Raw genomic sequence first — 72,089 nt, 5'->3', positions numbered from 1 at the left:
ATTCTTTCTCATGATCTACAATATAAAAAAAATGTAATGCTGAGATTATAATCCATTAAAATTTAAAATATTTTTTAAAATTATCTAAGATACTGCATCTGTCATCTCCTCCTCTATATATTAATATATATTTAAAAAGAATTAGATAACTTTTGTTCTGATGACACGTATTTCCTAATTCCAAAACAGATATTGAAACCAAATTTTAAAAGATTTGCCCTAATTATCTAAGATTTAAACAAACACGCATAATCACATTCATGATTAATAGATATATCAAATACAATAGGCATATTTCCCGTGCAACGCACTGGAAATAAACACTAGATAATTACCAAAGATCCTATAATCAATATCGATATATATTAGAAAAGAAGAACTTCCATCAGGCCAGTTTGATGAGGTGTCGCTCCCAGATTAATTCTCAGGCCAATTTCATGAGGTGTCACTCCCAGATTAATTCTTATTTGAGCTTATCTTCTGTTGACACGTGTCACACCTTAATTACTAAATAAAATCTTAACATATTTTATTTCAAAATCAAATCAATCTTGACCTATTTTGATTTAAAACTAAATCATCCAAAAAAAAAATTACTGAAGCGATATTTTATCTTGGGTCTTTTATTTTATTTCTGATTTATCTTTAGAGTATTAATTAATTTTTATGGTATTTTTATTAAATTTTTGGATTTTTATTTAATTCAAAATTTTATAAGTTTTTATTGCGATTTGCTAGATTTTGGTAGTTTTTATCTATCTTTAATTAGCACATTTTTTAATGTTAGATTTGATTAGGATTTAGTTTCTTTATTTTTTGATTTTATATGTGGATCTTTTATTTTATTTTTGATTTATTTTTAGTGTATTAATTTATTTTTATCCTATTTTTATTTAATATTCGGATTTTTATTTAATTCAGGATTTTATGAGTTTTTTATTGTGATTTGCTAGATTTTGGTAGTTTTTATCTATCTTTAATTAGTACATTTTTTAATTTTAGATTTGATAAGGATTTATGTTCTTTATTTCTTGATTTTATCTTGAGTCTTTTATTTTATTTTGAGAGTATTAATTTTTTATGGTGTCTTTATTGAATTTTCGGATTTTTATTTAATTTATGATTTTATAAGTTTTTATTTTGATTTTCTAGATTTTGATAGTTTTTATCTAACTTTAATTAGTACTTTTTTAAATTCTAGATTTGATTAGGATTGAGGTTGTTTATTTCTTGATTTTTTCTTAATTTGTCTTATTTTTATTTAATGTTAATTTAAGGAAAAAGGAGCTGATCTGGTGCTGAGGATCCATAGAGCTACCATGGACACGCAGAGATTTGATGGTTGCTAGGTGAATTTGGCAGAGTTTCTCATTAGCTGCGGACTGCGGTTATTTCTACACTGTTTCCATTTATCACCTAAGAGAAGTAAGTGTGTTTAATTAAATTTTCAAACTCATGTAAGGATGTAACAGAAGGGGAAATTAATCAAGGACTGCTAGGTTAGTTAGATGTTATTATATTAGTTACTTAGTACTTGGACGAGATGAGCTACAAGTAGAGGGAAATCAAATTAAAGGGACGCATTTTGAAGCATTATATATCTCTCATTAAGTATGTCCTTTAGTATTTGAAAATATTGCTAAAGTATGGTATTAAACATGTCTTAAGCACAATAGAAAGTGTTCCTGAATTTTAAGGGGTCTTTATTTTCAAATGACTTTTAAGATAATTAATTTTTTTTCGAAAGCAAAAATATATTAATGAGGAAATAGTCAAATGATTTACAACCCTCCTCAAAATGGATCAAAAGGATTATGATATACCAAAAAAAAACCCAACCCAAAGAAGGCAACCCCAAGGCCAGAAAATGCCAAAGACACACCCCAAAGCACCACCCCACAAAAACCCCAAGAGCCGAAGAAACACCTAAAACACACCTGCTCCGACCCTAAGAAGACCTACGAGGCATGATCTGAGCTGCAATCTGGGAGAAGGCTTCAGAATCTGAGCAATCATACACCATTCCCAATCGCTTCCCCATCAGTAAGGCACTCCGAGCTCTGGTCAAGACGCCATAAGGCTCCGACAGCTCTGCAGGTAACACCATCAACTCTCTCCCGGTTGCCTCCGAACCAACTTCCACTAAGCCTGATCCCCTGAAACTAACAGCCTGACAATGCTTCTTCCCACCCCCTTTCTCAGATTTCTCAGGCCTTCCCCGAGGCCTGGGGACTTTCACTTGATCCTGAGGCAGCGGTTCCTCACAAGAAAGGGCAGCGGGCTCCTCCTCAACCCCAAGATCAAGAGAGGCAGCCAGGAAAGCAGAAACATGAGCACCATTCTTGGAGGAAAGTAAGGATCTGCAACCAACACAAGAGATCTCTGGGAAAAGGACCAAAGGAGATAAACACGGTTGCAAGGAGCACTCTCTTGAGAGTCCAGGTAACATCAAATCTTCATCTTCAGAAGGAGGAATCGTACGTCGCGCCTCCGCTTTCCTATTCCCAGCAAAAACTCCTTCAATCTCCATCAGTCCTTGCTCTCTATTCTTCTTTTCTCCCCACACTTCATAATCATGTCGCGGGAACCTCACCAACGACACCGAGAGGGACGATTCACCCAATCGAGCCCCATTTATTGAATTTTCATATTTGTATTTTATTTAGGATTTTATGAGTTTTTATTGTGATTTTCTAGATTTTGGTAGTTTTTATCTATCTTTAATTAATACCTTTTTAAATTGTAGATTTGATTAGGATTTAGGTTGTTTATTTGATTACTATTAATACCATAACTATGATCGAATTTTAAAAGATTTGTCATAATTATCTAAGATTTACCTAGATTACTCCTTACTAAATTTATTTCATCAATCTTGATTTAAATAGGTTATAAATATGTTTTATTATTTTGGGGAATTAAAGCAGTTATTATTTGATAGATATGAGGAAGATTACAATATTTGATTTGATTGGTTTCCAAATGTTTAAGAAAATGAAAGGTTTTATTATGTCTTGGTGTTACAATATTCACCATCAAACATCTAACTATTTATTTTGAGCTGACTAAAGCTGTTTTCAATGATTTTTAATTTTCATAAAAAAAAATAATTATGAAAATTCATGTAAAATTAACAGAAAAATTAAAAATTTTTAATAAGATGTCAGTATTTTACAATGTAACTTCATATTAAACATGTTCTACATAATAATATAGTCTATTTTTATTTTATTGTTCAAATTACAGGGCAAAAAGCTCCTACGGGTCAGAACATTTTAGCATGGAAATGCTTTAATGTCAAACATAATAAGAAAATAACATTTGATATATGATTTAAGTAAATTGTTCATAGTTTTTCTAATGATTTTAGTAGTAAATATACATAAAAATTATGTGAGATTTCACAAGTTTTGTGGTATTTTATTTGTGTTGTGGAGTTGTTTTGTTAAATGGGTATCTTTGTTAGTTTCTACGAGTTAAAAAAAATAAGAGTACATTTTTCTATAACGTAAGTGTATTTTTAATAATTTAAATAATAATTATATATTTATGTATTGTTACATATCTAAAACACAAAAGCATTACCCTTTATGCAACACGGGTATACATCTTCACAAACAAAATTTAGTTATACCTCACATATGCAAAACATAAAACTTTTGGCTTATTAACTTCTGTGTTTTTCAAAATCTTTATATTAGTTAATTCAGTGTATGCTTACAAAACACTAAAATTGAGTGTTTAAATTTGTACTCTTTAAATATCTACATCTTTATTATGATTGTTCTTATATTCTTAGCATCTTAAATATTTTATAATTTAAAATATTAATCGATGTATCAAATACAGTAGACAAATTCTCCGTGCAACGCACAGGTAAAAAACACTAGTTATGTTCATTTTACTAAATATGTACATGTAATTAGGGGCGGATGGACCGGGATGGCCTATCACTAAATCCTCTTCACATCTAACAACCGTTACTACTAGTAAATTTTGTGAGGTATAACTAAATTTTGTTTGTGAAGATGTATACCCGTGTTGCATAAAGGGTAATGCTTTTGTGTTTTAGATGTATACCACTAGGTTACTTGAGTTTATACGTTTAATATATACACACAAAACTATCATGATTACTATTATATTTTTAGGTTTTCTTATATGTACTACTACCTCCGGTTCTATTTATAAAAAATAATAATAATTCAGAGTTTAAGAAATGAGTTAAATTAATTAAAATGCATTAATTTGTCCTAAATTAAAATAAATTTTTAAAATTAACATTTATTCTAATGTAGTAATAGTGTTTTTTACCCGCGCGTTGCACAGGAAATATGTCTATTGTATTTGATACATTAATTAATACTTTGATTATTAAAAATATATTAAACAACGAATGAAATAGAAAAGTCAGAATTGATGAGTAAAGTGGACATAAAGACTTCTCTTCTATGCCCGATTGAGACCAAGAGGAACTCGTTTCACATTCTTCGTAAATATGAAGACGATAACACATATCATAGATATAAGGAATTATCAACATGTTAATCTTAAAAAAAAATTAATGTGATAGTAGCACAAATCAGGATTGTGTAAGATATATCATAAAGTATAACATTATTGTGTTTATTCCAACTAAGTAGGGATGACAATGGGTAGGTACTATAATACCATCTCCATACCCGCGTTTTTAAAAATTACATGTACCCGTCTCCGTACTCACGTGGGTAGCAACTCGAAGCTCTCCACCTTTAGACAATTCAATGTCATTACAGGAAGCTATCTATCTTTGCCAAAATCTAAATCTATGGATGACAATGGGTCTCAAAATCATAGGGTACCCGCAAAAAATACCCACTATGGGTAGGGTAAAAAACCGCTAAATGGGTATGAGGTTGAGTATAGATAATTACCCGCAAAAAATAGAGGGTATGGGTGCGGGTATGGGCACTATAGTACCCAACCGGCCCATATCCGCACACACATGTTATCATTATTATTATTATTATTATTATTATTATTATTATTATTATTATTATTATTTGGGAATATATTAACAAATTAACTTAAGCTATAACTTTCAAACTCACTCTTTTTCAAAAAAAGTTTGGAATATATTAATTACTACTCTAAAATTAAATAATAAATAAATTAAGATAAAATCAAGAAATAAACCACCTAAATCCTAATCAAATCTAAAATTTAAAAATGTATTTTTTTTACTCTAAAAATAAATCAAAAATAAATTAAGATAAAATAAAGAAATAAACAACATAAATCCTAATCAAATCTAAAATTTTAAAATGTATTTTTTTATGAGAATTAATCTGAGAATGACCCGTGTTATTTTTTTTTCCAATTAGTGAACATTCTGCACCTAGAAGATTTTTTTTCCTCAATCCTTTTGCTTTTGATTAAGAAGAGAAAAGCAGGAATCCTTGAAGCATATGACATCTTACAATTAGTTGAAGAACAAAATCAATTCATGAAGAAGATTGAAACAGAAACCCAAAATGAAGTCTTGAAGAACAAAATACCCTCCTTCACCAATTTGAAAGGACTGTGGTGAAAGAATTGTATTTAGTGTATTTGTGAATATTGGGGTGGAACCCTTGTGAAACAAAAAATCAAAGGAACATTTCAGTCAAGGGAAACAAAAAATGGTGTATTGCCCCAAATGTGCGCACCCCAGCAAATTATCTATATATGTGAGCAAAAAATAAAATAATTCTCCCACCCAAAATAATTGTGGTTACTTCAACAATAAATTTATACTAACAATCAATTTAAATTGAACTTAAGGAAATATATAGAGTAAAGTAAGATAAGTCACCCAATTGGCATACTAAAACATGAGTATATGCAAAACTAATGAGTTTGAGGAAAACATGAACCAACCTTAAGAATGAGCTAACCATACTCATGAAGATTAAATGTGAGCTCTTCATATGCTTTCATCAATTTGACTGACCTGTGCATCATTAAAAAAAAAAATAGTAAGTTGTGCATCATTCACATACAGTGTAAATAGTATGCTTATACACACAGCTCAAACATGATGAATAAAAACGTGCAAAATTTGAGAAATGAATATAAATTCATGCTATCCTAAGTTTCGTAAATTTCTATAAATTATACCAAAATCTGGTTTAGAATGACTTCACACGCATGGATTTCTACAAACTATACTAAAATCTGGTTTAAAAAAATACAAAAGCGGAAGAAGAACAATAGAAAAAATATTACATCAGAATCAAAACATTACGTCTTCAACAATGATTCATTAAAGGGTCTATGCAAAAATTTGTAAACTTTTGGATCAAAACACACAAAGTATGTGAAATTTAAAATCCAGGATTGAATTACGAACAAAGGATAAACTGAAATGACACAAACCATCAATCACAACATGATAAACTCGTCTTCACGTAACATCATCTTACGGCATACCTTTGTCCTGATCGCGACATGTGGCAGAGGTAGAAAAGCTTTGTGGACCCTCAGCACCAAATCAACTCCCTTTTCTTAGAATTAGCATGAAATAAATAATAAGATAAAATCAAGAAATAAAAAAGCTAAATCCTAATCAAATCTAAACTTTAAAAATGTACTAAATAAAGATAGATAAAAACTACCAAAATCTAGCAAATCACAATAAAAAAACTCATAAAATCCTGAATTAAATAAAAATATGAAAATTCAATAAAAATACCATAAAAATTCATTTATACTCTAAATGTAACTCAAAAATAAAATAAAATATTTCATGAAATTAAAATTAAATAAATAATAAATAAGGATAGATAAAAACTATCAAAATCTAGCAAATCACAATAAAAACTCATAAAATACTGCATTAATTAAAAATCCGAAAATTCAATAAAAATTAATTATTATACTCTATAAATAAATGTAAAATAAAATAAAATATTTCCTGGAAGTAAAATTAAATAATTAATAAGATAAAATTAAGAAATAAACAACCTAAATTCTAATCAAATCTAAAATTTAAAAAGGTACTAAATAAAGATAGATAAAAACTACAAAGTCTAGCAAATCACAATAAAAACTCATAAAATCCTGAATTAATTAAAAATCCGAAAATTTAAGAAAATTCAATTAATATACTCTAAAAGTAAATCTAAAATAAAATAAAGTATTTTCTGGATTTAAAATAAATAATAAGATAAATTAAAATAAAATTAAGAAATAAACAACCTAAATCCCAATCAAATCTAATATTAAAAATGGTATTAAGTAAAGATAGATAAAAACTAACAAAATCTAGCAAATCACAATAAAAACTCATAAAATCCCGAATTAATAAAAAATTCGAAAATTCAATAAAAATTAATCAATATATTCTAAAAATAAATTTAAAATAAATTAAAAGACCAAATCTTATCTTTTAAAATAATGTCAATCAATTATTTTAGAATATATAAAATTAAAACATATATCAATTGAAAATTATATCTTCTAAAATAATATAAAGTAATTAGGTTAGAATATATAAAATTAAAACATATATCAATTGAAAATTATATCCTCTAACAAATTGACACGTCACTAAGAATTAATCTGGTGCTGACACGCCACTATGGAAGTTCTTCTTTTCTAATATATATTGATTGATATTGATATTGATATTGATATTGATTAGTGTTTGAGAGTGGGAAGGAGAAAGAACAATTAATAAGACATATTTTACTAGTTAGAATTAATAAGTGCATTATTGGAAAAAAAATTAATATAGCATAAACTTCCATTTGGTTTTTTATAACCAAAAAGCTTTAATTTGATTTTTATAAAAAGAACCAAAAATTTTCTGCTCTTTAGTTCTTACTAGTTTTATACCCGTGCATTCACAGGTGACATTTGGTATATATTAGTATTCATTTTATATGTTTTATAAATTATAAATTAATTTTATCAATTGTAGACAATAATGAAAGTTTCACTGAAATAGTTTTAGTATAGATTAGACATTTGGTCTTTAAATTTAAAAGTTAATGTAAATGGATTATTCCTTGTTCATTAAAATATGAGTATCCTCTTTGACATACTTGTTTTGTAAACATACTATAAAATATAAAATGTGTCACATAAATTATCCAAAGATCTTGAAATTAGAAGACATCATAATAGGTCCAATTAAGGACATTGTCATGTTCCAAAACTTAATTCCAAATATGTCATCATATTGAAACCAATGCACATTTATAAGCAAGAAAAATACCATGTTGGCTTTCATACTCTGCTAATGAATTAAAAGAAAAAGGGTCATTCTGCTACATGTTTCAAAAGCATCATCATTGTGAATTTCACATTGTTTGACATGATCACTAGACAGTGGCTGGTTCATCTTTGCTACACAAAAGTAAATAAGAGAATGATTGTGTAAGCAGTGGTGGAACATCATGGGACGGGAGAGGCCCCCCCCCAAAAAAAATAAAAAACTTTTTTAAACTACCAATATTGGACCTAAGAAGTAAGGGGAAGCACATTAGCATATGACAATTAACTAACTTGGAGTCAGCTCAACTAAAACTTTGACACGTGGATTATAGGGGAGAATAGCTATTGAAATGTCACTTGGAATGGGACCTTGAACAATTCTTATTTCTATATATTATGAATGTTTTATAATTCTACCTGTCATAATTTTACCATTACATCTCATAAATTTACTGTTATAATTATTAAAAATTATAAAAATTATACTTAAATTTTCTGAAATTAAATATATTTTTAAATAAGCTTAAACCTTGAATTATTTTCATGTAACGTGTTATTCCCCATATAAGTTTTTTACCGTGTGATTTAACTATAAATAGTCTATTAATATTTATTTTTTGTTTTCTAATCCTCATATTTCTATCAAATTTTTAAAATTTAATATGTATATTTACTTCTAACATTATTTAAAATATTATGGAAATTTATTTAAATTATATGAGAATTTTTGTACCAAAAAAATTTATATGAGAATTTATTTTTCTATTATTTTAACATGAAAGTATTTTCATGTAAAATGTTTTTCTCGTGGAAAATGTTTACCCTGAAATTTGTAAAAAATAAAAGTAGGTTATATTGTCATATAGTACACTTTTAACATAAAATTATATTGTAAAGTTTTGAAATTTAATTAAATTTTTTTTGTATTATTTGTAACCCAAAAGTATTTCCATAGAACAAAGCTTGAATTGTATTTTGACTTAAATGTAAGTTCAAATTTCAAGTGAAATATTCCCCCGCACTATGAGAGCTTTTTACCATGTATTTTAAACATATAAATGCAAATATTTTTTTTTCTAAACCATGTACAATAAATTAGATTATCATAGATCAAAGCATCATAGGAAAACCAATGAGTTTCCGGCCTTAAGTCATGAAACTAAAAAGAGAGAAAAATATACTCAAACAACCAAGAAGAATTTCAAACCCAGATTTCACATTAACAGAGAAGGAAACAAAATCACCAATTATCACTTATTCACTGAGATACATCACAAATACATTAGAACTTAAAGTGTTATCACTAACTTCGCTCTCCCAACATTCATTTTTAAATTGAACAAATATCTTAGATTATCTACCCTCTAGCAGCATGATGATTTCAAATTATGGAACCAATCAGCACTGCTCCCTAGTTCAAATTATCTACCCTCTTTTCATGTTGTTTCTTCTTCTTGATAGCATAGATAGCCATGTTCCTGCATGAAGGGTCAATGAGAGTCCAATGTATCGATTTACAAAAGAGTATTATTCTTCTAGCCACATAATATAATGATACTTAAATCAAAACATTAATTTTATATATTGATAGATAGAATGATACTCTTGAAAGAGAATAATTACGACAATGATACTATGAGAGCATGTATATTACTCTAATGCTAAGGCCAGAGCAAGAATTACATAAACACAACATAATAAAGCTAATCAGTGAACATGGTTCTAACAACTTGACCAGACTTATTGGTTTATGCATGCACATTGAAGTTGCTTGTGAAGAACCTATCAGCCTCTAGCCTCCTGCATAGTGTATGAAAATTCAAATCTATTATCCAATTTTCATTTACAAAACCACATCACAAAAGCCCAAATATACTTTAAAACTTACGATATTTTTCTTTCAAATAACAACACGATGCAGGGACATTTACAATTATAATGAAGAATTTGATTCACCTAATGTTCAAGAAAAAATACATTCACAATTAACATTTCCATGATGTAAGCCAGTCCCAATAATTATATAAGAAAGATGGAGTTTGATTCAGTTATGACCACAGTCACCTCACCCACACGAACAATTCGTAGCTATATAATCAGTAAAATGAGATCTTCAATTGGAGTATCAATGAATGAGATAATCTCTTAAATTTTGAAAATTAGTGGATGTGAAGGAGGCTTCTTGGAGAAGCAAGATGGGAGGGATCAGAAGGAAAGCATGTCATGGTTATGAACTGGAGTGCATTTTCCTCCATTCAATCTAGTTTACAAATACATTCAAATATGCAGCAACAAATAGAATAGTAAAAACTAATACCTTCGTCATAATAGTAAATTGAAGAGGCTCATGGTTTCTCATAAGATCTTCATCCATATTTGGTGGTATAAGCTCATAATCCCAAGTAAATCTTATAAGAAAAGTTATCTTCATGTTTGAGTTGCCCACCTATAAAGAAAGCAGCACAAAAATACCAACAACAAAAACTGAATTATTATCTAAGATAATTAAAACAATAAACCACAAATTGAGAATCCGCCAATTTTGTTTCGTATTAATATTACAATAGCATGCTTTTCATGGGTATTGCATATTGAACTCTACTATTCTGGCATATTCTGGAAAACTATTGTAGATAACCGCAACCTCCATTCATAAGGCTTTGCAGGTATGCATCAACTAACAAAAAATCACTTGGCTTAAAAAAAGGTTAGATAAATGATCATGAAATGTGACTAAGTGATTTCCCAATAATAAAAAGTTCAATGAAAAGAAGTTAGATATCATCATATCAACTTTTCCCATAGGTCAAGCAAAAGCATATGGAACATAAGTCAGAGAGGAAACACATCTAGGAAAATAAAAGAATGAAACATATTTTTAAAACTAACGAATGAGATATCTTCCCACAGATAATATACCTGCATCAAAACAATGATTTTCATTTTTTTAACCATTACTGATCGGGGGACAGGGGGCATATATAGTAACCAATTACTCGAGTATGACATTAAAATAAAACTTAATCTGAGGTCCAAAACACATACCTCCTCAAAGTGGCATCAATCTCACACCTGCGCCACCCAAAAACCTAAATCCAGAAAAGAAAAAGTAACCTAATTATCCACCCAACAGAGAAACTGGAACCTTGGTTACCGAATACCAGGTGCCCCTTGGCAGCTAACCTAAATAAATAACCTATTTTGAAGCTTTAATAGTTATGGTTTTGATTTTATGAATGAGAAAATTTTGAATTCAAATTTGAATTTGAATTTCAGGTCATGGATATATCCTAATTCGTATAACAAATATTAATTCTTGATCATAATATACCTAATTTGAAGAGAAATTTACGGGTTTATGGAGAAATTTCAGTTACCTGATTGATTGTCGAGAAATTGACGGAATTCCATCTTTAAGCTTCTCAAAATTAGGTCTTCAGAGCAGCGGCAGTGCATGAGAATGAGAAACAATCCTGAGATGACACGCTTCGACAATAACAAAACGGAGGGAGGGGATGATGGGAATAATGGCTTAGATTCACGGTTTGACGCATGAACGCGTGAGTGATGATGATCTACAGAGAAGAAGTTGCGTTGAAGAGAAAAAGGGCCTCCAGCCGCGCCTGCGAAGAAACAACGGTGAATGGTGGATAAGCAGAGGAGAAGACAGGGCCATAAATTGAACTGAATTGGAAGATAACCCTAGAAATTGAGGGGAACAAACCTGGCCCTTGACCTTGAGATGGATGTGTGCGCCCTGATAGGTGTAAGATCAAGTTTTGATCTAGTAGTACAACTCTATGTTTTGATGATTACAAGTTAACCTTTTGATATGAACAATTGTGGTACTCTAACGTGTTTTTCTGAGTGTGCTATTTACAGGCTCTGACCTCAACTCAATCTCACACAAATCAGAAGTACTGTGTTAAAGAGCGACCCAAGCAACGCTTTCGCATTCACCATGTTCAGTATGAACAGTGGAAAAGCTTCAGAAGTTCTGAAGTTATACAAACTCTGATGTGGACTCAGTCACTAGAAGTTCTGAAGATCCAGAAAGTCTGATAACCAAGAAACACTGAAGGCTCAGATATTCTGATGGTGTAGAAGACTTTGAAGATCCAGAAGCTGAATAGTGAAATTCTGATGTCCAGAAGCAAGATACTCTGAAGACCATGTACTTCCCTCTGAGTTCAGAATCAGAAGAAACAATGGTCAGAGGATCTGGGCTTTCCCTCTGACTCTGATCAACCGGCTTCACAAGTTCCAATATGAAGCATTCCCCTGATCAGAAGTCTCCTAGGTTTAAAGGTCAAGTCGCTATCCAAGTACAAAAGCAACTGTACCTCCCTGACGACCTACCTAACAGTCTCAGACATAGCAGAAGCTGGATTTTCCAGAACTGCCCTCCAACGGTAGCATTTCCCATGCAACGCTCAACCCTAATCCTTGGAGTATATAAAGAGACTGAAGACTGAAAGAAACGGCTAGAAGCATTCACATACGCGCAAGACAAATTCAAATTCTTCTAAGCTTTCCTTCATCTGAAATTCATTGAGTTTACTATTAGCTTTTTAGAAGCAAATCTCTTGTAAACAATTCTTTGATAAACAGTTTGTTTAGTTCCTTTAGGAGATCAAGGTTGATCGGATCCTAGAGAAGACTAAGAGAGTGAATCTTAGTGTGAGCTAAGTCAGTGTAATTGTTAGTCACTTGTAGATTTCAAGTGCAGTTGTAACTCTTACCTGATTAGTGGATTGCCTTCATTCTAAGAAGGAAGAAATCACCTTAACGGGTGGACTGGAGTAGCTTGAGTGATTTATCAAGTGAACCAGGATAAAATCCTTGTGTGCTTTTCTATCTCTTATCTTTAGCACTTAAGTTCTCGAAAGATTTGTCAAAATCTTTAAGGTGGAAGCTTTATACTGAAAACGTTATTCAAACCCCCCCTTTCTACCGTTTTTCATACCTTCAATTGGTATCAGAGCGCAAGTTCTGATTACCACACCTAACAGTGTTCAGTGATCCGGGCCGGTGTGAAAAACAATGGCTGCTACCACCAGTGAAACTCAAAGAGATGGTTACAATGCAAAGCCTCCTATGTTCGACGGTCAAAGGTTCGAATATTGGAAAGATAGACTGGAAAGTTTCTTTCTGGGTTTCGATGCAGATCTCTGGGATATTATTGTGGATGGCTACGAGCGTCCAGTTGATGCAGATGGCAAGAAGATCCCAAGGTCAGAGATGACTGCAGATCAAAAGAAGCTGTACTCACAACATCACAAAGCAAGAGCAATTCTTCTAAGTGCTATTTCCTATGAAGAGTACCAGAAGATTACAGATCGTGAGCTTGCGAAAGGCATTTTCGAATCTCTGAAGATGTCTCATGAAGGAAACAAGAAAGTCAAAGAATCAAAGGCATTGTCTTTGATCCAAAAGTATGAATCCTTCATCATGGAGCCGAATGAGTCCATTGAAGAAATGTTCTCCAGATTTCAGTTGCTTGTAGCTGGCATACGACCTCTCAACAAGAGCTACACAACAAAAGATCATGTCATAAGGGTCATCAGGTGTCTTCCTGAAAGTTGGATGCCTTTAGTGACTTCAATAGAGCTCACGAGAGATGTTGAGAATATGAGTTTAGAAGAACTCATCAGCATTTTGAAATGCCATGAGCTGAAGCGCTCAGAGATGCAAGATCTGAGGAAAAAGTCCATAGCCTTGAAATCTAAATCTGAAAAGGCTAAGGCTGAGAAGTCAAAAGCTCTTCAAGCTGAAGAAGAGGAATCTGAAGAAGCATCAGAAGATTCTGATGAAGATGAGCTGACTCTGATCTCCAAGAGACTCAATCGCATCTGGAAGCACAGGCAGAGCAAATACAAAGGCTCTGGAAAGGCAAAAGGAAAGTCTGAATCCTCAGGTCAGAAGAAGTCCTCACTTAAGGAAGTCACATGCTTTGAGTGCAAAGAATCAGGGCACTACAAAAGTGACTGTCCAAAGTTGAAGAAGGACAAGAAGCCAAAGAAGCACTTCAAGACAAAGAAGAGTCTGATGGTGACATTTGATGAATCAGAGTCAGAGGATGTTGACTCTGATGGTGAAGTCCAAGGACTCATGGCTATTGTCAAAGACAAGGAAGCAGAGTCAAAGGGAGCTGTTGACTCTGACTCAGAATCAGAAGGAGATCCTAACTCAGACGATGAAAATGAGGTATTCGCTTCTTTCTCTACCTCTGAACTGAAACATGCATTGTCTGATATCATGGATAAATATAACTCCTTATTGTCTAAGCATAAGAAGCTGAAAAAGGACTTATCTGCTGTTTCCAAGACTCCTTCTGAACATGAGAAAATTATTTCTGATTTGAAAAATGATAATCATGCTTTGATCAATTCTAACTCTGTGCTTAAGAACCAGATTGCTAAGTTAGAAGAAATTGTTGCCTGTGATGCCTCTGATTGTAGAAATGAGTCTAAGTATGAAAAGTCTTTTCAAAGATTCCTAGCTAAAAGCGTGGATAGAAGCTTAATGGCTTCAATGATCTATGGCGTAAGCAGAAATGGAATGCATGACATTGGCTATTCTAAACCAATTAGAAATGAGCCCTCTGTGTCTAAAGCTAAATCCTTGTATGAATGCTTTGTTCCCTCTGGTACCATATTGTCTGATCCTTTACCTGCTAAAGTTGCTAAAAACCCTCTTAAAAAGCGATCCTTCTCTATGACTAAATATCATGCAAACATTCCTTTAAAATATCATGTTGAGACACCCAAGGTGATCAGAACCTCTGGGGTAACTAACAAGAGAGGACCTAGAAAGTGGGTACCTAAGGACAAGATTATCTATGTTGCAGATATCCTTGATAGCTCCACTGAAACACCAATCATGGTATATGGACAGTGGATGCTCGCGTCACATGACGGGAGAAAGGCGTATGTTCCGAGAGCTGAAACTTAAGCCTGGAGGCGAAGTTGGCTTTGGAGGAAATGAAAAGGGTAAAATTGTTGGTACTGGTACTATTTGTGTAGATAGTAGTCCATGCATTGATAATGTGTTATTGGTAGACGGCTTAACACATAACTTATTGTCTATAAGTCAATTAGCTGACAAGGGTTATAATGTTATATTCAATCAAAAGTCCTGCCGGGCTGTAAGTCAAATCGATGGCTCTGTTCTGTTTAACAGCAAGAGGAAGAACAACATTTATAAGATCAGATTATCTGAGTTGGAGGCTCAGAATGTGAAGTGCCTTCTGTCTGTTAATGAAGAGCAGTGGGTATGGCATAGACGGTTAGGGCATGCCAGTATGAGAAAGATTTCTCAGCTGAGCAAGCTAAACCTTGTCAGGGGCTTACCCAATCTGAAGTTCGCTTCAGACGCTCTCTGTGAAGCATGTCAGAAAGGCAAATTCACAAAAGTCCCTTTCAAGGCAAAGAATGTTGTCTCAACCTCAAGGCCGTTGGAACTTCTGCATATCGACCTTTTTGGACCAGTGAAAACTGAGTCTATAGGTGGCAAGAGATATGGGATGGTTATCGTTGATGACTATAGCCGCTGGACATGGGTAAAGTTTCTAACCCGCAAGGATGAGTCTCATGCTGTGTTCTCTACCTTCATTGCTCAAGTGCAAAACGAGAAGGCTTGTAGGATTGTGCGTGTCAGAAGTGACCATGGTGGAGAGTTTGAGAATGACAAGTTTGAGAGTCTGTTTGATTCCTATGGAATTGCACATGATTTCTCTTGTCCCAGAACTCCTCAACAAAATGGTGTTGTTGAGAGGAAGAATAGAACTCTTCAGGAGATGGCTAGAACCATGCTCCAAGAAACTGGCATGGCTAAGCACTTTTGGGCAGAGGCAGTAAATACAACATGTTACATTCAGAACAGAATCTCTGTGAGACCAATTCTGAATAAGACTCCTTATGAATTGTGGAAGAACATAAAACCTAACATTTCTTATTTTCATCCTTTTGGCTGTGTTTGTTATGTTCTCAATACTAAGGATAGATTGCATAAATTTGATGCTAAGTCCTCTAAGTGTCTATTACTTGGTTATTCTGAGAGATCTAAAGGTTTTAGATTTTATAATACTGATGCTAAGACTATTGAAGAATCTATTCATGTTAGATTTGACGATAAGCTTGACTCTGACCAGTCAAAGCTAGTTGAGAAGTTTGCAGATTTGAGCATTAATGTTTCTGACAAAGGCAAAGCTCCAGAGGAAGCTGAGCCAGAGGAAGATGAATCAGAGGAAGAAGCTGGTCCCTCTAACTCACAAACTCTGAAGAAGAGCAGAATCACTGCAGCTCACCCTAAGGAATTGATTCTGGGCAATAAAGACGAACCAGTCAGAACCAGATCAGCCTTCAGACCCTCTGAAGAGACCTTGCTCAGTCTGAAAGGATTGGTGTCCTTAATTGAACCCAAGTCCATAGATGAAGCTCTTCAGGACAAGGATTGGATTCTGGCTATGGAAGAAGAATTGAATCAATTCTCCAAGAACGATGTTTGGAGCTTAGTGAAGAAGCCTGAGAGTGTCCATGTAATTGGAACAAAATGGGTATTCAGAAACAAGCTGAATGAGAAAGGAGATGTAGTCAGAAACAAGGCAAGGCTAGTTGCTCAAGGCTACAGCCAGCAGGAAGGAATAGACTACACTGAAACATTTGCTCCAGTAGCAAGACTGGAGGCAATCAGACTGTTGATCTCTTTTTCAGTTAATCACAACATAGTTCTACATCAGATGGACGTGAAGAGTGCCTTCCTAAATGGTTATATTTCAGAGGAAGTCTATGTTCATCAACCCCCAGGTTTTGAAGATGAGAAGAAACCAGACCATGTGTTCAAATTGAAGAAGTCACTCTATGGTCTGAAGCAAGCTCCCAGAGCATGGTATGAGAGACTCAGCTCATTCCTTCTGGAGAATGAGTTTGTAAGGGGTAAAGTAGATACAACTCTTTTTTGCAAGACTTATAAAGATGATATCTTAATTGTGCAAATTTATGTTGATGATATTATATTTGGTTCTGCTAATCAATCTCTATGCAAAGAATTTTCTGAGATGATGCAGGCTGAATTTGAGATGAGTATGATGGGAGAATTAAAGTACTTTCTGGGAATACAAGTTGATCAAACACCAGAAGGAACATATATCCATCAGAGCAAGTACACTAAAGAACTTCTGAAGAAGTTCAATATGCTGGAATCTACAGTGGCCAAGACTCCAATGCATCCTACATGCATTCTGGAGAAAGAAGATAAAAATGGTAAAGTATGTCAGAAGCTCTATCGTGGCATGATAGGTTCACTTATATACTTAACTGCATCTAGGCCAGACATACTATTTAGTGTTCATTTATGTGCTCGTTTACAATCAGATCAAAGGGAAACCCACTTAACTGCTGTTAAGAGGATCCTAAGGTATCTGAAAGGCACCACTAACCTTGGCTTGATGTATAAGAAAACATCAGAGTATAAGCTTTCAGGTTATTGTGATGCTGATTATGCTGGAGATAGAACAGAGAGAAAAAGTACTTCTGGAAATTGTCAATTTCTGGGAAGCAATCTAGTCTCATGGGCAAGCAAGAGGCAATCAACCATTGCACTATCAACTGTAGAGGCAGAATATATCTCAGCAGCAATATGTAGCACTCAGATGCTCTGGATGAAACATCAGCTGGAGGATTATCAGATCCTTGAGAGCAATATCCCAATCTATTGTGATAACACTGCTGCAATCTCATTGAGTAAGAATCCTATCTTGCATTCAAGGGAAAAGCACATTGAGGTAAAGTATCACTTTATTAGAGATTATGTACAGAAGGGCGTACTTCTTCTGAAGTTTGTTGATACTGACCATCAATGGGCAGATATCTTTACAAAGCCCTTAGCAGAGGATAGATTTAATTTTATTCTGAAAAATCTGAACATGGACTTTTGTCCAGAGTGAAGATGGATCAGAACCTCTGACTATGATACTTCTTGATCAGAAGATGTCTAGTCCAGAAGGTAACTCAATCAGAGTGTGTGTACCCATTGGTACTGACTCTGAAGCTGAGACAGCAACACGTGTGTCAGTATTTCTGATGCATAGTTCCTCGTGCCCGTGTGACAGTCTGTCATGATTGCATGTAGATGTGCTTCTCTCCTGTGTGTGATATGTGTATTTACTGTTACTATCTATCTTTAATTTTCAACCGTTGATTTTAAAGTGCTTTTTGAATCAACAACGGTTATTTGTCAAAACCCACTATACACACACGATCTCCTTCACTTTCGGTTTTTACTCTCTCTCTCTCTCTTGCTATTTCAAAACCGCTTATCCTCGATTTCTCTCTCGATCTCTCTTCATCTTTCAACCTTCATCTTCTACCTAAACCTTCAACCACTCCAAAAATGGTGAGTCAAACCAGAAGAGCTACTGCAGATGCAACCCAGTTCCCTCATATGGTAGTTGGTCTAGCAACAGGTCAAAGGGGTCCAGAGAATCCGACTCAAGATCAAGGTCAAGCTCAAGAGCAGATTATTCCGATTGCAGAACGGGGCTGTGCCGTTCACTACGTATATGCTCCTGAGGAACTTCAAGTACTGGCAGAATGGAGATTCGACCTCGACAACCTTGCTACAAATGGGTATGATCTTCGTCCTGAAGTCCAAGTTCAAGGTTGGGGAAATTACTTCAACAGGCTTCGAGGACCGGTGTATGATAAACTGATCAAGGAATTCTGGAAGCACGCCGACTGCGATGATACTTAGGTGGTATCTCACATTCTTGGAAGAAAGATCATCATTACAGAGAAGTCTTTCGTGAACCTGCTGGGTGCAGAAACTGCTTTTGGGTATCGTTTCCAATTCACTGAATCAAAGCTGAAACCCAAGACGAAGGATGAGACCAACAAGGCCCTGTACACCAATTATAAACCGGGCAAGACTAATTACAAAGTGATGGACCTTCATCCCAAGCTCAGGATCTGGCACAAGATTTTGCTCCACTGCATAAACTAGAGACCAAAGGGCAGTTCTCCAGACTACATCAACTTCAACCAGAAGGCGATGTTGTTCTTCATCCAAGACAAGAAGAAGATCTGCCTTCCCTACTTCCTGTTCTCCTACTTGAAGGAGTGTATCCGGAAGTCTCGTACCACTGCCTCCATCAAGTCAGCAATCAAGTATATTCCCTTCGGGAGACTGTTGTCTGATCTCTTCATTGAGAGTGGCCTCATTCAAGATCTGGTAAATGCTGGATGCACAGAGGATCTAACCACCATTGTCAGTGATGTCTTCACTGCAAATTCTCTAAAGAGAATGGGCCTAGTCAAGAAGAAGATTGCTCCTGCCCATGAAGACACATCTTCTGAAATCAGAAGTAGAAGGGTGCCTCTGAATGACTACCCTCTGTGGACACAGGCAGACAATCCTGAAGCCATTAGGTGCTATGTTGAAGACCTAAGGGCTCAAGGCTTTGAAATTGATCTCGATGAATTTTTCAGCAGACTGCCGCCAGCTCCAGAGTTTCCTTCTCCTATCAAGAAGAAAGTTCCGAGGAAGATGATCCTAGAAGAATCTTCTGAGGAATCAGATGTTCCTCTGATCAAAAAGAAGAAGGCTGGTCAATCCAAGAGAAAACATGATGAAACCAGCAAGCCTGATGATGGTGATGATGGTGAGGATGGTCCTCCTTCTCCTAAGAAGAAGAAGAAGCAGGTCAGAATTGTGGTGAAGCCTACTCGGGTGGAACCAGCTGCTGAAGTGATCAGACGGATTGAAACTCCTGCCAGAGTGACAAGATCATCAGCACATTCAAGTAAGTCTGCAGTTGCTTCTGATGATGATTTGAATTTATTTGATGCACTCCCCATATCAGCCATGCTCAAACACTCTTCAAATCCCCTCACTCCTATTCCTGAGTCCCAACCAGCTGCACAAACCACCTCTCCACCACATTCCCCAAGGTCTTCATTTTTTCAACCTTCTCCTACTGAAGCACCTCTCTGGAACTTGCTCCAGAACCAACCCTCTAGGCCAGATGAACCAACCTCTCCCATTACCATCCCGTACAACCCATTAACTTCTGAACCCATCATTCATGAGCAACCAGAGCCTACCCAAACAGAACCTGGACCCAGAACCTCTGATCACTCTGTCCCAAGAGCATCAGAAGGTCTGGCTCCCAGAACCACGGATACCGACTCTTCCACAGCCCTTACACCCGTATCCTTCCCAACAAATGTTGCTGATTCTTCTCCTTCCAACAACTCTGAATCCCTTCGAAAATTCATGGAAGTTAGAAAAAAAAAGGTGTCTACCTTAGAAGAATACTATCTCACTTGTCCAAGCCCTAGGAGATATCCTGGCCCTAGACCCGAACGTCTAGTTGACCCAGATGAACCTATCTTGGCCAATCCTTTACATGAGGCAGACCCCTTGGCTCAACAAGCTCACCCTGCCCCTGACCAACAAGAGCCTATTCAACCAGAACCTGAACCAGAACAATCTGTGTCTAACCAATCCTCAGTTAGATCACCCCATCCTCTGGTTGAAACTTCAGAACCTCACCTTGGAACCTCTGAACCAAATGCTCAAATGTTTAACATTGGCTCTCCACAAGGTGCCTCTGAAGCTCACAGCAGCAATCACCCAGCCTCTCCTGAAACCAACCTCTCTATAATTCCTTACACTCACCTCCGACCCACATCTCTCTCTGAGTGCATCAATATTTTCTATCATGAAGCCTCTTTGATGCTACGCAATGTGCAAGGTTAGACTGACCTAAGAGAGAATGCTGAACATGTGGCTGAAGAGTGGAACACTCTGGGCACTTGGCTCGTGGCTCAAGTTCCAGTTATGATGCAGCTCCTGCATGCAGAGGGAAGTCAGAGGATCGAGGTTGCAAAGCAAAGGTTTGCTAGAAGGGTGGCTCTTCATGAACAAGAACAGAGACATAAGCTACTTGAAGCTATTGAAGAAGCTAAACGAAAGAAAGAACAAGCAGAAGAAGCTGCACGTCAAGCAGCAGCTCAAGCTGAACAAGCCAGATTAGAGACAGAACGACTTGAAGCTGAGGCTGAAGCTCTTAGATGCCAAGCACTTGCACCCGTAGTTTTTACTCCTGCTGCTTCTGCTTCCACTCCAGATCCTCACGCTGCTCAGAATGTTCCTTCTAGTTCTGCTCAGCCAAACTCGTCTAGACTCGACATTGTGGAACAACGTCTTGACACTCATGAGTCTCTGCTGATTGAAATGAAGCAAATGATGATGGAACTTCTGCGTCGATCTGATAAACCCTAGCTTTAGGATCTCTTCGCTTTGATTTCTTTTTCTTTATCTATGTTTTATTTCGTCAACCTCTAGCTCTTTCTTATTAATCTTTACTTTGTTCGTTTGTGATTCTCTATGCACATATATATATTTCTGACATTATGTTTGCAAATTAATTTTTTATTAGTATTCATCATAAATGCTTTTACATCATACATTCTCTTTCTTTTTCCTAAAATCCTAGAATGGAGGATCCCTCCTCATTCTTCTGCACTCCTGGCGCTGCTCTGACCTCTCCTTCTCCAGACGCTCCAGTGCATATTGGATGTTGTTGCGCCTGTCTTTTAGCTCATCCCTCTCCAGAATCTCTTCTGCAGTCTTGAGCTTCTCTTCAAAAATCTCTTTTTCTTCCAGCAGCTTGAGTTCAAGCTGGCTGAGTTCTTGCACCTCCTCCACGAAGGCAAGAAATTTCCTCAAGTCTCTCTTCAACTCTGGACGCAGGTCCTCCTCCAGCAGTGTCCGTGTTAGCTCTGAGATGGTCCGTGTACCCTCTGGATGCCTAATGTTCAGGAACAAGTCCTCCTCAAAGGCCTTCTTTCTCAGCTCTTCTAGTGCTACGACGTATGATGCCATTTTTTTTACTGAAAATTGCTCGAGTTGTGAAGCTTACCTCTCTCTCCAACGCTTTATATAGGCTTCACTCTCTCTCTGAAAGTTAATGCTCCTACAGTTTCTCGAGGTTAAGTTCTTGGTAACTGACCCTCCTCTTTACTCCCTTGGCCGGTGGTAAACGTTCTTATCTTGCATTCACTCTTCTATTTATTTCGCCTAACTCTGATTCTTGCATCGTTTTCATTTTCTTTAAACTTAGACCTTCTCTAAGGGGGAGTACCTTGTACTTCAAGCTAAGTTTTTCACACCCCAAGCTTTTTGCTTATGACAAAAAGGGGGAGTAAACCCAGTTTTTGATGTGTAAGATGTGTTAGTGTGATTTATTTTTCTTTTGGAGAATTTAAGAGTTCCACCTTTATGACCATAGATGTGTCACTGGGCAAATACAAGGAATACATTTCACTTCTTCTGAAGTGATTCTAATTTGACTCTGATACCCAAGACTCTGATACCTTGTCCGTGACTCTGATTACTTATGCGCTCTGATTACTCTATTTTCATCTATGTCATAAGTTTTTCACTCTGAACTCTTATATCATTTAGCTCAGAATCTAGACTTTACTAATGTTTTCATCAAGTATTAGATTCAGGGGGAGCTAAGCTCAGAATCAAGCAGTGACTTGAATTCAGAATGAGCAAGATAAACTATTCACATCAGGATAAGTCTTATTCTATATCTCTAAACTCTGAGTGAATTTAGTTTAATGTTTAAGAATTGTTCATCAAAAATCTTAGTTTTGTCATCATCAAAAAGGGGGAGATTGTAAGATCAAGTTTTGATCTAGTAGTACAACTCTATGTTTTGATGATTACAAGTTAACCTTTTGATATGAACAATTGTGGTACTCTAACGTGTTTTTCTGAGTGTGCTATTTACAGGCTCTGACCTCAACTCAATCTCACACAAATCAGAAGTACTGTGTTAAAGAGCGACCCAAGCAACGCTTTCGCATTCACCATGTTCAGTATGAACAGTGGAAAAGCTTCAGAAGTTCTGAAGTTATACAAACTCTGATGTGGACTCAGTCACTAGAAGTTCTGAAGATCCAGAAAGTCTGATAACCAAGAAACACTGAAGGCTCAGATATTCTGATGGTGTAGAAGACTCTGAAGATCCAGAAGCTGATTAGTGAAATTCTGATGTCCAGAAGCAAGATACTCTGAAGACCATGTACTTCCCTCTGAGTTCAGAATCAGAAGAAACAATGGTCAGAGGATCTGGGCTTTCCCTCTGACTCTGATCAACCGGCTTCACAAGTTCCAATATGAAGCATTCCCCTGATCAGAAGTCTCCTAGGTTTAAAGGTCAAGTCGCTATCCAAGTACAAAAGCAACTGTACCTCCCTGACGACCTACCTAACAGTCTCAGACATAGCAGAAGCTGGATTTTCCAGAACTGCCCTCCAACGGTAGCATTTCCCATGCAACGCTCAACCCTAATCCTTGGAGTATATAAAGAGGCTGAAGACTGAAAGAAGCGGCTAGAAGCATTCACATACGCGCAAGACAAATTCAAATTCTTCTAAGCTTTCCTTCATCTGAAATTCATTGAGTTTACTATTAGCTTTTTAGAAGCAAATCTCTTGTAAACAATTCTTTGATAAACAGTTTGTTTAGTTCCTTTAGGAGATCAAGGTTGATCGGATCCTAGAGAAGACTAAGAGAGTGAATCTTAGTGTGAGCTAAGTCAGTGTAATTGTTAGTCACTTGTAGGTTTCAAGTGCAGTTGTAACTCTTACCTGATTAGTGGATTGTCTTCATTCTAAGAAGGAAGAAATCACCTTAACGGGTGGACTGGAGTAGCTTGAGTGATTTATCAAGTGAACCAGGATAAAATTCTTGTGTGCTTTTCTATCTCTTATCTTTAGCACTTAAGTTCTCGAAAGATTTGTCAAAATCTTTAAGGTGGAAGCTTTATACTGAAAACGTTATTCAAACCCCCCCTTTCTACCGTTTTTCATACCTTCAATAGGTGGGCTTGTCTTCCTCGTTGCTGGTAACGTCGGCGGACATTTTCGAACACTATCATGGAACACAAAACTTATGCCACCACCATCGATGAGTGATTGGGTCATTTTGAAAAACTGGAGATAGAGAGGGAGAGAGAAGGTAGTGATTTGAGTATGAGATTTCGAATGAAAAGTTAAGATAATGAAAAACTAAAAAAAAGAAAAAAGACAAAAATAGCTTGAACTGCCACGTGGATTAGTGGTGGAGAAGGCTTGTGAGATGCCACATGGAATAGTGGGACCCTGAACTATTCTTATTTCTATATATTATGGATAAGTAGGACCGGAGGTAGTATTCACGTACAAAATGGATTCTATATAAAGAGAAATTAGTGAATATTTTTTCCTTTTTTTTATTGTACGACCTTTTAGGGAATTTTCTTGTTGAAGTAATGTGGCACTAATTGTTTCTTCTTTACGTGTTTCAACTTGATCTGAAAGATTGGGGCATAGGGGGCACTTTAATTTTAATTTTTTGTCCTTTAGAGATGTATGAATTTTTTTTCAAAGCTTGTCTAGTTGTTCTACTTAGTTCTCAAATATAATATGCTACTTTTCTACATTTTGTTTTTGGTAAATAAAGTTATTAGTTTATTTATTTATTTTGATTTTATGTTTCAACAAACTTATTAGTTGGTTAATATCTTCTGCACTCAATTAATTATATTTTTTCTTATAAGTCATATAGTCCATGTTTAGATACATGCTAGAAAGTCAAGATTCTTAATTTTTTCTTTTGACGACTATAATTTTGATATACTGTGACTTTTTTATCATGCATTCAAACATGGACGCGCGTTGTCTGATAAATCACGGCCACCCCTTGTTAAAATCTTGCCTTCACCCTTGCATGTAATTTTATGTAATTAGTTTGACCAGAAAAAATATGAGATATTCTGAATTTACAAAGGACCTACTTAGTACTTATGTCAAATGTAATCACAAGAGAGCTGCGTGGATAGTGAAAGTATATTAGTTCATATTTAGAAACTCGTCCGAAAATTATGTTGGGGATCCGTTTAATAAAGCAAAATAAAACAATTTGCTTTGATTTTTGCTTTTATCCACCATAATAATGATTATCCTGCGATTTTCAAATTTGTGCCAAGTCTTTGGCCAATAGGAATAACTAAGCAAGCCATGTGTGTATAGTAGGCATTGTTTGGTAAGAGATAGGCAAGGTAGGTAGGACTTAAAGGGAACTTTGCCAGGCCTTTACCAGATGTCAGGCCTTTACCAGATGCTAAAAGAGGTTGTTTACTACTTTAGAATACTCCACTTCATCCTGAAGAGATAGTTCAAGTAGTAAGAGTTATGTGAAATATGAGTTGGAGAGGGGAATTAAGGTCCAAAAATCAATCATTGAAGAATCATTCCAATGTAAAAAAAAGAATACTCCACTTCCGAAAGTACAAAAAGTAAATAAAAACTAAAAGGAAAGGAGAAAAAAGTATCTTACTTGAAATATGTGTAATAGCAGTAGTTAATTATTTAAAGTGAGTATGAAAAAATTTGTGTTAGATAAAGTAATCCCATAAAAATGTGAATGTTTAGGTTTCAAATAAGATTATCTCAATGATAACTCAATTATTAGAAAATAAATTGTATAAGAAGTTTTTTTTTTGGTCAATGTATAAGAAGCTTGATAAGAATTTGTGGAGCCATAGCAAGTGGGCCACGTTTTCTGACCCCACATATTCTCCATGTTCACGTATTTAATGGCCCATGAAAAAACAATGCATGGCCTAATCAAAATCAAACAGGCTTCTCTGTCTCTCACTCTCAAATCAATTCTTTCTCTACCAATTCTCTCGAGAGATGTATGAAAGAGTTGAGGGGAAAGTTGTCTGGTTCGAGGCCATCCTTTAAAAGCAAAGAGCAGCCTTGACACTTTGTTTGGTAGGATATAGAGAGATAGAGAAGAGAGAGAAAAGAAGAGAGAAGTTGAGTAGAGAGAAATATGTGAGAAATATAGTAGATTTGTTGATTGTTTGTTATGATAGAGATGAAAGAGAGAGATGAGAGAAAGAATGAGGTGGATAATATAAAATAAAAACTAAAAAATTTAATTTTTAGAAAAAGACTATGATGTCCAGCAAAAGAAAAAAAATTACAACTTTCAATGGCCTTGGAGAGAGAGAGAAGACAAGGACAAAATAGGAAACAAAAAAGTAAACATCATCCACATGCTATCTCTTCTCAAATTGGAGAGGGGAAAAAAAGGAGTGGGGCCCGCGTTAAAAAACTCTCTCTTCACTAGAGATGTAGCTATCAAATAAGGGTGGTTTGAGCATCTCTTCTCTATCTCTCTCTCCCCTATCTCTCTCTTACCAAACTCTCTTCAAACAAACATAATGTGAGAGTGATCTCGGACCAGGCTTCATTCCCGCTAGCTCAAAGTATTTGGCATGTTCTTGCTACGTACTATCAATTCAGTTTTGGTTTTGTTTGTTTGTTTGTCTATGTAAATTTCATCAACATATAGTATTTCTATTGAATTTGGTTGTGAACCCCTGATTGCCTTCATTCTTTTCACGAAAGCCATTGAAAAATAGAGTTCTTGGGGTGTGAAATCATGGCTGAAAAGGGAAAACCTAATTGTGTGTAGAGAAGTTTTGGCTTATCTTTTTAAAGGTCAATTTTTGTCAATTGGCTTTGCTTGTGGAGAGTTGCAAAGAATATAAGTTTTAGCCCTTTAACTTTATTTGTTACAAGAGTAGGGTAGAACTTCTTTTTTTCAGTACTAAACCCATCTAAGTGAAGATCATTTGAGTTTACTCTCTTTTTAAACCTTGAATTTTTCACTGACAAAAAATAAAGCATTGAATTTCTATTTTTTTGCTTTTCAGGCTTAAGACAACCATTATAGCTATCCCTTACTCTTAGCCCATTCCTCACTTTTAATGCCATGTGGGTCAGAGATTGTGCATGAAAACCCCATGTGGCGACCACCATGGATGAGTCCATAAAAAACTCCATATTACAATATGGGTATGTTCTAATTGGATCCTTTCACATCCCTCACGTTCAATACATATTACATATTTACATTCCTAATCCGACTGCATCTACGGTGTGTCAGTTTCGGTGCTTCAGTTTCATTTTTTCAGTGATTAGACAAAAATATTCTTATTTTCTCAATTTTTTCCTCCTTGCTCCTTCCACCATCATCATCCTAGATTTCCAGATCTTGTTTGAATCTGAGATGTGGGCATGTGGCATAGATGTACAATTCTTTTAAGTTATGCCTAAAAGATGCAAACTTTGTCCATGAAAATAACATTGACCTTCGTAAAGATGCAAACTTGGGGGAGAAAGAGGCGGCAGGGGAGGAGGAGATGGGGGAGGAGGTAGGAGGGGAAGGGGTGGGGGATCTCTGCCGCTTCAGCCGCCGGTGAAGTGGGTTTGAGCATGTTGAGGGAGAGAGGGTGAAAAGTACAGTGTGGAGATGAACCACACAGATGCAAGGAGCAAACAACGTGCAGGTTTGGAACGACAGAGTATGTGTGAGTACTGGGGTGGGGTAAGGCTCCGGTAGACGGTGGAGGCCGGTGGCTGTGACAGATCTGGAAGATTTTGAGGCGGATCTGGAAGCTTTGATGGCGGATCTGATCCCGGTGGGCGGTGGAGGCCGAGTCTGGGGAGATTTGGTGGCAGATCACTTGATGACCCGGATTTAGTAGTGTTTTTAGGGTCATTTCTTTGTAGGTTTTGAGTCTTTTTGCTGAGTCTCATGTAGTGTTTCATGCATTCTCATGCATTTTTACATTTTCTTTTGCATTTGCATGTGTTTAGTAATGTTGTGGTTCTTTAGGGACCTTTTTTATATTTAAGCATAGAATTGTGTCTTTTAGCATTTGTCTTTGGTCTAGGGTCTCTTGTGTCAGTAAACCTTTGCTATTCTTGATATTTTCCTTGAGCTTTAATGAGAGTATTCAGGTTGAAACAGCTGAAGAAGGAAGGTCTAGGGGCTTAAAGGCTTGATGGGAGCATTAAATTGGAGTAAAAATGAAGTTCAAGAGGCCTTCATGCGTGCAAAGGGCGCTCAGGCGCCTGAGCGCCAATTTAACAGAAGCAAAAAAGCTGGAAAATTAGGCCTGGCGCTTGAGCGCCCGACACAGCAGAAAAACGCCAATTTTGCTTATAAATAGGATTCTAGTCATTTTCTCTTGTATCTTTTTCATACTTTGTAAAATTCAGAGGTAGAGGATCATCTAGGAGAGTGAGAGAAGGCTTCCAAGCTTGTAATTCAGGTTCCTAGCCATGCTTGGCTAATCTCTTCTATTGCTTTGGTTTTCTTGTAAGACTTTTCATCTTTAAGTTATAATCTTAAGTTCTTTCCCACATGTTCTTCTTCTTTCCTTGAATCCCATTTTCTGAATTTCAATCTAAGCTTGTATGCATGCTTGCTTTATGCTTTTCTATAATCAGAACGGAAGTTTGTTATAGATTAAGGAACCGATTTGGGATTACCCCTTCTATGCTTGCTACTAGGAATAAAGGAAGGGTTGGGGTTTGTTGGCCTGAACTTTATAATCTTTATGCTTCAAACAAATGTTTAAGTACACAAGGAATTGAGCTTATCTTTTAGTTTGAAAGAATTATCTATGCGAGGCATCGATAGGTAGTTGCTTAGGCTATAGCATCAAGGAGAGATTCATGAGAACATGTGCTTAGAATGATGTGCTTGAATTGACTAGTTGAGCAAGGATCCAAAGCATGTTCTTTTGTGAGTTTATGTTTATTTTCCCTTTTTACTACTTCGACGTTTCGACGTTTCATCATCTCAATAAAACAAACCTTCATACTCAAAGCTTGAACCGAATTTATTCACTCACAATCCCTGTGGTTCGATAATTAAAACGTACACTTGCGGATTTACCAACATCACTCCATTCCCCTCCATCGTTTTTGGCAGCGTGGGGGTGAGGGTCACTGGATGTGGAAGGGAGAAGGAGTGGGCTGCGGAGGAGGGCGGTGGGGGAAGGAAAAGGGGGTGGGGAGGGAGAGGAGTAGGAAAGGTGGTGGGGGTGGGTTGGGGAAGAAGAAGGGTGCTTTTGTAAATTAAGATATAATTAACAAATGAATTGTTTTAATGCTAATTTATCTGAACCGTTAAAATTTAAAAATATCTGATCCAACGGTGCATATGAAACTGAAGCACCGTGTGTCAGTTTCTCGGTAGACGAAACCTCCTAATGGTCCTAATCCCCGTGAATTTTTTGAGCAATATTTTCCTTTTCTCCCCAGCTTTTCTAATGCTGGATAAATATATGGTGAAGAAACAAGGTGATAGCATTACATTTTTATTTTCAAAAATGTTGGTAATAAGAGAAAAAGATGATGCATTGATAGTGTAAAATTATTTTACATTGTCAATTAATCAAATTTTAATTAAGGATTTGACACGTCGACTAATTAAATTAAAAAAAATAATAATTTTCTCATATTCTTGAAATCTAATTGGTTGACTGTGTAAAAAAACTTTACACCGCTAGTGTATAAAAATTATTTTCTTGTAATAAATACCCAAAGAGTTGCAAAACAAATTCAAATACATAAGAAAAATGCCAACAAGTATGCACACTCAAGTTAAGAAGCTATTACGCCTAGCTAAAACCATGAAGTAAAAACCCTCAGCGTCGTACGAAACCTCGGAAAAACCATGGATTCAACATAGAAACCAATTGACTTATGAGCAAAAAGAACTTTTATCATTTTTTTACACAATGCTCTCATCAATACAAGTCATTCAGCTCTGCCGGAGCTGCAAACTGTGCGACTATGAACGAGGCTCATATCTTGGCTTTAGCGATATCACTAAGGGTCAAATTGGAAGGTGTAAGAATATGGAGAGAGAGAGAGAGAGAGAGAGAGAGAGAGAGAGAGAGGAGAGAGAGAGAGAGAGAGAGAGAGAGAGAGAGAAACCACAGATTCAACATAGAAACCAATTGACTTATGAGCGAAAAGAACTTTTATCATTTTTTTACACAATGCTCTCATCAATACAAGTCATTCAGCTCTGCCGGAGCTGCAAACTGTGCGACTATGAACGAGGCTCATATCTTGGCTTTAGCGATATCACTAAGGGTCAAATTGGAAGGTGTAAGAATATGGAGAGAGAGAGAGAGAGAGAGAGAGAGAGAGAGAGAGAGAGAGGTTCCTAATTAAAGGTCCCAAACAAGTAGCAACATGAGATGAAATGGCTAAGGAGGATGATGGAAACAACAGGGGACGAAGGCGGAAGCAGAGTCCGAATTCAACGGTAGGTGTAGACTATGATAGGAGCTTAATCCAGTGCATGTAGGAGGTGGTCATTACCTACTGTCACAACGGCAGGGAGAAGGGACGTGGCACAGTGGACATAGGTCGCAGCTAGGCTTATGGTTCCGGTGGAGCAAAGACGAAGGGGCACACGATGCTTGTTGCATAAGTGGGCAAAATTCATGGTCGAGCCTAAGGCTCCGATGGGAGGTAGAGGTAGAGGTGACGACCGAGGTGACAACAAGGAGGAGTGGTGGCTAATGAATAAGAGGGGCATAGACTAGAACAGGAAAAGCTCACTTATTTGGGTATCAAAACCACCTAATCTGGTAGAAAATCTACTTAATATGAAAGAAACGCAACTAATATGGAATGACAACATCTACTAAGTAGAGGGAAATTCCTCCCTAGAGGAGAAGAGCCCTCAATGGGGGTGGATGCGTTGTTGTTGGTTGTGCCCTATCATATTGAGAGAACGAGGCTTCCACTTAATCCTCTAGAACTTAGGGACGTATGTATAGGGCCAACGAGAGAACATAGCTTCTAGTTAATCCTCAAATGAGAGATCGAGGCTTCCCGTTAATCCCTACCACAAGAGAACGAGGCTTACAATTTTTTTTGGTTAAATATGTTTGAAACAAATACATGCTGAAAGATTTTTTTTACCACTTTACTTTCGAATCTTTAAAGACTCAATTGTACTATAGTAAATGGTTTTGTCGTATCCGCAGGGAATTGCTAACACAAATTTCGTTCTCAAGTAAATCTACTCAAGCAATGAGTTTTCAAAGGTTAATGGTTTTTAGTGATCAAATGCACATGTAAAGTAAACAAAACGAGAATAAAGAGGGATAGATATCAAGAGAGAAAACTGTTGGAATTGGAGTTCACCGTTTAACTAGTTTCATATGATTCTATATGCAAATTCATTCTTATCCATGATTTATCTACTCCATTTCTACCCTACTTCATTGATTCCTCACATGAGTGGATATCTATAACTCACTTTCTTAAACATTGATTCCTCACATGCATAACAAAGTTGGGTTTTCTTTAAGCTTAGGTGTTTAAGGGACTAACAAACGTAACTCTATTCCTAGAAATTAGATTTATTAGAATATTAACTCTAGGTCGGACTCTATGTCGTAGCTTCCGCTCTTATGCCGAATCAAGCGATATGTTCTAGGTGTGCAAACTAAAGCATGCATAACATTAATAACATGAGAAAACCATTGAATCGTGTGTTAGAAACAATATTTTCAAATAGAAATCAAATAGAATACTTCATAGTCAAAGGTTACACCGAATTCCAACAAAGAAAACTTAGCAATCCATTTCCATGGATGCTTTAAAGCTTACAAGAAGAAGATGATATGTGCCGTCGTCTGCGTCGCCCCAGCGCTACGGAGGGTGCAAGAACTCTCTATCTTCATTTCCTTGTGTTTTCTCTAATTCCCCAAAGTGTTCTCCCTGTTATTCACTCTGCCTTTTGAAAACATATCTGAACGTGTCTTTTATAATAAGATTCTGCAAATTTTAGACTTAAGCCAAAAGGTTTCTTCAAGGCTAGGTAACTTTTTTGGCTTAAGCACAAAAAATATGACTTAAGCTAAAATCTCAATCATCACTTTTGTGCTTCGATCTCATGAATTTTTGGGCTTAAGCCATCCATGATTTGGCTTAAGCCAACATTCCTCAAATTAGCCAACTCCACCGTCTCTTCTTTATCTCTTCTTTAGCTTAGGCCAGAATTTCTTGGCTTAAGATAAAATCTTCAACTTGGGCTATGATATTCCTTTATTTGAATCCCTTTGATCTTTCTACTACAAATAAAAGCAAAGGATTTAATACTTATCACAATTATATTTACTATAGTATTTATATAAAAACTAAATACCTACTATTCTAACCTATTGAGGGATAGCTTGAAAGTTATTATTCGCATTTAGAATGAATAAGTGCTAAAATCAACATGGGAAATTGAGTAAATTTTTGCACTTATCAACTCCCTCAACTTAGAACTTTGTTTGCCCTCAAACAAAAGGTATTGAACACAAAAATATATATACAAAGGTTTCCTAGAAGTATGATTTATAAACAATCCACTTTCTCAACTTTATAATTTTGCATTCGACCTATGCTTTGTACTTTTTCTTCTGTAACACCTTAACTTTTACTCTGTATTGAGTTGTAGCACCCCTTGTGCTTCCAATTCAATAATATTTGGCTTATCAAAAAAAAAAAAAACTCATGAGACAATCACATTCCAATGTCCTTCAACAAATGAATTCATCAACTTCCATTCAATTCTCATAGAATTTAATCTTAAGACAAGTGTTCCACACAAAATCAACCATTGAATCACAACAACTCAAATCTGCTACCTTTCTCAACACTTATCACAACTATATGGAGGACGGAGGTGGACGGTGGTGGCCAACAATGGAGGGTGGAAGGCGATGGTGGCCAAAAGAAAGGGGAAAGCCTAGAGTAAGAAACAGTAGAGAAAAAAGATAAAAGACTCCTTGGTTGAGACATTTTGTTTCCTTCAAAAAGGATGAAACCAAGGCAAACGAAACCAAACACACACTTAAACATATAACAGAGACAAAAATACCCATAATTTTTATTTAATTTTTTAATTTATATACTAATAAAAAATAATAAAATTAAGGTATACATATAAATATTATTATAAATTAATATTAACTACTACATAATAAATTAATAGTAATTGTAAAATTATTATTTATTTAACTATATTAACAATAAAAAATATGTATGCTAATATGAATTAGCATTTTTTTATTAAATTTTATGCTAATATATTATTATAAATTAAAATTTTAAAATATTTTTTAAACTTTTATATTATATTTTTTTGTAAACCTGTATATATGTATCTATATAATATTCTTTTGAGGTAATTTTTTTTATGCTTTATAAATTTATGGTTCTGTTTTAATAACTCTGAGTTACCAAACATATTATACAGAGTATTAGCGTCATGTTTCATTCCATTACGTTTCTTCCATTCAATTCTGTCTTGTTTTATTATGTTGTCAAACAATACTTTAAAGTCTCTCCTATCCGAATACAACAGATCATGAAACATGCCCTCAAGAAAACAATTACTTGTAGCTTTGGTCACAAAACTCTCTTTCACTCATGGGTTCATAGGAAAAGTTCACTCAAATCTATTCATGCAAGTATATTTTTACCATAAGCACTTTTTGGTCAATACCATAAGCATGTTTATCAATCAACTCAAAATATTTTGGCTTAAATAAGTTTTTGGTCCCTATCCTTTACAAAATGCTTGGTTTTCGTCCATTGCCGGAGTAAAGGTGGGCTTTAGTCCCTCGCCGGAGTAAATGTGAACTTTAGTCCCTAACCTTTGCCAAAAAGTTTGGTTTGGGTCCCTCCGGAGCTCAAGGTCAACGCCGGAGCTCCGGTAGTCCATGTGACCATGCCACATGGAATTAATGAGGCTTGATGTTATTATTATCTTTTTTTCATTTAAATTCTAAAACAAATTCATCTCTCCCTTCATCTAATTAATCTATCTTCCTCACTAATTATTCTGGTATATCATTATCTTGAACAGATCTAGGAAAAAAAAACAGAGATTCCCCCAAGCACATCAACCTCTTCTGCAGTGCCCTTAAGCCCTCAAACACTCGCTCTCTCAAATGTTGGAAATCAAAACCCTCATTTTCAGAGTTTCAGTCATTGTGTGCTTAGGAAGAAGATGAAAAAGAGAAAGAAGAATCATCAGTTGTTGTGTGCATAAGATTTTTCTCTCCAGGCCTTTTACCCCAAGTCCAAGGCCGACCCAACCAAGCTTAGGAACTTTGAGAGAGAGAGAGAGAGAGAGAGGTTGACGGCGATGGCTCGAGGTGGGGCTCGATCTGGGTTTCTGGTTTTCGAAAGTTGGTGACGGCTTTGGTTTCTGGTTTCGACCCGTACCAACAGAGGCGGGTCTGCTTTCAGATCTGGGTTTGACATTTACAGAAGGCAAAAGAAGGAAAAGTTGCAGAAGGTTAAGAAGGAAAGTTGTTCAGATGATGATTCTTCCTCTGATTTTTTTTTTTTTTATAACTTTTCATCTGAATCTGAAGATGAGGTATTGTATTTGACTATTTATTTGTCTACATAGATTCATGTGGGGCCTTGATAAAGAAGAAAATTTTCCAGCATAGAACAAAATTACTTTGGATTTTGAATTGGTATTGTTGTCCTGACTTTACCACAAGCATTCGGCGAGGCTAATTGGGTTCTGCGAGGAGAATGATGAGATGGAGAAAGAGGTGAGTGAGAAGAAGAAAAGGTATTTGTGTTGATTTCGATGGTGTGGGTGATTTCCCTGTTTTATTGTCTGATTTTGAGATGGGTAAAAAAATATGGGGTTTTTACTTTTTTATGATGGTGTGTTGATAATGATTAAGAAGATGATGTTGTTAATTTATTATCAGTTTCAGTTTTTTAAATAATTAATAATTTAATTAAAAAAAGAAAAAAATCCACCTGGCCTCATTAATCCCACGTGGTTATGCCCCATGGGCCACCGCCCACCGGAGCTCCGGCGTTGACCCAGAGCTCCGGAGGGACCAAAATCAAACCTTTTGGCAAAGATTAGGGACTAAAGCCCACCTTTACTCCGACGAGGGACGAAAACCAAGCATTTTGTAAAGGATGAGTAATGATATATACACACCTCATTTTTTAAACACTCAATTTCCACCTCTTTTTATTTCTATCTCTCTCATCTTATTATTTATCACATCTCATATTTTCTCTCTCTTACTTTTTCTTTTCTTCCTATCTCTCTCATCATTTCACCTCTCCACCTCAAAAGAGAGGTGTGGATGAAACATTACCCATCAAATAGAGCCCAGGGCCAGTACAAGGTTCAAAAGGCCCATGGCTATTACAAGCCTAAAGAACAAAAGATGGTCTAAGCATATCATGCCAAAAGGAGACCTCAAAGGTTCTCATGAGGCCCAAAGCATAATAAAAGGTAAGAATATGAAAGAATGAATAATAAAAGAGTTGAAAATTCAGTTTCTAAAGAAGTGATCTTTACCTTTTTCACTTTACACAAAAGAGCAAGCCATTTCATATATTTGTCAACATCTTTTTGCATTGAAGTAATTGGGAGGAATATTAGTAGAGTTTGCAAATTCCCACCCCAATACCGTCTCTTGTTCTCTTTTTGTTATGTGTGTGAGACACGTAACTCATATTGCAATAAACTTGTTCTTAAAGGACCCAAACAATAGCTCAAGGGGTAAAAGCCGAGGAACATATGAGTTGGGGATGAAAAAGTCGTGGGATCAATTATTGAAAGATGTAATTTATCTTTCTGATGTAAAAAAATATTGCAATTAACTTACACAGAGATACATTTTCATCACTTTTTAATTTACTTGCTCTATGCTCAATTAGTCAATTAATATGAATCAGTAAAAAAAGTGTACCGACAAAAAGGGGCTACTATTGATGAATAGCAGCACAAGTTATGTAGGACTAGAATAAAATTCTGCATGTTTGGCCGTCTCATTTAATTTCACAAACTGCTTAATTCATTCAATTGATATGCAAGTTAAGATAAATACTAGAGCATACAAGCATGACTAATACAATTACTCAACATAATAATATCAAGGGTAGAAACTGTATCTCAAATTGGCTCAAATCCTTACATTTCTATGTCTTTGGCTAAAGGTTGAAAAGCCCTCCAAAAGTCTTCCAAATTGGTGTTCAACTCTAAAAATAGAGACATAAGACATAATCAGCAATATTTAAGTATTAATGTTTCTAAAAGCATGAAAATGCACTATCAATTTTAAATTCGGACATTTCATTTCGTAAGATTAATCATTTCTCGTGTTCCACGGAACAATAACACTAACTGACATAAGATTTATGACACCTGCAGTTTATAACAGTTAGAAACTGATATAAATTACAAAATTTACTAACCGCCACAAATTGAAATATGTCAAGTCAAGTGTCTACCAATATTCAACTTTACAGGAATCATTTTTTGTTATTATTAGTAGCTGTAGAAGTAAACCTTGTGTTCCCCACACCTCCAGAAAAGGAAAAATAAAAAGCAAGAATCCTTTCAGTTCTAACCAGGGCGCGCAAGTGGAATGAAAACCAAATAAACTGTGGAATGGCATGTGTGTACGTGGCTTATCCTCAACCCCGCATAACACAGCTTCTTGTGACAGCTAATGTTCTAGTAGCAGCAACTGCAATCACTCTCTACTTTTTTCTAACATATTGATTTTTGTGTGTTCCTAATCAACAGGTATGTTACATTCAATATTCAATTTTGCTCAATAATGATGCCTTAGGATTTTCATGGTAGATTAATTCAGACACATGATGTTTTTCATGCTACTAGAGTTAGAAGCAAGGGTCATCTTTATATTATTGAAAAATATTATACTTCTATTGGTAGTAGTTTGATTCATAGAAGGAATTGGGATGCATGTGTTGTGTTACTTGAAATTCTATGGTGTAAGTGTTTCTTTTGTTTTTTCCATGATGATATTTTTTTTTATCAGTGTTTTGACTTTCATTGTTTGCAATTAGCTAGAAATTTAGAAGTATAAAGGGGCTAATTACATCCTCATTCATACCCTACACAGATTTTTCATTTGGCCTATTACAGAGAAACCTAATGATATTTCAGGTCCTTCTGCTGAATACTGAAGATGAGTTCAGAAAGCAAGAAAATGAAATCAAAGATTGATTTAGAGCTGGTTCTGAATTATACGAATCAAAATGTTCGGAAGAAATTGAAAAATGATTGGTGTGCAGGTGCAAATGCAGCTTCTAGAATAGACAGTGCATTTTCTGAGACTGACCCTTTATCTGAAATAGTTTGGTCTCCAGATAAAGGTTTTAGTCTTAAATGTGTTGATTCAAGTTTTACAAATAAAAATTCCTCACTTTTTCGCGATGTTGAACCTAGTAGTATGGTTCTTGCTCTGCTACAAAGCGTTGCCGGCGGCAGTTCTACCACAGAAAAACCTGTAGATGATGCTTTTGTTGAACCTATTGCTGTCATATGTACAAAGAGTGAGGTTTCTTCAACAGATACTCCCTCTAGGAATCCAACAAGTGATTCGGTTATCATTGTTTCAGACCATGAAACTTGTGAGGAAAATGATACAGGTAAAAAGAGCTTGATTCAGTTATCATCATTACCTTGTTGCTTAGTTGACTTGTTATCACTTTTTTTCCTGGAAACCATTTTTGCTCAATCCTACAGAATCATGAATTGGCAGGACCTAGTTATAATAAGGAGAAAAAGGCCACCACTGCAAGAGGAGCACCTAATTCACCAAATGGTCAGAATGAGAATTTAATGAACTATTCACAGAATATTTGTGCTCAGGCCAAAATTGGATCAGCTACAAAATTTGAGATCAAGGAAAATAAATCTTACATTATTTCAGGTATGTTACCGATTGACTAGAATCCGGGGATTTTAGGAAACTATTGTAATATGTAATTCATGTCTTGAACATTTTCTGAAGTTTTTTTCTGGATCATAGAAAATACTTCCTATAGTTCTGTCAGGTTGTGTTTTTAATTACTCATGTTCCCAATTTAAAGCATGCCCTTTATGTTTAAAGGACCCTTTGTTAAACCACAAGTTGTGGCATAGTGGATAGCTCACTTCGTCCCTTAACCATGAGGTCGGGGTTCGATCCTCGGCCATGGGAATGGAGCGCATATTGTGGCCAGCTGTTTACTGCTTAGCGAGCACCCAAGGTGAAGGTTTAATCATTGCTGTCGTCTGTGGATACCCTGGGTTCACCAAAAAAAGGACCCTTTGTTAAAAGAAAAATGCAAGTTCATTCTTTTGTGCTGGCTTGTAACACCATCATCATGATTTTCCTTCAGGTCAGGTTGACCAAAGGCCTGCTGGCAATTTATTACTTCAAGCAGATGAACCTCAACAAAGTCCTTCCCTAAGGAATCATTGCAATGGAGGCATGAATGCTGGTGTTACCAACCAGATTGTTGGATTTGAAGATGGCTTATACACTAATGTTGTGCATGTAACTGAATGTGAACGTTCTGGCATTAGTCTCTCAAAAAAATTGAAATCAACTATGGAGAATGATTTACAAACTTCAAACTGTGAGGCTATTTCTGCATCAGCAAGCAGAATTATGGTTTCAAAATCCAATGAGGATAAAAAATCCCAGGTCAATGAAATGATGGTGCTACGCAATAAGAACATTCCAGTTATGCATTCTCGATGTGATTCCACAATTCATATGGCAAGCATTGACGGTAACAAGTTGTCGTCAGATGAGGATTCAAATGTGAGATTACTAGAAGAGAATTGCAGCCATTGTGCAAGCTGCCATAGAACTGAGTTGGTTTTGTCTGGTAGAAAGAGATGTAAACAGGAAGTCATGATTGGGAGTAAAAAAGTCAAGAAGCAAATTCAAGAAACTTCATGTTGTTATGTTAATCGGGAAAGCTCATTCATGAACTTGGTTTCAAACATGATGAAAGGATACTCACTATCAACTCAAGATGAGGACAAGTCTTTGGCTCTTGCCGTTGATTGTTCTGATCGTCATCTTCCATGGAATGATCAGGAACTTATCACATGCTATAAGAATCAAGATCCAGAGGTAAGAAATAATTTGAAGTCCATATATTGTCCAAGCTTTGAGAATGTTGCAACAAGAATGTCTCATCAAGTAGGAGATGCTTCTAAAGATTTTGAGCAAGGTAAAAGGGTACATGGAATAGATGCTACTCCAATCAACTGTTGTGCAGAGAACAATTGCCTTTACAGACTGAGTATGCAATCAAATAAGTTTGAAGTATCTAAAGGGAGAAACGAAGCTGGTCCATCCTTGCATTCTTCTTCAACTAGACAAAATAAAAATAATGATGAGAATGTTGAGTCCTTGGAGCTGTATGATAGGAAGGAATTCTGTCCCAAAAGTGATACCTTGGGAGATCTGTGGATAACTCGATTTTCACCGAAGTTAACTGCCCCCTTGATGATTGTTGATCAACTTAATGAGAAATGTGGTTCTGAAGTTCTCTCTGATTATTGCTCAATGATTCCTCATTTCCATAAACAGATTTCCCATCTCAACAACTGCAAGGTTGAAGAGACAGGAGAACAATCTGCTGATGAACAATTGTTCAGTGAGACTAGAAGATTACAGAATTGTTTTATCAACAAAGAGGCATCAACTGTTCTTGTGGATGATAAGTTAAATATTGATCATACATCCAAGCACAAGTTCAACCCCATTAAATCTTTCCCAAGATTGAGAGATTCAGAGCCAATGGTTTCTATGTTTGCGAAAAGATTAGGCGCCATCAGACAATGTGAACAAACAGAATAGTCTACCACTCAGGTAAATATGATTTATTGGATTATTTACTCTTATGATAATTTTCTATATGATGAGAAAAACGAATTGAATTGGATTTAATTCATTATTTTTCATCCTTTCTGTTAGGATCTGAAAATCCTAACGTGGAGAAACGAAAGATAAGTAAGATAAATGATAATATTTTTGGTATTTTATTATATTAAACCGGAAAATAAAAGATAGATTAGAACTAAGAGGCTGGTTCCTCTTAGAACCAAGAGGCTGGTTCCTCTTCGAAGGCTGGTTCCCTTTACAAAATCAAATACTTAATCCATGATTCTAACCTAAGAGGGTACTCCTATTTATAATAATCTAATCCTAATAAGATAACTTAGCCTCTAAAAAATAAAGAAGATATCCTAACCAAATAAAAGATAACATCCTAAAATACAATAATAGTTCCTAAAACAAAAGATAAAATCCTAAATTAAATCCTAATATAATTGATCCTAACAATACTCCCCTCCAAAAATCAACCTTGTCCTCAAGGTTGTAAGTAGCATAGTAGATCAAATCTTCTCCCCCCGCGTCCCATTGTAGGCGGCAAATTGAGTGAAGTGCCAAAACAGCAATTGTCCAAGTGTCCATATCTAGCGGCATTGGAGGAGGTCACTTGGACAACACATTGAGGACCCATAGTTGCATCTGCATTGAGGGCTCGCCCCTCCGCGTCGAGTGGTCAACATTGTCCACATAGCCCATAGTTAATTGTGTACCGGGATGTTTAGGAACGCCTACATTGCCAAACTTTTCGATCATAACAGCATTCACAATCAATGACAATGGAACATCTACCATAGAGATTGTGCTTCCCAAACGCTGAATACTAGAGATGTGGGGCATATTGGCAGCATCTTCTGTGAGACCTTCCAACAGCAAAGTAGTGTCTTGCTTGGATTCATTATAAATCTCAGAAGTGAGCGTAGCATGTTGGCTGCTTGAGTCCTCCTTGAGTATGTCTTCTTCCACCGGAATACCAACAACGCTTCCCCTGCGCTGTGAGAGGAGGAGGAAAAGAAACCATGAGAACCAGAAGTTGTCCATGAGCAAGGCGGAATTCGACATCTCGTGCAAGCTCTATGGCGTGCGACACATTGGCAGGGTGTAAAGAACGCACCCGATAACGAATCTCGAGTTCGAGGCCACTCAGAAAATATCTTAACAACTATAATTCAGGAAGATTTTGAATTCGAACCACTAGAGCTTCAAATTATCACATGTAAGTGTCAACACTGCCACTATGTCTATGAAATTGCAGCCTCTCAGAGACGGTACCAAAACGTTGAAGCAAGAGGGAGAGAATAAACATTGCGTTTGCTTTTTCTCTAGTCGGTATCACGTATCAAAGATTCTCTTCTAAATTTCACTTAGTGTGTATTTGAATTTCCGTTAAGCTCAGTGGGAGTTCAAATTGAATTCAACGTGACAAAATTTGGCTTCTTCAATTCGCGTTAAATTCAACATGGTGAATTTTAACTTCACCGTTAATGCTACGCGAAATCACATTTGCGTTTGAATCAGCTAAACCAAATTTTATTTGTTGAATAAAATAAAGTGAAAATGAGAAATAATTTTGGAGTTAGCTATACAAGTTCTAAACTGTTTCTATTTTTGCATGTCCACTATTCGAATATAGAAATCTGTTGAGTATCATATTGAGATATTGTGATTTACTTGAACAGCATTATGTTATGGAATGGTTGTCTAATTTTTGTTTTGGAACTAAACATTAACTTATCTTTGTTCCATCTCTCTCATGTGATCTTATCCTGCAGGAAGAAATCATTAAGGGGTGGTTCCCTACCTCAATTACAGCTGGTGCCAATATTCCAACTGAAGTCAATAATGAACAGCTTGAGTCATTCTATCTATTGCGAACAAATTTTTGTTATTCTTTGTTTTCGAATATAAACAATTGTATAAAGGAAGCCAAAGATGAAGATTGATGTTTACCCTCCCAACATGCCTCATCCATCAAAGAATTATGGACTAGTGCAAGAATTCTTTTTTGTATTTGAAATGAAAATGTCAATACACATTACGATGAATACTTGTATCTTAATTACTTTTAATGAAAGAAATTTTGCTTACGTACAGTGCATGTGAATATTTTTTATGGATAAGCAAAAAGAGAGCAAGAGATGTGATTGTTTATATGATTGAATGGAAGAGATAAATAAATAGAAAATATATGTGTAAATGGAATGGGAGTGAATAAATCGTAGCTCAAAATATTAATGTAAAATAAAGTAAATATAACAAAATTGCTAAACCTGAATTACTAAACTACATTAACTTTTTTTTTTGACATAGACTAAACTACATTAACTGAAAGTGCAATCAAGTATTTTGTTTAATAATTTTTTTACACTTGAATAGGACATCTATCTCTCAAACTAGGGGTGTTTGTGAATTAGATCAATTTTTAAGGGAAAAATTATCTGATTCAATCTCATTGTTTTTTTTATGTTCATTCAATAAATTTGTTTCTGAATTCAAATCTCATCCGATCCAATCAATAGCGGTTTGAATTTGATTGAATTTTTCGATTTTAGTTTATCTTGTTTTTCTTTGAGATTGTAGTATATAAATATTAAAAAAAAATGAAAAATATAATCAATACAATCATAAATGATTAATGTACAACATTCATTGATGTAAAACAAAACAAAAAAATGTACATCATTCATTAAATATAGCATTTCCAACATTTTTAAAAATTATGACAACACGTGTTCACTTTGTTTTTTTTTGTGCATCATAAAGCTTACAAGCAAAAACAACGACAAAGAACTTAAGAGATGGTTACAGAATCCTTTCGAATTAGGACCTCTAACTCCGGAGAGGGGAGTATAACCACTGTAACATCCAAAACAATGTTAGAGTAAGCTCTTCTCGTTACCCAATCAGCTGGAGCATTGGCTTCTCTCTTGATCCATGAAATTCTGGTATTCCAGTTGCGAGAAAGCAAATCAAGAATCTCTTTAAATAGCCTTGCATGAGCATGGAGGCGCCAATTCTCTGAACTCGCTAGGATTAGTAGTAAGTTCCTTGCAATCCACTTTGCAAAGCAGCTTACGATGTCCCTGATTCCACGCAAAAATCAAGCCTTCTCGCAGAGCAACTGATTCGGCCAGGAATGGATTTCCATTGCGACCAGTCCACGAAAACCACCCAAGCCAATTTCCGGGGATGTCGCGGAGCAAACTACCAGCACCCATGCGGTCATCATCATCCGAGAAGCTACCATATTTTTATTCAAAAAAAAAAAAACTTTAAAAATCTATTTTTATAAATAAGTACATTTCATATAATAAATATATAAACATATAATAATCGTAAATATATTGATATGATATATGTATAAATAAAATTATATATGTTTGCAATTATTCTCTTTGGATTACATTTGGATTGGTTTTGTCTCAAAATCAAATCTGAAATCTAATCCAATAAAAAAATCATTTTTTTCAATTATCAAATTGTTTGTGTTTCGATTGCTAGTTGTTTTATAATTTTATTGAATTTGAACGGTTATGAACATCATACTCTCAAATGTTTCGTTGATAGCGAATCTGCAAGGGTACAGATTGCTTGAAGTAATAAAAAGATCAAACCACAGAGGTTACATACGTTTATGCTCTAATTAACTAAATTTGGAATGTATGAGCGTAAAAATAAAGACGAAAATATAAGATGATTGCTTGTTGGTACGAAACTTAACTGCAATGAAATAAAAGAAAACGAATAACACGGTTAAAGTAAATTCAGCTTAAAAGCGCACAAGGGATCCCGATTTCATTAAGGGCTTGTTTGATTGCAGTTTTAGTTTTTAGATTTTAAAACAATTTTCAGAAACAAATTTTAGAAATAGTTTTCAGAATAAGAAAACAGTTTAAATGAAATGTTTTCCAACATTTAGAAAATTGATATTTGAAAACCAAAAACAGAAAATGAAAACATCTTTTAGCTGTTTTAGTTTTTTAGTTTTAAAAACTCAAAATGAGAACTGTTTTCAATATCAAACAAGTTTTCAGGTTTTAAAAATTAAAAATTGTTTTGAAATCTGTAAACAAACAGACCCTAACTCTCTACCTATGTATTTCTCCAATCAGTTATAATTATGAATTACATTAATTATCAAGGTGCTAAGCCGAAGTGTCCACTTATCAATTTCTGCATAAATGTCTTAGTACTTAATCCTAATTAATATGAGGAGAAGTTCAATGCAATTCAGGCACACACAAGTGTTATGAACTAGGGACCTACTAGATCTAGGAATATTCTAGCAAACTATAGCACAACACAAATTAGAAAAGATGATGTATGGATAAATGTACCATATCATAGAATGAGTAAAAATTGCTAAGTACAATAAATGACTCTCCTTTCATAGTGGGAGAGACCTAAAACCCTAAGGAGATTGGGGAATTAGAGTCTTACATTCAAGGCCCAATTCTCGATACTAAGATAACAGTAAGCCTAAGCCCATCGTTAAGATGGGGCGGTCCCTCCTGTAGAGCTGAGATCGTCCTGTGATGGCGGCCTCCTCCTTTCTAGCAGTCCCGCCCAGTTAAGATCTTCATGCTAGTCTGACTTCCCGATGTACCTGTGGCGGGTTCTATGCTTGTTAATTAGGACCCGCCCAGTCTACAAGCCCATAAGACATTGTGCTCGAATGACCTAAGAGCTAAGATGTCTTAAGTTCCTTTAGGGGTGCATCGCCTGTTTTTGGTGTGAGGGCGTCCGCCCAGCCCAACAAGCAATTTGTTACCTTTATCCCTAAGGTGCAATGACACTTGCTCAATTTCTTCCCAAATCCATAAATTCTACCAATTTCTCAATTGCATAGAAAATAACATGACACACTATTGCAATAGAAATATTCAATCAAAACAGAGGAAAAATTCGTGACTGAAAAGAGAATCCATAATCATAACTTAAATTTGCTCAACACACAGTTCAAAGAAAAATTACATCAAATCCCTAGCACTAGAGAGTTTAGAGACACATAATCATAGATAAATTACAAGAATTAAGTTCAAACCTTGCAATCTTTTTCAGAAATCCCTAATCTCCCTTAGAAATCCCAAAATCACAGTTCTCTAGTTTAAAACAGCTAAAAAGTGATAAAGAAAACGAAAACTTACAAGTTTTTAATGAACTCGAACTGCACGTGCGCTAGAACCAGAGCATGTGCGTTGAGCTTGTTGATAGCTTGGGCCTCCTTCCGTAAAACATCTCGTATGAACTCGTTAACCGTCGAATCAGGCTGAAATTCTGATATGTTGTTCACAACAAATTGATCATCAATCCAACTGATTGGATCATCAATAAAATGTATGTGCTAAGAGAAACATCCCATGCAAGTAGCAGTCAAGATCTTTAGTTAAATTTATCTTTGTCTTCTTTTCACATCTTTTTTTATCTTCTTCTCAAATATGCTTTTCTTCAAGTCCACCTTCAATCTTCTTTTAATCTCTTCATCTTTTACCAAAACAAAATAAATACCATAAAAACATCTAATAAATTTATAAAAGTACTAAATTAACCTAAAAAAATATAAATATGCATGAAAAATGACTAAAATATCCTTATTAATTAATTAATATAAATGTAAAATAACTATTGAAATAGCTCTAAATCTCAGGTCATCATCCGTATTTTAAAACTTTATCTTTCAATTACACGCGGTTAATTATATCATATATTACATCTTTCACCGATATTTTTTTTTCTTATTTTAATTGTATGAACATCCGACATTTGTCGTTTGTAGCGGAGCTGGAGAGTTTATATGAAAAACATAAACTCTACAATTTATAACGGCATATACCATCATAAACTATTTTTTTTGTTACAATGAGGGGTCAGACCCCAGAACGAAAATGTAAGACCCAGGATTTTAGAATTAAAATAAATTAATTAATTTCCACCTCACGCATAGGATTCTGTTTAAGCGTGAGAGGAACTCGACTTATGTTTGATGTTCGGATTAGTATAATGAGAAAGAAAGTTCAGGGAATGACTAAGAATAGTTCTATAGTCGCTATAGGTTATAACACGAGTCTTATTCACTTCCGCCTTAGGGCGAAAACGTTAGTAAATGGCTAATTTGCTCTTAAAGCACTGTAGAAACGATATTCAAAAATATTCAGAGGAATATAAGAATTTCTCTTATTCCTTTCCACGACAAGTGTTTCGACACGAAACCCTGGAATGTACGAATTATCGTTTCCGATTCTCGGAGGTTTGCCGAAACTGAATCCCTGATAGGTTAAGAACCTTAAAGTAAACTGTCGATGAAGACTTTTTCTATTCGAAGTTTCAAATGAAGATTCCACACGCGTACACCTATTTCTTTCCATGTTTCCAATCTTTCTTCAGAAGGAAGTTTTGTCATCCAACATCAACTGCAAAAAGTAACTTTTCGGGTTAAATCGATTAACACCGTTCGTGAATCGTTTGCTTAAATTCCAAGAAACCTGTTTCGAGTTCTGAAATTCTGTCGCCGGATTCTATCTTATAATTCACAGAGGAATGTGCAGGAAAAATCGGAATCGCGAAATTTTCATTTTTCCGCGTTTTCCATCTCCTATAAATAGCAAAAAAACTCAAAAATCTCTCCACCATTGCCATCCAAACCCGCGAGCTTCAAGAGGAGAAGGAGGAGGAATATTTTCGCCGTTTCTTGCCTGATCGTCGCACTGACAGTTGCTATACGTAGGCCTCGAGGTAATGATGCTTTTCCTTACCTCTGATCGTAAATTCTGTCGCTTTTCTCTATGTTTTTCTGTGCTCAAAGTTTCGAGCTTTTTGTAAAACTGTCCAAATAACTTGATTTCAGTGTCTAAACTTATTCTCTACTAACCCAAGAATACTTCTAGCAGATTACATTTCGCCGAATCTCGCCGAATTGCCGCCGAGCTTCAATTCTGCTAAAAATACCCATTTTATGCTGAGGTTTTGCTTTTTGAATCAAAAACTCTCGACTGAGCTTAGCGTCAGTAGGATTAGTTGTCATAAACGTCGTGGGTATCGACCTCATCCAATTTATTTTTCGAAATTCCGACTTTGAGTTTCCGAGCTAAAAATCTTGACCAAAATACCTCTGTTCTAGTTTTCGATCCGATAATATTTCTGAGAGTTTCCCTGGCCTAGATATCGCCTAAGAATACCTAGGAATTGATTTAGATCGAAGAAAAAGTTCGGAAACCCTATTTTCTAAAGTGGCCGAAACCTGTTTGTTAGGGTACCGTGTCCAAAAATGATTTTTTGGTATGTATGGCCTGAGCTATAGCGTAGCTCTTTCGATTGTCGAAATTTTGGCTTTGGTTTCGTGTCATTCCGAGTTCTGTAGCTCAAGTTATGCGCGTTTTAGCAAATGAAGTTTTGTTGTCAATTCGTGCCTAAATAGGAACTCTGAAGCTTTAAAAGCTTTCTTTCCGGTTTCGATTAGTGTTATTAGATTGATTACTTCTAGTAGGTCTTGTGTTGATGATTGTGTTTCCTTGTTCTAGGTTCGCAACTTCCATGCACAACTTCTACTCACGAAGGTAAGGGTAACTCAGTTTTAGAGCGTCATTTGAGTCTTGCATGCTTTTATCGCACTGCATGCGTTTGAGATGAAGTTGTTTAAACTTGATTGACAATTGATTGAAATGTTGGTATGCTTTCAATGTTGCATGCTTGCTTATGTTGACTGTTTCTGAGGCTTGTGCCAAATGTTTTCTGAAGGCTTCGGCCGAGTGAACTTATTGAGACGTGTGTCTCCGTTTTCTGAGAGGCTTCGGCCGTTTACTGGTTTCCTTCATTATTGCTTTCTAGTGGATAGGACATGATTATGTTTTATAGCACTGAATTATTGTTTCATCGCTCAATAGAGCTTGATGTGCTTGTGCGAATGTTGTGATTATGAATAACATGTGATTATGCTGATTTTATTATTGAATTTGAGATTGTTGTTTGAGTGACTACTGAGTTGGATGAGATGTTTTGATTTGCTTGAAGTGGCAGTGGAGTGGATATTTTCACATGACTGTCCCGTCTTGTGAGACGTTATCAAGTGGTAGTGGAGTGGATATTTTCACATGACTATCCCGTCTTTCAGGGCGTTACTTAGTGGTAGTGGAGTGGATATTTTCACATGACTATCCCGTCTTTCAGGGCATTACTTAGTGGTAGTGGAGTGAATATTTTCACATGACTATCCTGTCCTTCGAGGCGTTATCAAGTGGTAGTGGAGTGGATATTTTCACATGACTATCTCGTCCTTCGAGGCGTTACTTAGTGACAGTGGAGTGGATATTTTCACAGCGAGACGTTATTGTTTGATTGACATTGTTGAGGATTGTCGATACCTGATTTGATGTTATATTGTTGAGGATTATTGATATCTGATTTGTTGTTAAATTGTTGAGGATTATTGATATCTGATTTGTCGTTATATTGTTGAGGATTATTGATATCTGATTTGTCGTTATATTGTTGAGAATTGTTGATATCTGATTTGATGTTATATTGTTGAAGTTATTGTTATCTGAATTAACCTATGCTGTTAAGTTATTGATTCATGAGTTAGTTTATGTTGTTAAGTTTTGTTGGTATCTGTTTTAAAACCATATCGTTGATTTTGCTGATATGCTGATATGTTTAATTCTGTTAAATATATGATTCGATTTCATGATCGATAGGATGAGTTGTCATCTATCCTGAATTAAATTGGTAGCTTACTTACCATGGCATGTATTAGATTTGAATAACATGCTTTTCTCTTTATTATGTGGTAATTGCATGGAGTTAACCCTTTCTATTTGCTACTTGTTGTTTGGGCGCTTAACGCTATTAGGCGATGGAGAGCCTTCCACTGAAGCTTAGCTGTTCGAGTTGGAGACCGTGATTGTGGGCGGTCAAGTAAAGGTGGATGGAGCAGTTTGCTTCTCCCTTTTTGTGGACTATGTCTGAGTTTCTTCCTCCATCTGAAAACTCTGTTGTTTAAACCTTATCTTCGCCACTTGTCTAAGTGAGCGTACTTATTTTGGAACCCCGTTTATGGTGTTGTGAACTACTCTATGTTATGTACATTATTATGTCGGGAAACAGGTTATTTAAATAAAGTTATGTAATGTTTTCAACCCTATGGTATTTAGTCATTTCAAAAAAAAAATATACCCTTGGTTTTTAGGGATTGCAGAATAGTCCTTAGACTTTGTTAGGTTACTTAATGTGATTCCTCAGTTGAGAAATTGGGGCGTTACAGAAAACACTAAGGCGGAGCTCCCATAGAAGGAGTGACTAAGGGGGTAGTATCCTTATCTAGCAACATGTGACATTCACCAAAAGGAGAAGCAAAGAAGTGAGATCCAAAAGGGAAGGAGGAGGCCAGTCTTGGCCAGATAATTTGCTACAGCATTCGCCTCTCTGGGCACGTGCTGGAACACAAGAGCACCATGAGCTTGCAGTAAAGTAGTAATTTCCTTAGCAATATGAGCATACTGGTGGTTCCTCTCTATCACAGAGTTCAGCAGGTTCACTACGTCTAAGGCGTCAGATTCCACCACCACCTATGGTAAATCAAGGCTAATGATCAGGTCAACGACTTCCTTCATCGCTAGCATCTCTGTTAGGAAGACATTGGAGGAGCTAAGAGCACCCAAGTTGCGACTAAAGCCTCTCACCCAAGAGCCATTAGAGTCTCGAATAACCCCACCACAACTGGCCATGTAATTCGCATCCACCGCTCCATCGACATTGGCTTTAAACCAACCCGTTTCCGGATTGCTCCATCTGACATTGTTGATCCGAGCGCTTCCCCTACTAAAAATTCCCAGCTGCTGACCTTGCAAACCACTCAAAGACGACCCCAGGGTAGCCTCCGCCGCTTGATGCTCCATGCCCAACGAACGAATGAAACCCCAAATCTTAGAGTGGTTGTGAGGAACGTCGTTAAACACGAGATCATTCCTCATGTTCCAGATTGCAGACAAGGCAGATATGAAGAAACGGGGCGCGTCAATCCCATGGCTTTCCGTGAAAGAACCAATAATGTTCCAATGGGGCCAAGATTCTCAATTCGTTGCGAAGAAGTCGTCACCACTCTCTCCATCAAGAGCTGCCAGCCAAAAGCCATGAACCGCGCTGCAATCTCTGAATAAGTGTAACAACTCCTCCGCACTGGTCTGGCACAACGGGCAAATATCACTGTTGCTAATGTCATGACGGAAGCGGACATCATTCGTAAGGAAGTCGTTGTTGAGCAGCTTCCAAGCAAAAATTCTGACTCGCTGGGGGCCTTGAAGACGCCACACCGCCTTCCACAGATGTTCACTGCTTCTCTGAGCTTCGTGGTCGACAAGGAGCTCGAAAGCTGACTTCATGGTAAATAAGCCCGAGGCATTCCTAGACCAGTTCACCACATCACAACCGCCAGGGAGTCTGGTAGTGAGAATCTCACTAATGAACCAGCAAGGGAGAATATTAGAGAAAAGGTAAGATTTCCACCCTTTGTTCTCCTCGTAAAAGAAAGACAGAGGCTGGTCCAAGAGATTAAGAGGAATAGGTTGAACGACAACATCACGAAGCCGGTGACCAGAATCAAGCCAAGCGTCATTCCATATGCTTATGTGAACCCCATTCCCCACTTTCCAACGGCAACCCTTCATCAGGATGTCCCCAGTGTTCCTAATTCCCCTCCAAGCCAAGGATTCGCGACTCCTCTTTGTAACCATAGGCAACGTATCCGAGCCACAACCATATTTACCCCGCAGCACTTGGACCCAAAGCGCTTGAGGCTGATGAATTAATCCCCAACCTAGCTTGATAATAAGGGCCTTGTTGAAATCAGAGGTATACCGAAAACAAAGCCCGCCTTGCGATTTGGGGGAACAAATTACATTCCATCTCACTTGGCTAATCCTCTTAGTACCATTATCTGATCCCCAAACAAAAGAGCGCTGGAGCTGATCTAGTTTCGTGCACACTCCCTTTGGAATTAAGATGGTCTGCATACAGTAAGATGGAAGAGCCGCCACAATCGATTTAGCCAAAGTCACTCTCCCCGCCAGACTAAGAGTGGAGGCTTTCCAAGATGATAACCACTTCTGAGTTCGCTCAAGGATAAAATCATAGGTAGCCCTAGTGGGAGTCTCGTGAAGGAGAGGAACTCCAAGATACTTCCCCAGGTCGGAAGTAAGGTTAATATGCGTGGCGGGTGATGCTGGACCGTATCCCATCCAAGGAGAACTTGAGGAAGAGACAAGTGCTGAATAGTGCAGAGGAATTGGTTTGCTCATTATGTGGTCATGATGTTGAAACCACATCTCATGTTCTGTTTTCGTGTCCAATCTCTTCTCATATTTGGTCTGGAATATATGATTGGCGTGGAATACTCACAGTGCTACCTGCATCCCCGCGCGAGCATTTAATGCAGTTTCCCTCATCCGGTAAAAGCAAGACTCAACGGATGGGAGAAATGGTAATTTGGATGGCCACCATTTGGTCTATATGGTTGCTGCGAAATAGAGTAATCTTTCATGGTGCGGCTGTGGATGTGGAACAAATACTGGAATCGTGCCAACTTAAGGCTTGGCAATGGATGACAGCAAAGGTGGAAGGGTTTACCTATTCTTTGTTTGAGTGGAAGTCAAATCCTCAAGCATGTATTGATTCTCTATAGATGGGCTCAAGAAGGAGGTGGTTTGAAATGCCAAGGTTAGGTGCTGCTGAGCCTGAGTGTATGAGACTGGGCAGTGGAGATAAAATTGGAAAACTCTTTCTGTCATAATAACTGTTATAGCTGCTGAGTTGTCTCATATAAATTGTTCTGTGATGGTGCGACTAAAGCCTAGAAGGAATGGGTTTGCTGTACTAAGGGGGGAAAGAGCTGCATATTTTCTAGTTTAGATAGGTGTGGTGGTGGGGTGATTTTTTAAGGCACCTTGTGCAAATTGGACATAATTGATTCTTACTGTGGGAAGCTCTTTGTTCTGTTGGGGCGGCATGGACTAGTTGAGTAACCACTATCTTCATGTAGAGCACTTATTCTCTTGGCGTGGACTGATATGTTAGTGTCTTTTGGAGGATTTTTGAGTTGGAGCATATTATGATTGTGTGGTGGGATTTGCTGCCAGAGACTTTGTGAGAGGGACTTGCTTCATAGACTATGTGCTATATGTGATGAGTTGGAGATCCTGTTGTTTTGGGTTGGGTTTTGTATTCTCCTTGAAAATTACTTCTTGACCCTAGACAAGTGGTACTCTTTTTCCTTCACTAGGTTTTTCCAAGTGGATTTTTCCTAGTAAGGTTCTAATGAGACCCCTTCTCTAGAGTCTATTTCCAAGGAGAGGGTGGGTAAGGTATTAGGATACTTGTCTTTGTAAGTGTTGTCAATTCTAAGTTTTTTCTATTACTCTTTACTTGTATTAGGCTGAAGTACCCCTTGTACTTCATTTCAATATAATTTTTGCTTATAAAAAAAACAAAGAGTCGTCTAGTATGGTAATCCTTTGCTTTTTTTTTTTTTAAGTTGTTATCCTCTATTCACCTTGGTTTTATCAATTGAATCAATAATATTACACCAATAATATTTAATGTTTTTTTTTTGACGGGACCAATAATATTTAATGTTATAAATAAATGATAGGATGGAAAGCTGAGTTGGAAGTCCATATAAATAATTGCCAGCTGACCCTGACCTGAGAGGAACTAATTGAAAAAAACCAACTATATACCCCTTGTAGCAATTTGTAATTTGTGAATTGTGAATCTGCCAAACAAGATGCAGCAAAACCAAGGTAGGTAGTTCACCCAAAATCCAAACTCCTTCTTCTCTATGCTGCTATATATATTTCTCCTCATTTGCAGCACATAATTTAGCATATATGTAATGTTTTTCTCAGCAGATGGTTCTGCCGATAAAGTCACCGGCTTCGCACATGTTCTTGCTGCCTCCTTCGCCAGTTTAGTAGCTGCCGCCGCACACCACTGGCGGCCAGAGCCCTCCATGGTGGTGGACAAAAACATCATACCCCACTTAGAAAGAACTGAGTCTGGCCGTGTTGCGAGGATCGAAAAGTTCTCCCACTATGTTGGTAATGTTTTAACTTTTTTCATGGATCTATCCTCTCGAATTTGGATTCCCTGCAGTTGACTGCACTACAGTCAGGGACTCTCGAAATCTGAACCACTGAATTTAATCAGATGACAGAGAACCCCTGACTGCAGTGAATGCAGTGACTCCGACCGCAGGGAATCCAAGCATACACACATTTACAAAATTAGATGCATGAATTGCAGCTGAATGTTGCTTGCAATTTGCATCTTGAAATTCAGAATTTTGGTAATGTTTTCACTTTTTCAATGGATCTAATCTCTCGAATTTGGATTCCCTGTAGTCGGTCGATTGCACTGCGGTTAGAGACTCTCAAAATCTGAGTCATAAAATTTTAATCGGACGACAGAGAACCCCTGACTGCAGTGAATGCAGGACTCTGACTGCAAGGAATCCAAGCACACACACATTGAGAAAATTAGAAACATGAATTGCAATTTTGCAGCTGAATGTTGATTTAATGTTGATTTTTAATGCTGTTTGTAGTTTGCACCTTGAAATCCAGATTTCTTTTACTTTGTGTGTGTTTTCAGCTAGGCAGATAGGGTTTGAAGAAGAGGATCAGGTGCCAGCACTATGCATTGTGGCACAAGACTATTTGAGAAAATCAAAAGGGTGTGACCAAAGCATCTATGAATATCTAGCCAATGAAAACGACGCTGGTTCTCTGTATGTGAAATTGGTCGATGAGTTTGAGAGATGCATTCTCAGTTATTTTGCATTTCACTGGACTCAAGCTCCATCTATGATTAGTCAGGTTTTTTTATTTATTATCCATTTATCCTTTCATCTCTATTTTCCTTTGTTTTCTTCCTAATTCATCTATTATTTCTTCTAATACGTTGCTATGATGTCATTTCCTTTGGAATTTATCTCGAAAAGGGGAAAAAATAATATTTAAAATTTGTCAATTATATTGTGGTAGGGTAGGTTAGTTATTGATGTGTTTTGAGACATGAGTTATTGATGTTTGAAAACACAATAATGCATTTTCTTTTTCTTTTGGCATGGCATGGATGAGGCCATGAGGGTGTTGACAGGTTTGGTTGGTTGGTTGGATTTTATGATAAAATAGAATTCAAAAGACACTTGATTAATAAGATGAAAATTTTAATTGAAAAATAGAAAATAGTTATAAATAGGCTTATTAGCACTTTTGGTCCCCCAAGTTTCTAAAATGTGCATACGAGGTCCCTCAACTATAAAAATAGCATTTTGGTACCTCTACGTTAGTCTCCGTCAACACTTTTGGTCCCCCACCAAATTTCCATCCAAAAACTAATGATGTGGAGTTTTTTTAATTGAGGTGGCATGACATTAGGAGAGAGAAGACCTAATAAAACTCACCCATGTGAGCTGCACATGATTCCTCTTCTTCACCACTACCCATTTCCCAGGAACTTCTCCAACCCAACTTAAACAAATCAAACCCAAAAAACTTATGATCTTCATCATCTTAACCCAGAAAATAAAGATTTTTTTTTTCCAGATCGTGGAAATAAAGAACAAATTATATATATCCAAAATAAACACATGGAACAGAGAAAGATAATTCATAAGGTGTGTACAGAGAAGCTTGATTCCATGGAATGAATTATATACTGTATTGTTACTAATTCAGAAGCTTGATTCCATGAATCATTAACAGGGAAAAAATAAAAGACATTACAACGTAATAAACACATGGAACACTAAATCCTTTACATAAATCCCCTTCTCAAGAATTTCCACTACTTTCGATTCTTCTCTCTGAACGAATACTCCTGTGAACCCTTGCTCTTCACCAACCCCTAAGTCACCACCGATCCAGAAACCACCACCATCTTAAACCCTCACCTCACCTGAAATCACCACCAGAGCCACCATTCACTAACCCTTCCTCTCAAATGAAACAGAATCAAACCCTAATCACGACCGCAGCCTCTATCCTTTCCTTGCCCAGATTCGAAAAATCGACAAAGAGAGAGAGAGAGTAGCGATTCAGAAACAGAGAGGGAAGCAGCGATTCAGAAATAGAGAGAGGGGTTTCTAGGTCCATTCGCACCTCCAATGCGTCCCAAATTTCCATCTCAACAACAACCAAACCCTCCCCTCACATTATCTCTTTCTCTTGATGGGAGGTTGGGGTTAAGGTTTTGATAGGGTTGGGATTGCTGAAGAAATGGAGAAGATGATGCTGTAATTTGAGAGAGAACGATGAAGATGAGAATAGAAGATGAAGAAGATGAAGTTTTTGTTTTTTTAATTAATTTTAACCATTTAAATTTTATTAAAATTCCACGTCAGCCAAAAACGTTAGTTTTTGGACGGAAATTTGGTGGGGGGGGGGACCAAAAGTGTTGACGGAGACTAACGTGGAGGTACCAAAATGCTATTTTTATAGTTTAGGGACCCCATTTACACATTTTAGAAACCTGGGGGACCAAAAGTGTTAATAAGCCTTATAAATAACAAGATTTAAAAGGTATAATTTAAATGTTAAATATGAATTAAAAATTAATTGGAGGCTTAATTGCAACTTTAGTCCCTGACGTTTACCAAAACCACGATTGTATTCCCTCACCTAATTTAATTACAAGAATAGTCCCTCACGTTTCCTCCCGTTTGCAACGTTAGTCCTTCCGTCTAATTGCGAACGGAGAAGGCTTATGTGGCAATGCACATGCCTCTCATGTGACCAAGAAAAATGATTTAATTTCACTTTTGGTCCCTGACTTATACACATTATGTAGTTTTGGTCCTTAAAGTTCAAAAATTGCATTCAAATTTATATAAAAACAAAAAATGATAAGTATTCATATTCTTCAAATTTAATTACATATCTATTCAATCATAATCAGGCATAATATTATAAATTTTAATTTTAAATAATTAAAAATATATGTATTGATTTGTTTATACTTTATAGAATAATAAAAATATCTTTAATCAATACATTCAACTTAATATAAAAGATATCGGAAAAAGAAAACATGGAGGATTATATATAAATAATTTCAATTTAAATTAAATAGGATAGAAAGAGAAACAATTATGATTGTTATCAAAACATTACTGAATAAGAATTTAAATAAGTATTTTATAAAATCATAATCAGGCATAGTAAAATAAATTTAAATTTGAGTGCAATTTTTGAAGAAGATGAATAGTTATCATTTTCTATTTTCTTATTGTTTTTTATTAATTTAGGTGCAATTTTTGAACTTTAAGGACAAAAACTACACAATGTGTATAAGTAGGGGACCAAAAGTGCAGTTAAATCATTTTTCTTGGTCATATGAGAGGCATGTGCGTTGCCACATAAGCCTTCTCTGTTAAAAATTGGACAGAAGGACTAACGTTGCAAACGGGAGGGAACGTTAGGGACTAGTCTTGTAATTAAATTAGGTAAGGGACTAAAATCGTGATTTTTGTAAACGTCAGGGACTAAAATTGCAATTAAGCCTTAATTGGATGTTTGGGTTAGTTTGAATTGAAAAAGTATACTTAATATTAATTAATTTAGTTCTAATAAATTAATTAACCTAACAAATCCAAACTTAACCAACTCAAGTTGATTTGATTTGGATCATGAAGTTGATTCAAATCAATAAACACCCTAGCATACTCTACCTAATCCTACATTGTACATAATGATTCTAATTAATTAAAAAGGAAAAATATAAAATAAATAGTACAGTGAGGTCCCCGCCACAATTAATGTGCAATTTTTTATGTTTTTAGAATGCAGGAAAATTGGGATAGGATCTGTGGCGGCTAAGATTTAAGTATAAAATACTTCATCCGTTCTTATTTATCTGTTTAGAAAGAGAAGGTTCACACAAAATTAAGGAAATCAATTAATTATGTTAATTTTCATAAAAGTATTATTTGTTTTCCTATATCACCATTATAATGTATTTTATCTTTTTTCATGTATTGTTTCTGTAAGGGTATTTCTTGAAAAAACATCAATTAATGCTCTCTTGAAACTCTAAGTGGACAGATATATAAGAACAAAAAAATTTCTTCAAAGTAGACGGTTAATAAAGAATGAAGGGGCTATTCATTCATTATTTTGAAACTCACACCTAATCTGGCAGTAGAAGCACGCGTGTAGTATTGGCAAAGGCTTAATTTGAGAAAAGCAGGGTTCAAACTTGATTTTGAAATTTATTCCTTAATTTTATTCACTAATTAAATTCTTAAAATAAATTATGTAGTAAACAGGTTTTAATTTAAATAATGTATGAAAATAGATATAAAAAAATCTTAAATACTCTATTTAAGTGTGTTTTTCCTCATTAAAATCAGGGTAGGGTCGAGTGGGCACCATGGATTTGAGTTTGGAGTTTGATACAAATAATGTTTCATTCACACCTCTTTTGGAGGTGGAATAAGGTAGAATGAAGAGAGAGATAGAAAGAAAAAGAAAAGTAAGAGAGAGAAAATATGAGATGTGATAGATGATAAGAGGAGAGAGATATAAATAAAAATGAGTGAAAATGAAGTGTTTTGTAAATGAGGTGTGTATATATCATTGTTGGTTTGATACCTATACGTGTCTGTGTGTGCGCCACATTTTTATATTTCTCTTTATACATTTTTTTAATAGAGAAATCATCACGTTTTTAATGGCTAATTAACTTATAGGTATTGAATACTGAGTCTCAGCAGAAAACAAAGCTGAAGGAAATTCTATTGGCAGCTACAAGGTAACTTTCTCTATTTACTTACCAATTTCTTTTTAGGCTCTTTTTGTATCTTTTAATCAAATATTTTAAATTCCATTTTTTAATACAAAAGCTGCAGCTTAAAATGCCACACCAATATAGGCGAGAATAGTACTGCGCAAGTGGATATGTTTTTAATTATTTAAATATTAGATTATTGAATATATATTCATACTTTTTCTCAAATTCAAATGTATATTGTGTAAATTTTCCGTTGTTAAAAAAAAATGTATATTGTGTAGAATGTTATGAATCGATATTTTTTTATCTTCACCACACTTTAGTTGAAATTGCTAGAACAATTTAACACAAAAAAATTCAATTGTGAAACAAACGGAAAATTGCGTTTCTCAATAAATAAAAAAATGTGTAATTTTTCTATTTCCATAAAATTGTTGTTTGCGCAAAAATTATACATATAAATACATGAATATAATGAGCAATCTTGAACTTAGATCAAGTCCTCTAGTGTGTTGAGTCCATGTTAAGTGTGATTTTGAAATGTTTCAAAAAATTGAAACTTGTTAAAACACCAAATTACAAAAACAAAAAAAAAAGTGTAATTTGATTACGAAATGAAAGCTGAAAAAGGTGGAAGAAGATATTTTTACATGAACTTAGTGTGTCGTGTGTCGTATAAGGTAGATATAGGCTTTTAGAGTGTTTAGTATGATATATGCAACTCTTTTTCAGTAGTACAAGGTCCTATTTTTTTTGGTTATGAAAATCTAATCCTAAGGATTGAAATGAAACTGATGGAAAGTGCTAAATCTTAGTCGTTCATTCGGAATAACTATGAAGTCCTGATCCCATGCCTTCAAATCGTTTAAACCATCACGAGATGGTCCTCGTATCTCTACGTCTTGTAACTGCTAAGATTGTGGATGTGTGGCCCTTGGTGCATGCTACTTCTTAACTGTGGGGTTGTGCTTCACGATCGTGTCATCATGCTCTAGGTTGGTCTTGTTTTGAACTCCTTGTCAGCTCTTCGATGCCAAACTTTCGTCTTAGCCTATTCCTCTTTTTAATCTTCTATCTCGAGCTAAACTTCTCATGGTGATTTTGAATCTTTGAGCCTTAAGAAAAATATTGCTTAAGTGTGAATTTTACGTATATCTTCGACTCGATCCGTCTTTAATTGTCATGTATCTTGGATGCATTCGATGTCACATCTAATACTTTTCGCCTTTTGGAGCTCCACCATGAGTTGTCCTAACTTAGCCAAATTAGGCCTTCATCTTGGTCAAGGCTTCTATAATATATTGTGTCCTCAAATCAATCTTTCATCTTGACCAATGTGGAACGTTGTACTCTTTCACAAGCCATTCTATTCTTCTCTTTTTTTTTCTTCTTTTTTATATAAAAAGCATTTTCTTTTACTTACTCGAATTCGAAATTTTAATATTAACATCACATTTCTTATTTTTATTCCTTTTTCTTCATATATCTCTACATCATTTATAACATTACTTATCAATTACCATATCTTTCATTTCTCTTATTTTCTTATTTCCTTCTAGACACGAGTGACATTCGGGTGTGGATGAAGTATTATTGAGAAGAAAAAAACACTTGTGCTTGTGCTGTGTGTTCAGGAAACAGAGGTTTGATAGAATAACCAAGGATCTGAAAGTGACGAGAGTGTTCTCAACTTTGGTGGAAGAGATGAAAGCATTCAAAGGTGACTCACAATGTAAAGATGTCATGGTCCCCATTGCCCACAGCGAGAGGAGTCCAGTGCTGATGTTTATGGGTGGTGGCATGGGAGCAGGAAAAAGCACAGTTCTTAAAGATATTCTTAAAGAGTAAAAAACATCCTAACACTACTCTTGCACAATTATCATTGTTCAATTAAAGTAGAGTATTTGGTTCCACAGTAAAATTGTTCAATTATCCAAACATGCTATCAGTGGATGTTTGCAGATTTAGGTAGATTATTTATATGTATCAAATGGATTTGGCAGACCATTTTGGTTAGGAGCAGCTACAAATGCTGTGGTGGTTGAGGCTGATGCTTTTAAGGAGAGGGATGTCATATATAGAGCTCTTAGCTCAAGGGGTCACCATGATGACATGCTTCAAACTGCTGAATTGGTATGTCTCTCTATGAACAACTCCATTTACTATTGTCTCAATATCTCTGAACTGGCCACTGTAGTAGTGAGGGATTATAAAGTGGTACACCGGTGATTCACAGTTTTTAATCGTTGATTCAGGATCTTCAATTAAAAAATCAATAAATCTATGGTTAAAAAATGTGGATCTCTAGTGGCCTATAATCTTCCCTATAGTAGTATGTGTTAGAAATAAAACAAAACCATCATGAACGCTAGCTCACATGCCCTGGAACTCAATTGGGATCTCTCATTCTAATGCGACAAACGTGAATGAGGCATTGCACTTCTGTTGGCGCTGCGTTTGCAGGAATGCAAAAGCTGACATGCTTTTAGAATAGTTGGTTCATGTCATGTATCACAACCTTTATGACCTAGTGGTCTAGATTGATCCTTGCAGTTAGTGCCAAATGATGTGGAAATCCAAAGAAAATTTAAAATTACACAGAAGGAAGGACAATTAGACCAGTATGAAGCTATTTTCAACTAATTGTTTCATTGAATTTGATAAACTCTAACTAGGTGCATCAATCTTCAACTGATGCTGCATCATCCCTGCTAGTGACAGCTTTGAATGAGGGGAGAGATGTGATCATGGATGGTACCTTATCATGGGAGCCTTTTGTGGAGCAGACTATTGCTATGGCAAGAAATGTTCACAAATGCAAGTACAGAATGGGGGTGGGCTATAAACTGGCTGAAGATGGAACCGTTACTGAAAAGTACTGGGAGCAAGTGAATGAAGCAGAGGAAGAGCATCAAGTAGAGGAAAATAGTAATGCTGAGACACAAAATGGAAAGCCTTATAGAATAGAGCTAGTTGGTGTTGTTTGTGATGGCTATCTTGCTGTTATTAGAGGCATGAGGTATATATCCTTGTGCATTCAACTAATAGCATGTATGGATCTACTTATTTTTAGTTGGGATCAAATTTGGCACCCAACTACTCAAGGAAGTGCATGTTTGGAAACTCGTTCGAAAACCACAGCGAAGCCAAAACCATGTTTAACCGAAGCAAAAGCCAAGGGAAGTTGAGTCCGACATGATTTTGGCTTCACTATGGTTTTTGAATGAGTTTCCAAACATGCACGACGTTTCTCTTCTCAATCGATTTTGACTTCAGAATCAATTGTAGAACGATATCCGAATGTGCTATATATTACTACTTTGTGATGTATTTTTGGTTATGGTAAGGTTGACATTTCCATTGGAACTTTGACAGGAGATCTATTATGACTGGGAGAGCAGTGAGGGTCAATTCACAATTGAAATCTCACAAAAGATTTGCTAATGCATTTCCAAGATACTGTAAACTTGTTGACAATGCCAGGTTGTTCAGCACAAACTCTATTGGTGGTCCACCAAAGGTAAATAGGAATAATTTATACTCTCTTGTTATTGATTTTACACCTTATTAGTATTAACTATGACTAAATCCCGAATCCGAAATAGTCGGCATTTGAAGGGTGTCCAGATATCGGACGGTTTACACAAAAAAAAGTATTAAAATGTCAAGAGGGTAATTTGTTTGGCTTTACAACACAGCTCATTGGGTGGAAGGATGGTGTTCATAATCTACTGGTGGATCCTGAAGACATCAAATGCTTGAAAAATATAGGAAGTTTGAATGCTGAAGCTGATTCCATCTACGAACTTTACAGGGAATCCAACCTTATAAAGGAACCTGGTTCTGTTTGGAATGACTTTGTTATGTCACCTTCAAGGCCAAATTATCAGAAAGAGTTAAGGGAATCCATTCTTAAAATTGAGAAGTCCATCACAGAAAATGTAACCAATATTGTTGCATGAAATGGTGCAGCCAAATCATGGTTTTACCATCTTACTAAAGTATGAAGTTATCAAATTTGTGTATATCTAACTTCAAGTATATGTCATGTTAATTATCATGTATCTATATTCCATATAAACTAGGTGTAAACCCGCGCGTTGTGCAGACATATATTAATATCTTTTTAGCATAATAAATTTTTAAAACATAAAAGAAATGGTAAGATTTTAAAAATAGTAAATTAACATATTAATTGTTCAATTCTTATAGTATTTGTATATGTATGTAGACACACACACATATATATATATATATATATATATATATATATATATATATATATATATAACATGTAATGTAATATATGTTGGTTATATATACATGTTTTATGAATGAAAAAACATAGATTTTATGAGATAATCTAGAAGTGTCTAGATGTATTTTGATTTATATTTATCCTATTTATAAATATGTAAAAAAAATTCCATATTAATAATATATTTTTATAGAATAATAATTAATAAGTAGAAATTTTCTTAAATAATTTCAATATTCAATATTTTATTTTATTTTTTTGTATTTAGTAGTTATTATTACTTTATTAATTTAAGAAGGCTAAATATGGAAATTGATATTAAGATTTTATATTTAAATAATATTATTTAATAATGTTGATAATTTTTATCAAACTATAAATATGTTTTATTTTTTTTTCACGAAGAGCGCAATATATTAAAAAAAATACTGACGAAGCACTTTTGTTCCTAATAATGTATTTTTTTGTTTAAATTGACGTATTACTTACTATTTGGGTCGTCGATAACTTCACAACAGTTGAGGTAGTTAGTAACTTACTGACGGCTAAGACCGTCGCTAAGTTACTAATGGCTTTTGAAAATCGTTGGTTAATATTACTAAAGAGCTTAATAACGATTGATATTTGACCGTTAGTGATTTTTCTTTACTAATGACTTTTAGAACTTACCAACAATTTTTGTCTCGTTTTTCTTGTAATGAATGTCATATCTGCAACTTACAGTTTAACTTTATATATTATAATAGATTAAAGTGACTTTATAGGTGTGCACATTATTTTCTGATGTACCAAAAAAAGGTGTGCAAATGTATTTTAAAGAGATGTTAGATGAAATGTTAATTATATTCATTCAGTCATATCACAAACTTTTTTCTTATTTGAGATTGAGACTAATTATTGGATGTTGATATAGAGTTAAAAATGTTATAGAAAATGATCATTTGAAAGTTGAAAAATAAAAAGGGAGAGTGCTCCAACTGTTTAAAGTTGTTTATGTGACATGAAATGAGAGCAAAATTTTATGATCTAGCAACTCCACATCTCAACTTCAGATTTAATATACTATTAAAATAAGACACATGCAACACATGCTTGAGCATATAATTAGGTTGAAAGACGGATGAGAGATATATAATAATAATAATAATAATAATAATAATAATAATAATAATAATAATAATAATAATAATAGTTTTGTAATTATTTTCAAATTTCATAATCAATTAGATAATGTACTTTTTATATTTTTAATAATAAATTAAATTATTATAATAGGTTTATATTTACTTTTTGCATTTAATTATAATGGAAGTTACATGTAGAGTTATGGAAGATGAAAAACTCTAATCTTTATATGACATGACAACTAAGAAAAATATGTGATGTGGCTGAAGTAAATGACACGTGGCAACGCTGTATTTCGCGCTTCAGAATTAATATATTATATAATAGATTAGTATGTTGTTTCCAACAATGCATTTGTCGGTAAAGCCATCAGTTTCAAACATATTATGCTTGTTTTCTTGAAAAAGTGAAGTTAATTGGCCCTTCCGTCTTCTTTAAGACTTGAGACTTGAGACTTGAGTTGATATTAAAAACATTGAAAATGAAAGTTAAGTGTCCAGTTCTCCAAATTGTTTTATCAGCAGATTACAAAAATACACAAAGTTCTCATAATTAATACAAACAATTTGTGTAAGAAATTTGATTATCTCTCCATTCCAAAACTATGAGTCTTCAAATTTTATTTGCTTCAAAACTATTGTTGTTTTAAAAGTCGAAGTCTAGTATTCCTTTTAACAACTATACCCTCATATAATAACCAAAATGATAATTATTTCAAAATTTTCTTAATTAACCAAAATAATATCATCTCTTCTTCACCTAACCTACTTCTCTTTTATTAAGGTTAAATCATCATTTTAGTCCATGAACTTTGCATTTCATACTAATCCTTACACTAAAGAAACATGAAAAAAGAATCTTTTTCTAGAGGTCACATTAGTGAAAACAGTTCTTGAAATTCTGTTTTCTGCAACCATTTATTTAGTGTAGGAGGTTCAGAGCTAATATTAAGGACTAAAGCCCCGTTTGGGAGAGCTTATTTGAGCTTATCTGATAGCATAAACTCTTGTACAAGTGTTTGTGAGAGCTTATGTAGAACAACTTATGACCTACCATAAGCTGTTTTGAGCTTATTTTCATAAGTTATTTATGATAGCTTATGAAAAAAGAGCTTATGCTTATATACAACTTATTTTTAATATTTTTAATAATTTTTTTAAAATAACTTATAAATAAGCGCTTATGGTTGCTTATGACCATAAGCGCTTAATTAAGCTGTTTTTCCAAATAGGGCCTAAAGTGACCACCATAAAAATAGTTCATGTCCTTTTTTTCATGGTTTCTTTAGTGTAAAAACCAATATGAAAAATATGCTAAGTTCGAAAACCAAAATGAGAATTTACTGCTTTTACTAATCATAGTTATCCTCTCTATTTTAATTACATAATTAGTAGGGAATTAAGGGTGTTTTTGTGTATGCATAATATTTTACATCACATAAATGAAAAGTTTCTTAAACTTTGTGGTAACAACATTAATAGCTTTGGAATGGAGGTTATATAAACCCAACAAACCAAAGTGCTGAAAATCAGCAGATATTTCCTCTATAAGCTAAAATCGGTCCTATGCCTCAACTATTCAACTCTAGAGAACTTCATACAGACAAGTGTATGTACATCTTTCAGTAAGTAGTGCTGTATAGCTAATTAGATTCAGGATCATGTCCAATTGCATGCCCTATGATAATCTAATGGAATTGAGGATGTAGTTCTTGGGAGTTTGATCTGAAGGAGCTATGATATTTTTCCTGAATATTGAGTGCCATTAATGATTCACACATGCGTCAGGAATCCCCAAAATCACAGGACCCTTGATCTTCAACTTCATGAGACAAATTCCTCAGGTTAAAGAATAAATATCATCAGTTTCAACTTCACTTTCAATATCACTATCATCTTCACTTTCAATATCACTATCATCTTCACTTTCAATTTCACTATCATCTTCACTAATATAGGTCTCAAGATATACCTCATCTCCTTCCTCACCATCCTCCACCTACATATAAATAAGATATTAACACAGAAATATAAAATGATAAACAGTTCAAAATGATTTTTTGGACGGGGGTTTATTAAAGCAGAGAGAGAGAGAGAGAGAGAGAGAGAGAGAGAGAGAGAGAGAGAGAGAGAGAGAGAGACCTCAGAGTTATCATCATCAGAAGGATAAGCAGAATCTAATACGTCATACAATGCTTCATCTCCATCGTCCTTAACCTTCTCCATTTGTGCCTACGAAAAGTGGTCGAAATCAAATAAGATCAGAAACAGGAGTTTTGATATGATGAACAGTGCGCATGAACAGTGCTCGTGAACAGTAGCAGTTAGAAAGTTATTATTTGATTATTTGTTGGGGTAGTTATTGGGTTAGTTATTTACATCAGTTTATGTTAGTTATGTTCTATCAAAACTGCCTAGGGGTGGTTATTAAATTTCTAGCTATAAATAGGAGTTGTGGCCGTTAGTTTAGACATTCAGAAATTGGGTGGTTGTCTTAGGGAGAGACTGGACTCTCAAAATTCCAGAATCTGTAGGAGAGAACTGGCTCTCGAACACCAGTACTTCCATAATTATTCTGTAATAAATTCTGTTCTTATCAATTTGGTATCAGAGCACCATCCAGGTGCTGTGGTGCAATTGAATCGTGAAGAAATGGAGAAGAAGACAACAATTAAGAAGAGGGAAGGTAAGGCGTTTCCAACCTTTGATGGTAAAGAGGCTTACTGGTGGTTGATCAAAGTGGAGCAGCACTGTGAGGCCATGGAAATGGCTGAAGAGAAGAAGTTCTCGGAGGCTGAGATGGCTTTGACGGGAGATGCTTTCTTCTGGTGGTATTTCTGGAAAAGAAGAAACCAGAATGCAAAATGGTGGGATTTTGTGAAGGCTTTACTGAAGAAATTCCAACCAGAAATGGATCCTGACATACCAGTATATGTTAAAGATTCTAGAGAGGAAGAAAGCCCAAGGATAAATGAAGTCTTGGAGAATGCAAGAGAAGGCCATTTAGTAGAATCAAAATCAGAGATGATAGAGACCACAGTAGAGGCGGAGAAATCCTTAACCTTTGAGATGCAAAGACCCAATCTTGAAGCAGAGGTTGTAAGAAGAGGTGATGGAGTGAGTCTTGGACCCCGGTGGAGAAAGCATCGAAAGATCCATCAACAACCGAAGACGATGAAGAGACGCAAGTCTCTGAAGAAAGAAGGGGAGCCAAGACAGAGGAATGGTATGTGGGTCAAATGTCTTTCAAGGATCAAGCATCTTCCACGACAGGCATTGAACAGACTGCAACACTTGGCATCTGCAGAGATGATCTTGTTGAAAGAGGGGAAGACAGGAACAAAATGGGCTGCGTTAAGTGGTTTGACCAACTTCAAACAGTGGGATCCAGGAGGAGGTATTTTTCAGAGTCAAACTCCAGAAGTACTGATTAAAACTGCAGAACATTTGGAGCAGCCAACCTACATTGAAGGAGCATTGCCTACTTCCCACCTTGAGGACAAGGTGGATCTTTTAGGGCGGGGTATTGATATGATGAACAGTGCGCATGAACAGTGCTCGTGAACAGTAGCAGTTAGAAAGTTATTATTTGATTATTTGTTGGGGTAGTTATTGGGTTAGTTATTTACATCAGTTTATGTTAGTTATGTTCTATCAAAACTGCCTAGGGGTGGTTATTAAATTTCTAGTTATAAATAGGAGTTGTGGCCGTTAGTTTAGACATTCAGAAATTGGGTGGTTGTCTTAGGGAGAGACTGGACTCTCAAAATTCCAGAATCTGTAGGAGAGAACTGGCTCTCGAACACCAGTACTTCCATAATTATTCTGTAATAAATTCTGTTCTTATCAATTTGACTGCTACTGTTCATGAGCACTGTTCATGCGCACTGTTCATCATATCAAGTTTCCACATGTAATACATCTTGGCTTGCAATGTGAGATACTAAAAATATCAGATCAGAAAAGACATACTATTTCAGTGCTGATCTTCACCACTTTTTTTTGCAAAGTTGAAATATGAGTCATGAGTGCCTGTTTGCCAACAGAAAGAGAGGTTAGCAAGGAGCATTTATTATGAACATTAAAAACACAAGCATGTGCACATACATAGAAGGAGAAGCTGAGAAAGAATCAGAGTAAAACCCTATTTCGATATCTATATCGATTTATTTCCTCAGATAAAATTTATCGCTTTAGTCCTTAAAACCTGAAATTTCCAAATTTTCCATCTTATCTGCTCAAGTTTAACGTAGTTCAATTTTTTGTAACATTAAAAGATAACATGGCAGTTAAAACGATGTCAATTTGCCACTTTTAATGAAAAATTGAGATATCAAGTTCTGGGGACCAAATTGGTAAAATCTATCAACGTTTGGACTTTGGATATCTAATAGAGGGTAGAATACAACAAAATGAAATGGAATAAAATGGACTGAAATAGATTATATTTATTATCATTCCATTGTTTAAACTAGGCTTCTTATTACGGAGATGAGAATGTTACCACTTATGATGGGTGAGTGGTTACAAAATACAAGACAAAATCATGAATGACATCATTAGTGGTTCTTCCAGCTGAAATTGTAGTCTTGGAGGTGCAGTAAAAAAAGAAATGATCATTACAAATGTTCATCTCCACATCTACATGAAGATTGATATTATAAATTTTGTTAGTATACATACCTCATGTCGTTGGAGCTCAATTGAACGTGCTAGAGCCTTTCTCTTCGTCAAGAGATTCTTTGGTCTCAATGTTGAAGGACGCCGATAATCCTTTCCTCGATAAACAATTATAGAGTATCCTTTTGAAACTTTGTCAACTGAAACCAGAACACCACCACTCTCGGCTTCGAGTGCCAGTGCAACTTTTTTAACTTGTTCAAAGGTTTTGGCCTTTACAAGTATCTTGACCAGTTCCCGGTACTTCCAGTGCAAGTGCATGTTCTCAATAGTACCATCAAAAACCCCACGTCTACCTGAAACCATGAATTAGATTCCTTTTCAGGACCATATAATTAAAGTAAGCTCACAGGCATCAAGGAGAAATGATCGAGAAGGACAAGGTTTAAGTGGTCATGAAGCTGACTTATAAGGTGCTTGAGGTTTGTAGAATGGATTCTCAACTTTTAGGGATACAATATTCAGGTATATTATTGCTGTGAAGTAGATTTCAAAGATAACCTTTTCTATTGCTTTCTTCTATTCCCACCCTTAGCTAGTGGTGAAGTGAATCAAAGTAGTCATAATATAGAGTAAGGACAATTTTATCTAGATAGAGCTCTACCAAGAAGTAAGAAAGCTTTCATCCGCAGTCCTAATTTGCGAAACATAAATCTCTCTTCATCAGTTATGCTTTCAGGGTCTGCCTTGTAATCTGATGGCTTCAGAGACTCCTCCACCTTCATTAAGGCCTTTTCAGCTCTCATTATCTTTCTTTCAGCCTGGTAAGCAAAAATCCTGGGATCACAATCATGAAAAATCTACGTCGAGAAATAATCCTAGGGTGAAGTTAGGAACCAAAAAAAGGCAAGAAAAATTATCAAAGCCTCCAGGAACCACTGACATGGTGTACATAATATTCTAAAGCATTGGTAGTAAAGAGTTTATTTGAGAGTCTTATTAAACACATTGAAAAACTAAAAAATTCCTAATTGTAATGTTATGACTCAGGCTTTTTGACAATGTGGGAATCAATTTCAGATACAAAAGAAATAATAAGCCTCTATTCTCCTTGTAAACTTATAGCCTTAACTGTTCCTTCTTTCATTATCTTTCGTAGCATAGTTTAAAACTGGCCTGATCAGGATTCAATGAGACAACCCTGATCCTTCACCTCCTGTATGGAACATTCCATAATAGTTATGTTGAAAGAGGTTAATTTTCTGGAAGGTAAAATGATTCCTTTGATTGTAACTTTGGGAAGGGGGCATTAACCAATAATCATTGACATTGCATCTGTTAATCCACAGAATTGACTTAAGGACACACATCTATACAAGAAAAACTGTCGCCTGACTGACGAAATCAGGTTTAAAATAACAAGCACTGATAATCTAACATTGCCTGTCCTCATGCTACCTCTTCCACTAATATTGTCCCTATAACTACTGCCGACATTTCCAGCACCGTCGATAATTGTTTTAAAAAAAATGAGACTTAACTAACCATTTTATTTTTCCTTTTTGATAAAATATTAATGCAAAGTGTTATGAAATGGTTCAGCCATTCAGACCAAAAAGTAGCTGAATATCAACCCTAGTAACACAAAGTTTTGTTTATGTTTTCATCGAGAGAATCAATAGAAAAAAGAGCGCTATCATCATGCTAGGTAATGAGATTAAACACAAAAGGCCATTACCAAGATGGAAAGAGACTTCCTTGCTTTGAGAAATTTTAAGAACTTACTAAGGAAAGCTTCTGTTCTAACTTTCTAACAATATTGGCATGCCGTAGTTGTTCTACTTCTATCATAACTTTTTGCTTGTGACGCTCGTCCAATGTCTTTCCCCATTTTGCATCTGCATCCAAAGTTTCACCAAGAGTCCCAGCCCCTGCTGATAGCTGTGATGTATTAATAGCTGGTATGAGCAATGATGACGCTCTCAATCTTGCTTGCTCCTCCTCATCCTCCATTGCTTTTGCGATTCTTTCCCTCTCCAGCAAGGCTTGAGTAACATCTGCTGATAAAAAATTCTTTCCTCTAAAAAAGACCAAGAAGTCTTTATTTCTGGACAGTAGTGTACCACCTGTCAATTTCTGCATCCAGCAATAAAAATAACTATTCATCAATAAACCTTTACATAGTATTGTATTACATGCAAATATTACAAACTACCAGACTATTTTTATTTTTGTAAATGCTTATAAACTGATAATATCATAATGATATCTTATTTTAGCAGCAAATTCCATCCAACGCCAATGTAGGTGGTCTGGAGTAATCAGCAAGTTCCACCCACTTGTGCCCTTTATGGTCTGGAGTTCAATCCCTATTGCCCCCATTATTCTGATAAATTTAATTTGAGTTTCAACAGAAGGTAGGTGGATATGTGCATTCCCCACATCTTCAAGCCTAATGGCTCTTGCGTGAGGAGGCGTATTAGAAATAGAATACAAAATCACTCATGTGTCTTCTCCCAACAGCTTAAGCTTTTGGGATAGTTAGTTCATGAAACTATTTGAAAAGGAGGTGCGTTCATATAACATTTTGAGCAAGTCAATATGCAATGTGGATTTTAATGGATGTAAAGGTGTATTAGTTAATCCATGAATGTTAAAGAGCCCAAACCCTTAAGAATTACAAACATTGTGGACTGGTTTCAAGTCTTAATAGTTAATATTCAATGTCCACCTAATAGATGCCTAATATGCTCAATTTCAACAAAAAATGAAATTTATGCATTACAAATGGCATACAAATTTAACAAATTTATTAGTGGTACTGGAAAAAAGCATTGATTAATCACCTTGATCTCTTCTGCCATTCTCTCACTGGTAGTTAGCTGCACACCACGTTTGAGTGCTATCTTTGCAATAGAACTTTCTTCCCACAATTTAATCATGGCTACAGCTAAACCTTGAAGCTGCCTGCTTCTACCTATATTTCATAATTAATTTAAAATCACAATGAAATTCTACACTTCACATGCATAAGGGAAACAATGACAAACCTAATGCAAAATGTGGAGGAAGTCCCCTAGCAATCCTTTTCAGAGCAGTTGCCTCCTTTAAACCAAGTGACGCTCTCACTCCGAAAGGAAGAACTCTAAAAGGAGGTTGGTAACCAGGAACAGTTGCAGGAAGCATATCCGCATCAACGGGCAATGGCTCACATCCAGGCCAATCTGTGTATCGCGGACCTAGACCATCCAATAATTTGTCTACTTCATCTTCATAGTTGACTTTTGGCACATAATCTTTTTCTTTCTGATCATTTGTAGATTCCAACTTCTCCATCGGTGTATTTGCCTCAGAATAAGAAGCAACATCAGAAAGCTTCAATGCTGAAGTTTCAGAAGGAGTTGATAAAAGCTTAGATGAGCTCTCACTCTTCCTATATATCTGTTTATCAGAAGGTGGTGATAATAGCTTAGATGAGTTCTCACTCTTCCTATATATCAGTTTATCAGAAGGTGGTGATAAAAACTTAGATGAGTTCTCGCTTTTCCTATATATCCTTTTATTCTGCTGCAATGAAGGATCCTCGTAGGTCACACCCCTGTATAAGGAAACAGAGTTGCCTGATCTCCAAATCACCAGACCACCAGTTTTTCTCTGAATGTGGTGTGAAGCATAAACAAGAATATAACAACAGTTATTGACAGTCAAAGACGGTGGTGTATAAAGAAAAGTATAAATCCCCAAAGGGAATCTATAGACAACATAAAATTGGCAATTCAAACATTCAAATCAGAGCATTCAAAGCAATTCCTATGTAAAATCTGGACTCTTTTGACAAATGTTGTGGTTGAAGAAGAAAATATTTCCAATCCATTTGCCCACTCAAGAGAGTGCCCTAGAAGATGACACAATTATATATCACTACACTAAAGAAATGAAATTTACTTGCAAAAAAAATCTTCCATGTATGTAAGACATGATAGCCAATACAGTTCTGGTTGGTCTAGTCTATCTACTTTCAAGAAATTCAACAAGCTCCTATGTTGCATAAGTTTTATAATGAAAACAAGACTTTCTAAATATATAAGAAGCTAAAGGCAAATAGCAAACCTCCAGTATCTCATGCATCCTCTTCATGTTAAGCGCGGCCTGACCTTCAAACTTTAGCCTCACAATCTCTGATGTCCTCCACTTCTCATGAATCCTGTCTACAACGGCTTGAGTAACTCCGCTACTCCCAACTCTCGTCTTATGCTTCTTCTGAAAAGTCAACCTCAGCAACCTCCTCAATTCTGGCTCAGGAAGAGTCAATTCGGCGAGATATGTCTTACTTTTTCTCCTTTGAGGCCTCGTCTCTTCAACCTCGTTATCCATCGGCTTCTCCCATGGAAACCTCACCACCCTATTATCACTTCCAACACTTCCAATTCCAAAT

The 72,089-nt window shown here is 35.7% G+C and overlaps 3 protein-coding genes and 1 long non-coding RNA gene across 11 annotated transcripts in view; 2 read left to right on the top strand and 2 right to left on the bottom strand.

Moving 5' to 3' along the window:
* Nucleotides 1–9,435: 9,435 nt before the first annotated feature.
* LOC130718754 (uncharacterized) lies at nt 9,436–12,005 on the bottom strand. Of its 2 annotated transcripts, XR_009012782.1 has the most exons (4): nt 11,616–11,873; nt 11,284–11,327; nt 10,556–10,684; nt 9,436–10,038 (listed from the first exon to the last, which is right to left on the bottom strand). It is a non-coding gene; the product is annotated as an uncharacterized LOC130718754 (long non-coding RNA). The 2 variants fall into 2 exon arrangements; XR_009012783.1 differs by lacking the exons at nt 9,436–10,038; nt 10,556–10,684 and adding an exon at nt 11,963–12,005 and having other exon boundaries at nt 10,748–11,327; nt 11,616–11,813.
* Nucleotides 12,006–33,980: 21,975 nt separating this feature from the next.
* LOC130717652 (uncharacterized) lies at nt 33,981–41,961 on the top strand. Of its 4 annotated transcripts, XM_057567975.1 has the most exons (6): nt 33,982–34,747; nt 36,572–36,756; nt 37,144–37,628; nt 37,742–37,912; nt 38,364–39,853; nt 41,647–41,961. In XM_057567975.1, the coding sequence occupies exons 3-5, from the start codon at nt 37,166–37,168 to the stop codon at nt 39,839–39,841; spliced, it is 2,112 nt and encodes a 703-aa protein (XP_057423958.1). In that variant the 5' UTR covers nt 33,982–34,747; nt 36,572–36,756; nt 37,144–37,165; the 3' UTR covers nt 39,842–39,853; nt 41,647–41,961. The 4 variants fall into 4 exon arrangements, with proteins under 4 accessions (XP_057423959.1, XP_057423957.1, XP_057423958.1 ...); XM_057567976.1 differs by lacking the exon at nt 36,572–36,756 and having other exon boundaries at nt 33,981–34,747; XM_057567974.1 differs by having other exon boundaries at nt 33,981–36,968.
* Nucleotides 41,962–52,531: 10,570 nt separating this feature from the next.
* LOC130717497 (calmodulin calcium-dependent NAD kinase-like) lies at nt 52,532–61,716 on the top strand. 4 transcript variants are annotated; one of them, XM_057567738.1, is made up of 9 exons: nt 52,532–52,662; nt 52,771–52,959; nt 53,513–53,736; nt 57,612–57,673; nt 59,287–59,496; nt 59,656–59,785; nt 60,328–60,671; nt 61,028–61,172; nt 61,258–61,716. In XM_057567738.1, exons 1-9 carry the CDS (start codon nt 52,647–52,649, stop codon nt 61,612–61,614), a joined length of 1,677 nt encoding a protein of 558 aa, XP_057423721.1. In that variant the 5' UTR covers nt 52,532–52,646; the 3' UTR covers nt 61,615–61,716. The 4 variants fall into 4 exon arrangements, with proteins under 4 accessions (XP_057423721.1, XP_057423723.1, XP_057423722.1 ...); XM_057567740.1 differs by having other exon boundaries at nt 52,768–52,959; nt 61,467–61,716; XM_057567739.1 differs by having other exon boundaries at nt 52,768–52,959; nt 61,351–61,716.
* Nucleotides 61,717–64,461: 2,745 nt separating this feature from the next.
* LOC130717213 (CRM-domain containing factor CFM3A, chloroplastic/mitochondrial) overlaps nt 64,462–72,089 on the bottom strand; it is an 8,365-nt gene continuing 737 nt past the window's right edge. The window contains exons 1-9 of the mRNA XM_057567355.1: nt 71,765–72,089; nt 70,705–71,308; nt 70,501–70,631; nt 69,440–69,790; nt 68,319–68,475; nt 67,718–68,010; nt 67,007–67,066; nt 65,177–65,266; nt 64,462–65,033 (exon numbers count right to left, since the gene is read on the bottom strand). The exon at nt 71,765–72,089 is cut by the window's right edge and continues 737 nt beyond it. Coding sequence (XP_057423338.1) covers nt 64,875–65,033; nt 65,177–65,266; nt 67,007–67,066; nt 67,718–68,010; nt 68,319–68,475; nt 69,440–69,790; nt 70,501–70,631; nt 70,705–71,308; nt 71,765–72,089 — 2,170 coding nt within the window. The 3' untranslated portion in view covers nt 64,462–64,874. The remainder of the gene's footprint in view (nt 65,034–65,176; nt 65,267–67,006; nt 67,067–67,717; nt 68,011–68,318; nt 68,476–69,439; nt 69,791–70,500; nt 70,632–70,704; nt 71,309–71,764) is intronic.

This window comes from Lotus japonicus, chromosome 5, assembly GCF_012489685.1.
Source record: "Lotus japonicus ecotype B-129 chromosome 5, LjGifu_v1.2".
Lineage (NCBI taxonomy): Eukaryota > Viridiplantae > Streptophyta > Magnoliopsida > Fabales > Fabaceae > Lotus > Lotus japonicus.
The sequence above is the reverse complement of the archived record's forward strand: the minus strand, read 5'-3'. Positions and strand labels throughout refer to the sequence as shown.

Excerpts from the sequence above, each read along its gene's own strand:
- LOC130717497 (XM_057567737.1), top strand. Across the intron at positions 57,674-59,286 it reads ATTCTATTGGCAGCTACAAG|GAAACAGAGGTTTGATAGAA; the intron begins GTAACTTTCTCT and ends CTGTGTGTTCAG. Across the intron at positions 60,672-61,027 it reads GCTGTTATTAGAGGCATGAG|GAGATCTATTATGACTGGGA; the intron begins GTATATATCCTT and ends GAACTTTGACAG.
- LOC130717652 (XM_057567976.1), top strand. The coding sequence starts at position 37,166 with ATGAGTTCAGAAAGCAAGAAAATGAAATCAAAGATTGATTTAGAGCTG. Across the intron at positions 37,629-37,741 it reads TTGTGAGGAAAATGATACAG|GACCTAGTTATAATAAGGAG; the intron begins GTAAAAAGAGCT and ends ATGAATTGGCAG. Across the intron at positions 37,913-38,363 it reads TAAATCTTACATTATTTCAG|GTCAGGTTGACCAAAGGCCT; the intron begins GTATGTTACCGA and ends ATTTTCCTTCAG.